The 72,089-nt window shown below is 37.8% G+C and overlaps 2 protein-coding genes across 4 annotated transcripts; one reads left to right on the top strand and one right to left on the bottom strand.

Moving 5' to 3' along the window:
• Positions 1-22,966: 22,966 nt before the first annotated feature.
• itgb8 (integrin, beta 8) lies at positions 22,967-56,876 on the top strand. Of its 3 annotated transcripts, none has more exons than XM_067411422.1 (15): positions 22,967-23,094; positions 24,335-24,420; positions 26,350-26,521; positions 29,121-29,367; positions 32,130-32,295; positions 37,166-37,324; positions 38,083-38,178; positions 40,105-40,194; positions 40,897-41,040; positions 45,291-45,657; positions 46,676-46,898; positions 49,804-49,907; positions 50,069-50,179; positions 52,742-52,902; positions 53,921-56,876. In XM_067411422.1, exons 1-15 carry the CDS (start codon positions 23,001-23,003, stop codon positions 54,044-54,046), a joined length of 2,346 nt encoding a protein of 781 aa, XP_067267523.1. In that variant the 5' UTR covers positions 22,967-23,000; the 3' UTR covers positions 54,047-56,876. The 3 variants fall into 3 exon arrangements, with proteins under 3 accessions (XP_067267523.1, XP_067267525.1, XP_067267524.1); XM_067411423.1 differs by having other exon boundaries at positions 22,991-23,094; positions 24,338-24,420; XM_067411424.1 differs by lacking the exon at positions 50,069-50,179.
• A 3,003-nt stretch (positions 56,877-59,879) lies between these two features.
• Positions 59,880-61,773, bottom strand: sp8a (sp8 transcription factor a). The gene is made up of 2 exons (XM_067412339.1): positions 61,753-61,773; positions 59,880-61,076 (listed from the first exon to the last, which is right to left on the bottom strand). The coding sequence occupies exons 1-2, from the start codon at positions 61,771-61,773 to the stop codon at positions 59,880-59,882; spliced, it is 1,218 nt and encodes a 405-aa protein (XP_067268440.1).
• Between the last annotated feature and the right edge of the window lie 10,316 nt (positions 61,774-72,089).

Genomic DNA, 72,089 nt, shown 5'->3' with positions numbered 1-72,089 from the left:
CCAGTTTTTTGACTCAAAGCCTCTGGTTTCCTCCTAAGAGAAAGGTACACATTACTGCAGTTCCAGCTTGGCCCACCCACCTCAGTTTTGTTTTCAGAGGTCAGTAGGGGAAAATTTAGAAAATTCAATACTGACATATACATCTCATAATACAGTACATGATATATAAGATGTGCAAATGTCCAAACATTGTACCTTTAGGGGTACATCTGCTTGTCACCGGGGCATTACCCTTAAAGGGACATTTTTGTACTGTACCATATTTACCAGTAAAAGTTCAGAGTAGTACCTTAAGGCTACATATATTAGTACTCTATGGTACTAAAATGCACCTTTTAGGGGTAGATAAGGTATAAAGATAGTGCCAAGCTGGCCTAAAGGTACAGTGTTTGCACATTTTTCTGACAGTATACTGTATATGATTCAAAATATCTTTCACTTTTTCCAAACAAAAGCACACAATTAACTTATGGCAAAAAAAAATGCTCATGCCGTTCCACACCCGTAAGACCATCGTTCATCTTCGGAACACAAATTAAGATATTTTTGATAAAATCCAATGGCTCTGTAAGGCCTGTATTGCCAGCAGTATCACTCCCTTTTCACTGATTCGAAACAAAAGATCTGTAAAGCTTCGAAGCTTCATGAAGCAGTGTTTTGAAATCGCCCATCACTAGATATTGTGGAATAAAGTCGCTATTTTGTTATTTTTGGTGCACAAAAAGTATTCTCGTTGCTTTATAATATTAAAGTTGAACCACTGTAGTCACATGAACTGATTTAAATATGTTTTAGTAGCTTTATGGCCATTGAAAAAGGGAGTGTTATTGCTGGCGATGCAGGCCTTACTGAATCATTGGATTTCATCAAAAAATATCTTAATTTGTGTTCCAATGATGAAGGAAGGTCTTAAGGGTGTGGAACGACATGAAGGTGAGTAATTAATGACATAATTTTTCTTTTTGGGTGAACTAACCCTTTAACTCAGCAACTATTTAAAGGCACAGTGCACAATTTATGTACCATAAGTGGCAATAACTGGAATAGCAAACTTTGATTGATGAAGAAAATGACATTCAGTAAGATTTATTTATTTAATCAAAATACAGTAAAAACAGTAATATTGTGAAATATTATTACATTTTAAAATAACTGTTTTGAATATATGTTAAACTAATTTATTTCTGTGATCAAAGCTGAATTTTCAGCATCATTACTCCAGTCTACAGTGTCACATGATCTTTCAGAAATCATTCTAATATGCTGACTTGCTGCTCAAGAAACATATTATTATCAATGTTGAAAACAGATGTACTGCTTCATATGTTTTCAGGATTATTTGATGAATAGAAAGTTGAAAAAAGCATGTAAGGTGATGTAAGCCAATTTAAAGTTACCAATAAGAGCACAGCAACTCATGACAAGTGTATGTGAGAGATGTTCAATTTAGAACTAACTGGCCTATATGATATGCAACCTCTATATCATATTATTCATCATTCCCTTCACATTTGTATTCTCAAAAAGTTCTATCATGCAACTCTAGATGGCGCAGGCTGATAGATCCTTAACCCAATCTGCTTGCAGTCACATGATTCTCTATAGGGCGCAGCTGTTTCAGTTGCCAATGAGCTCACTGCTCAACCTTCAAACACCTGGTCAGCATTTGCTGTAGCAGTTTGCAGAGAGCTTTCAGAAACCCTCCACCTTCACCAGTATAGATCTGCTACTGGTAATTCAAGTATGCTATATTGTACAGCAGCAGCATGTCTTACTTGCTCACAGCAGTGTGTCGTGTATGTTTTGGCAGTAGCAAGTCACATACTTGCCCTGCATCAGCATTAACAGCAGCAGCAGCAATAACAGCAGCAGCAGCAATAACAGCAACAGCAGCAGCAGCAATAACAGCAGCAGCAGCAATAACAGCAACAGCAGCAGCAGCAATAACAGAAACAGCAGCAGCAGCAGCAATAACAGCAACAGCAGCAGCAGCAATAACAGCAGCAGCAATAACAGCAGCAGCAGCAATAACAGCAACAGCAGCAGCAATAACAGCAGCAGCAATAACAGCAGCAATACCAGCAGCAGCAGCAACAATAACAGCAGCAGCAATAACAGAGAAGCAATAACAGCAGCAGCAGAAATAACAGCAACAGCAATAACAGAGCAGCAGCAATAACAGCAGCAGCAATAACAGAAACAGCAATAACAGCAGCAGCAGCAATAACAGCAGCAGCAGCAGAAATAACAACAATAACAGCAACAGCAATAACAGCAACAGCAGCAGCAATAACAGCAGCAGCAGCGGAAATAACAGCAGCAGCAATAACAGAGCAGCAATAGCAGCAGCAGCAGCAATAACAGAGCAGCAATAACAGCAGCAGCAGCAATAACAGAGCAGCAGCAGCAATACAAGAAAAGCAGCAATAACAGAGCAGCAGCAATAACAGCAGCAGCAATAACAGCAGCAGCAGCAATAACAGCAACAGCAGCAGCAATAACAGCAGCAGCAATAACAGCAGCAATACCAGCAGCAGCAGCAACAATAACAGCAGCAGCAATAACAGAGAAGCAATAACAGCAGCAGCAGAAATAACAGCAACAGCAATAACAGAGCAGCAGCAATAACAGCAGCAGCAATAACAGAAACAGCAATAACAGCAGCAGCAGCAATAACAGCAACAGCAGCAGCAATAACAGCAGCAGCAGCGGAAATAACAGCAGCAGCAATAACAGAGCAGCAATAACAGCAGCAGCAGCAATAACAGAGCAGCAATAACAGCAGCAGCAGCAATAACAGAGCAGCAGCAGCAATACAAGAAAAGCAGCAATAACAGAGCAGCAGCAATAACAGCAACAGCAGCACCAATAACAGCAGCAGCAGCAATAACAGCAGCAACAATAACAGCAACAGCAATAACAGCAGCAGCAGAAATAACAGAAACAACAATAACAGAGGCAGCAGCAACAATAACAGAAACAGCAACAACAGCAGCACCAATAACAGCAGCAGCAATAACAGAAACAGCAATAACAGCAGCACCAATAACAGAAACAGCAATAACAGCAGCACCAATAACAGCAGCAGCAATAACAGAAACAGCAATAACAGCAGCACCAATAACAGAAACAGCAATAACAGCAGCAACAATAACAGCAGCAGCAATAACAGCAGCACCAATAACAGAAACAGCAATAACAGCAGCACCAATAACAGAAACAGCAATAACAGCAGCACCAATAACAGCAGCAGCAATAACAGCAGCACCAATAACAGAAACAGCAATAACAGCAGCAACAATAACAGCAGCAGCAGCAATAACAGAAACAGCAATAACAGAGGCAGCAGCAGCAATAACAGAAACAGCAATAACAGCAGCAGCAATAACAGCAGCAGCAATAACAGAAACAGCAATAACAGCAGCACCAATAACAGAAACAGCAATAACAGAGGCAGCAATAACAGAGGCAGCAGCAGCAATAACAGCAGCAGCAATAACAGAAACAGCAATAACAGCAGCAACAATAACAGCAGCAGCAATAACAGAAACAGCAATAACAGCAGCACCAATAACAGCAGCAGCAATAACAGCAGCAGCAATAACAGAAACAGCAATAACAGAGGCAGCAGTAACAGAAACAGCAATAACAGCAGCAACAATAACAGCAGCAGCAGCAATAACAGAAACAGCAATAACAGCAGCACCAATAACAGCAGCAGCAATAACAGCAGCAACAATAACAGAAACAGCAATAACAGAAACAGCAATAACAGCAGCAGCAGCAGCAATAACAGAAACAGCAATAACAGCAGCACCAATAACAGAAACAGCAATAACAGAGGCAGCAATAACAGAGGCAGCAGCAGCAATAACAGCAGCAGCAATAACAGAAACAGCAATAACAGCAGCAACAATAACAGCAGCAGCAATAACAGAAACAGCAATAACAGCAGCACCAATAACAGCAGCAGCAATAACAGCAGCAGCAATAACAGAAACAGCAATAACAGAGGCAGCAGCAGCAATAACAGAAACAGCAATAACAGCAGCACCAATAACAGCAGCAGCAATAACAGCAGCAGCAATAACAGAAACAGCAATAGCAGCAGCAACAATAACAGCAGCAGCAATAACAGAAACAGCAATAACAGAGGCAGCAGCAGCAATAACAGAAACAGCAATAACAGAGGCAGCAGCAGCAATAACAGCAGCAGCAATAACAGCAGCAGCAATAACAGAAACAGCAATAACAGCAGCAACAATAGCAGCAGCAGCAATAACAGAAACAGCAATAACAGAGGCAGCAGCAGCAATAACAGAAACAGCAATAACAGCAGCACCAATAACAGCAGCAGCAATAACAGCAGCAGCAATAACAGAAACAGCAATAACAGCAGCAACAATAACAGCAGCAGCAATAACAGAAACAGCAATAACAGCAGCAACAATAACAGCAGCAGCAGCAATAACAGAAACAGCAATAACAGCAGCAGCAATAACAGCAGCAGCAATAACAGAAACAGCAATAACAGCAGCAACAATAACAGCAGCAGCAATAACAGAAACAGCAATAACAGCAGCAACAATAACAGCAGCAGCAATAACAGAAACAGCAATAACAGCAGCAACAATAACAGCAGCAGCAATAACAGAAACAGCAATAACAGCAGCAACAATAACAGCAGCACCAATAACAGCAGCAGCAATAACAGCAGCAGCAATAACAGCAGCAACAATAACAGCAGCAGCAATAACAGAAACAGTAATAACAGCAGCAACAATAACAGCAGCAACAATAACAGCAGCAGCAATAACAGCAATAACAGAAACAGCAATAACAGCAGCACCAATAACAGCAGCAGCAATAACAGCAGCAGCAATAACAGAAACAGCAATAACAGAGGCAGCAGCAGCAATAACAGAAACAGCAATAACAGCAGCAGCAATAACAGCAGCACCAATAACAGCAGCAACAATAACAGCAGCAGCAATAACAGAAACAGCAATAACAGCAGCACCAATAACAGCAGCAGCAATAACAGAGGCAGCAGCAGCAATAACAGAAACAGCAATAACAGCAGCACCAATAACAGCAGCAACAATAACAGCAGCAGCAATAACAGCAGCACCAATAACAGCAGCAGCAACAATAACAGCAGCAGCAGCAATAACAGAAACAGCAATAACAGAGGCAGCAGCAGCAATAACAGAAACAGCAATAACAGCAGCAGCAATAACAGAGGCAGCAGCAGCAGCAATAACAGAAACAGCAATAACAGAAACAGCAATAACAGCAGCAGCAATAACAGAAACAGCAATAACAGCAGCAGCAATAACAGAAACAGCAATAACAGCAGCAGCAAAAACAGAAACAACAATAACAGAAGCAGCAGCAATAATGTCATGATCACCGTCTGTTCCTGTCACTGTTCCTGGACTACATCTCCCATCATCCTCTCTGTCACTCACCTGCACACACTTCACACTAATCACTGATCACCACACCCAGCTGCAGCTCATTACCTGGACTATAAAGGACTTCCACACACACCACCTCACCGCGAAGTATTGTTTCCCCAGTGTACAATTTCCGAGCGTTTATTCCCTGTTTGCCTGTCTGTTCTCGACCTTGTCTGTTCCTGTTTTTGATCCGTTGCTGCCTGTCCTGATCCTTGCTTTGTATACCGACCTGTGAGTGATATCTGCCTGCCTTGTGACCTACCGCCTGTACCCTGACTACGACCCTGCCTGTCCTTTGCTGCTCCTGTTTGTTCCTGATTGACCCTGCCTGTACGACCATTCTCATTCTTAATAAAACGCTGCACTTGGATCTCCTGCCTGAGCCTCCCATTCGTAACAGAATACTTCGCCATCTACGATCCAGCAGCTTCCACAAGCGTTTCCAGCCTCAACATGGACCCAGCTATACGTCTCATCCGCCTTCGTCAAGGTAATAGTACCCTGGAGGACCACATTCAGAAATTTCTGGATATTGCCTATTATGCAGACTGGCCTGACTGTGCAATTATAGACTTTTTCTGCGATGGCATTAATCAACCCCTCCAGGATAAACTTAGACAAGAGGGACCGCGTTCATCACTTACTTGCTTTCTGGATTATGCATTATTGACTGTTGGTTCTCTGTTTACTGTGGGGGTCGCGGAGGAATGCGACACCATGGTAGATCACGTAATGGCCGCCTCGCCAGAAGACACTCACAAAATGGCGGTCACCACAATAACAACACCAAGTCAAGTCAGCACTGATCGCCCAGAGCAATGTCACGTCTCCGCTGATCGCCCAGAGTCACGTCACGCCTTCGCTGATCGCCCAGAGTCACGTCACGCCTTCGCTGTTCACCCAGAGCAATGTCACGCCTTCGCTGATCGTCCAGAGCAACGTCACGCCTTCGCTGATCGCCCAGAGCAACGTCACGCCTTCGCTGATCGCCCAGAGCAAAGTCACGTCGCCGCTGATCGCCCAGAGTCACGTCACGTCTCTAGATCAGTCCGGGAGCGGAGAGGGTTGCGTTCCAGTGTGACTGATCCACCGCTGATTTCAGCACAAGCGGCTGGCATTCCTAAGCCTCCGCCGGCTGCTACGCTCTCAAGTCAACCGGCCGCTTCGCTCTCAAGCCAGCCGGTCGCTTCGCACTCAAGCCAGCCGGTCGCTTCGCACTCAAGCCAGCCGGTCGCTTCGCACTCAAGCCAGCCGGTCGCTTCGCACTCAAGCCAGCCGGTCGCTTCGCACTCAAGCCAGCCGGTCGCTTCGCACTCAAGCCTGCCGGACGCTTCACACGCAAGTTCGCCGGTGGCAGCGCTCTCAAGTTCGCCGGTGGCAGCGCTCTCAAGTTCGCCGGTGGCAACGCTCTCAAGTTCGCCGGCTGCAACGCTCTCAAGCTCGCCGGCTGCAACGCTCTCAAGCTCGCCGGCTGCAACGCTCTCAAGCTCGCCGGCTGCAACGCTCTCAAGGTCGCCGGCTGCAACGCTCTCAAGGTCGCCGGTTGCAACGTTCTCAAGCTCGCCGGTTGCAACGCTCTCAAGCTCACCGGTTGCCATGGACTCAAGCACCCTGGATGCGATGGACAATATGGCTGCTTTGCCAGTGCCCACGGGCAAGATGGCCGCCCCCTCGGTGCATAAGGATGCAGGGGGCGTTCCAGCCACTGAGTCCGCTCCAGAATCCGCTCCAACCAGTGAACCATCGCCTCATCCTCAGAAGAGGAGGAGGAGGAGGAGGAAGAAGGCGTCCTCCTCTCCTCAAGACACAGACGCTCTTCAAGAGGCCGCTGTGGGTCTGGAGACCATTCCAGTGGCCTCTCCTGCTCCGCCCAAGCGCCTTGCCCTGCCGGCGCCACCCGAGCTCCTCGCCCTGCCGGCGCCACCCGAGCTCCTCGCCCTGCCGGCGCCACCCGAGCTCCTCGCCCTGCCGGCGCCACCCGAGCTCCTCGCCCTGCCGGCGCCACCCGAGCTCCTCGCCCTGCCGGCGCCATTCAGGCGTCTTGCCCTGCCGGCTTCACCCAGGCGTCTTGCCCTGCCGGCTTCACCCAGGCGTCTTGCCCTGCCGGCTTCACCCACACGCCTGGCCCTGCCGGCGCCACCCGAACTCCTTGCCCACGAACCTGCGACGGGCCCCGCTGAAATCCCCAAGAACTTTTTTGGGGGGGGCAGTATACCTAGGGGTGGGGAGCTAGTGGGTGGGGACCCTGCCCAGTCACTGTTGTCAGGGCCATTTATGGACTGTAGCCCACTTGGGCCATTCATGGACTCATTGCTGAGGCTGCCCAAGCCACCTGACCTGCCGTGGTTGCCCGAGCCACCTGACCTGCCGTGGTCGCCTGAACCATCCGACCTAATGTGGCTGCCCAGGCCATCTGACCTGCCATGGCCGCCTGAGCCACCGGACCCACCGTGGCTGCCTGAATCCCTGGGGCTGCATTGGAGATTCCGTCCCCGTCTGCCGTTAAACCTCCAATGCACCCACCCCCCCCTCCCTAGCTGTTCCTTCACGTCGCGAGGACGCGCCTTCCGGGAGGGGGGCATTATGTCATGATCACCGTCTGTTCCTGTCACTGTTCCTGGACTACATCTCCCATCATCCTCTCTGTCACTCACCTGCACACACTTCACACTAATCACTGATCACCACACCCAGCTGCAGCTCATTACCTGGACTATAAAGGACTTCCACACACACCACCTCACCGCGAAGTATTGTTTCCCCAGTGTACAATTTCCGAGCGTTTATTCCCTGTTTGCCTGTCTGTTCTCGACCTTGTCTGTTCCTGTTTTTGATCCGTTGCTGCCTGTCCTGATCCTTGCTTTGTATACCGACCTGTGAGTGATATCTGCCTGCCTTGTGACCTACCGCCTGTACCCTGACTACGACCCTGCCTGTCCTTTGCTGCTCCTGTTTGTTCCTGATTGACCCTGCCTGTACGACCATTCTCATTCTTAATAAAACGCTGCACTTGGATCTCCTGCCTGAGCCTCCCATTCGTAACAAATAACAGCAGCAGCAGCAATAACAGAAACAGCAAACACAGCAGCAGCAGCAATAACAGTAGCAGCAATAACAGAGGCAGCAGCAATAACAGAAACAGCAATAACAGCAGTAGCAGCAATAACAGAAACAGCAATAACAGCAGCAGCAGCAATAACAGAAACAGCAATAACAGCAGCAGCAGCAATAACAGAAACAGCAATAACAGCAGCAGCAGCAATAACAGCAGCAGCAGCAATAACAGAAACAGCAATAACAGCAGTAGCAGCAATAACAGAAACAGCAATAACAGCAGCAGCAGCAATAACAGAAACAGCAATAACAGCAGCAACAGCAATAACAGCAACAGCAATAACAGCAGCAGCAGCAATAACAGCAGCAGCAGCAATAACAGAAACAGCAATAACAGCAGCAGCAGCAATAACAGAAACAGCAATAACAGCAGCAGCAGCAGCAATAACAGAAACAGCAATAACAGCAGCAGCAATAACAGAAACAGCAATAACAGCAGCAGCAGCAATAACAGAAACAGCAATAACAGCAGCAGCAATAACAGAAACAGCAATAACAGCAGCAGCAGCAATAACAGAAACAGCAATAACAGCAGCAGCAGCAGCAATAACAGAAACAGCAATAACAGCAGCAGCAGCAGCAATAACAGCAACAGCAATAACAGCAGCAGCAGCAGCAATAACAGAAACAGCAATAACAGCAGCAGCAGCAGCAATAACAGAAACAGCAATAACAGCAGCAGCAGCAGCAATAACAGAAACAGCAATAACAGCAGCAGCAGCAGCAATAACAGAAACAGCAATAACAGCAGCAGCAGCAGCAATAACAGCAACAGCAATAACAGCAGCAGCAGCAGCAATAACAGAAACAGCAATAACAGCAGTAGCAGCAATAACAGAAACAGCAATAACAGCAGCAGCAGCAATAACAGAGGCAGCAGCAGCAGCAATAACAGCAACAGCAATAACAGAGGCAGCAGCAGCAGCAATAACAGCAACAGCAATAACAGCAGCAGCAGCAATAACAGCAACAGCAATAACAGCAGCAACAATAGCAGCAGCAATAACAGCAGCATCAATAACAGAAACAGCAATAACAGCAGCAGCAGCAATAACAGAAACAGCAATAACAGCAGCAGCAGCAATAACAGAAACAGCAATAACAGCAGCAGCAATAACAGCAACAGCAGCAATAACAGAAACAGCAATAACAGCAGCAGCAGCAATAACAGAAACAGCAATAACAGCAGCAGCAGCAATAACAGAAACAGCAATAACAGCAGCAGCAGCAATAACAGCAACAGCAATAACAGCAGCAACAATAGCAGCAGCAATAACAGCAGCATCAATAACAGAAACAGCAATAACAGCAGCAGCAGCAATAACAGAAACAGCAATAACAGCAGCAGCAGCAATAACAGAAACAGCAATAACAGCAGCAGCAGCAATAACAGCAACAGCAATAACAGCAGCAGCAGCAATAACAGAAACAGCAATAACAGCAGCAGCAGCAATAACAGAAACAGCAATAACAGCAGCAGCAGCAATAACAGCAACAGCAATAACAGCAGCAGCAATAACAGCAGCAGCAGCAATAACAGAAACAGCAATAACAGCAGCAGCAGCAATAACAGAAACAGCAATAACAGCAGCAGCAATAACAGCAGCAGCAGCAATAACAGAAACAGCAATAACAGCAGCAGCAATAACAGCAACAGCAATAACAGCAACAGCAATAACAGCAGCAACAATAGCAGCAGCAGCAATAACAGAAACAGCAATAACAGCAGCAGCAATAACAGCAACAGCAATAACAGCAACAGCAATAACAGCAACAGCAATAACAGCAGCAACAATAGCAGCAGCAATAACAGCAGCAGCAGCAGCAATAACAGCAACAGCAATAACAGAGCAGCAGCAGCAATACAAGAAAAGCAGCAATAATAGCAGCAGCAATAACAGAGCAGCAGCAGTATTAACAGCAGTAGCAGCAGCAATAACTATGTGTTCACACCGTGTTTGATGCGAGAGCATCAAAGTGACAGGAAGTCATTAATTTTCAATGAGAGCCAGCAGCAAGCTCCGGCGAGAGCGCCGCGGCGCGTCTTTGATGGTGAGAGCGTCGAGGAGAGTTGGGCTGCATCCCAAAACTGGAAAATGCTGCCTTCTGAGGACACATTTCAAGGTAGTAAGGCATCAAGGCATGTCCAAATCCAATGTTAGCTTCACTTCCTCTCTCATGAGATCCCTTCCTCAGATCGATTTTTGAAGGAAGCATAGATGTATCCTTAGCTGTCTTTGATATCCCACAATCCTGTGCTTTCCATTCTGTGACAGTTGAGCTAGAAAAATAAAGATGGCGTCCGAAAGTTGCATTTGCTGCTCAGTTTGTGTATAAATGTTCGATTTTGACCAACATATTTCAATTTTGATATAATTTTTATCAAGAAATTACTACTGTAATAATTAAATATTTGTTTAGTTCTCACCAAAGCTCGCGCTATATTGCTGTAGATCATTAAACTGTTACGCTGCCTCAGAAGTCTGTCCAAAATCAATTTCGTGAGGTACCTTCATGCACAAATGCTGCCATACAAGTCATTCTCTTATAAGACAGCAAGACAGCTACCTAGGTTTTCGGACGCAGCCTTGAAGTCAGGTCAACTTTAATAAAATGGAATTAATGTTTTAACAATTAAAAAACATTTCTAAAACATTTTAAAAAAAAACTGAACGGTCAGAGAACAAGCAGAATTAATATTTTCATAACTTAATGGGAAAGTTAGCAAAATATACTAAGAACATCCTTGTTACAGATCCCTTGTTTCCCTGGACTCCATTTCCCAGTATCCTCCTGTTCTCCACACCTGCACTCACTTCCCTCGTCTGCTCCTCATCGTCACTCATCACCTGCACCTGGACTCTATTGTCAGCACTCCCCATATATTGCACTCACTCCCTTCACTCCTCGTCCGTTCTCTGTTTTGTTAAGGTGTCTGTCTGTTGTTCATTGCCATTGTTTGAAGTAAAGTCTCTATTATCGTGGAAATCCGTATCTGCCTCATCTCTCTACCAGCCACCCGTAACAGAAGAACGGAACCTAAACCGACCGGATTTTCCACGAAAAAAAAATGGAGACTTTCCCCAGCTCCCTGGATCCAGCTCCTCCATCGCCTCTCACCCTAACAGCCAGCGAACGCATTATCGGGCTCCTGCAGGTAGGACGTTCGCTGGAGAGGTATGTGGAGGAGTTCGTTGAGCTTGCTTACTTGTCTAACTGGCCCGACGCTCAGTTGATCTCCCTGTTTTTGGATGGATTGGATGACGACACTATCCGTTTTGATGAACCTGTTTTTTGTTTCTCCTTAAGCGAAACTATCAATTTAATTTTGTGGTTGAATGGCTCCAATTTCTTAGTAGAAGAGGTTCAGGATCAGTGTTGTCGTCCGGTCCATCCAGAAACACGGTTGGCCGGGCCAGTCAGTCAACCTCCGGCTTCCTCCGCATACCGCTCCAGCGAACTCCCTGCCTGCCCCAGGCTGGACCCATATTCCGCTACTGGGCCCAGTAAGCGGAGGAGGAGGAAGAAAGCGGCCCCAGTATCTCCAGAGCCCGCTCCAGTATCTCCAGAGCCCGCTCCAGTATCTCCAGAGCCCGCTCCAGTATCTCCAGAGCCCGCTCCAATGTCTCCAGAGCCCGCTCCAGTATCTCCAGAGCCCGCTCCAGTATCTCCAGAGCCCGCTCCAGTATCTCCAGAGCCCGCTCCAGTATCTCCAGAGCCAGCTCCAGTATCTCCAGAGCCCGCTCCAGTATCTCCAGAGCCCGCTCCAGTATCTCCAGAGCCCGCTCCAGTATCTCCAGAGCCCGCTCCAGTATCTCCAGAGCCCGCTCCAGTATCTCCAGAGCCCGCTCCAGTATCTCCAGAGCCCGCTCCAGTATCTCCAGAGCCCGCTCCAGTATCTCCAGAGCCCGCTCCAGTATCTCCAGAGCCCGCTCCAGTATCTCCAGAGCCCGCTCCAGTATCTCCAGAGCCCGCTCCAGTATCTCCAGAGCCCGCTCCAGTATCTCCAGAGCCCGCTCCAGTATCTCCAGAGCCCGCTCCAGTATCTCCAGAGCCCGCTCCAGTATCTCCAGAGCCCGCTCCAGTATCTCCAGAGCCCGCTCCAGTATCTCCAGAGCCCGCTCCAGTCTCTCCAGAGCCCGCTCCAGTAACTCCAGAGCCCGCTCCAGTATCACCAGAGCCCGCTCCAGTATCTCCAGAGCCCGCTCCAGTATCTCCAGAGCCCGCTCCAGTATCTCCAGAGCCCGCTCCAGTATCTCCAGAGCCCGCTCCAGTATCTCCAGAGCCCGCTCCAGTATCTCCAGAGCCAGCTCCAGTCCCCACAGAGCCAGCTCCAGTGCCTGTGGGGATTTTAATTGTATTTGAGGGGATGAAATGGCCCTCAACCCCAGTCTCCGCCGAGCCAAGTTCTCCAGTCTCCTCCGAGCCAAGTTCTCCAGTCTCCTCAGAGCCAAGTTCTCCAGTCTCCTCCGAGCCAAGTTCTCCAGTCTCCTCCGAGCCAAGTTCTCCAGTCTCCGCCGCCGAGCAAAGTTCTCCAATCTCCGCCTCCGAGCCAAGTTCTCCAGTCTCCGCCGCCGAGCAAAGATCTCCAGACTCCGCCGCCGAGCAAAGTTCTCCAGTCTCCGCCGCCGAGCAAAGTTCTCCAGTCTCCGCCGCCGAGCAAAGTTCTCCAGTCTCCGCCGCCTACGAGCCCTCAGCTCCAGCCGCCGCCGCCGAGCCCTCAGCTCCAGCCGCCGCCGCCGAGCCTGCCGCTCCAGCCGCCGCCGCCGAGCCAGCCGCTCCAGCCGCCGCCGCCGAGCCTGCCGCTCCAGCCGCCGCCGCCGAGCCTGCCGCTCCAGCCGCCGCCGCCGAGCCTGCCGCTCCAGCCGCCGCCGCCGAGCCTGCCGCTCCTAGTATGGTCTCTGTGATTGAACTCTCCAGCCCAAAGACTGTTTTCCCTCCCTGCCTCCCTCTCCCGCCTCCTCCAAGTCATGTCTATACTGCACCTCCACCTCAAGCCCCCTCGCCCAGATCTCCACCTCGGACCTCTGGGCGATTACCTTCACCCCGGCTCCAACCTCCCTCTGCTCCACCGTTGCCCATCAGTCCTCCAGCTTCACCAGTCTCCATCCTGCCTCCACTCACACCTTGGTCATTCATCAGCCTGCCCTCCCCTCTGGACTTCACTCCTCCGTCTCCGCTCCGTCACTCCGTCCCTCGGATTCAGTTGGCCTCCTCACTCCCCCCGGTGTTCGTTTTGTTGGCTGTCCTTCTGCTTTCACTGCGGCCTTCTGGGCCCGGCTGCGCTTCGGTCGGCAGAGCCTTCGGTTCCGCCATCACCCGCCAGTCCTTCAGCGACGCCTGGGCTCAACGCCTCGAAGGCTTCGGCTCCTGACCCGCCATGGCTGCCCGCTGCACCTGACCCGCCATGGCTGCCCGCTGCACCTGACCCGCCATGTATGCCCGCTGCATGTCTGCCCGCTGCACCTGACCCGCCATGGCTGCCCGCTGCACCTGACCCGCCATGGCTGCCCACGGCTCCTGACCCCCCATGGCTGCCCACGGCTCCTGACCCGCCATGGCTGCCCACGGCTCCTGACCCCCCATGGCTGCCCACGGCTCCTGACCCGCCATGGTTTTGGACCTGCCCTGGAGACCTCCACTCCAGTTTACTCCTTCCCCTGCTCCGGTTTGAGGTCTCCAGGGCGCCCGCCCCCCTCCCGGTTGTTACATCTACGGCGCGAGGACGCGCCTACCGGGAGGGGGAGGTACTGTTACAGATCCCTTGTTTCCCTGGACTCCATTTCCCAGTATCCTCCTGTTCTCCACACCTGCACTCACTTCCCTCGTCTGCTCCTCATCGTCACTCATCACCTGCACCTGGACTCTATTGTCAGCACTCCCCATATATTGCACTCACTCCCTTCACTCCTCGTCCGTTCTCTGTTTTGTTAAGGTGTCTGTCTGTTGTTCATTGCCATTGTTTGAAGTAAAGTCTCTATTATCGTGGAAATCCGTATCTGCCTCATCTCTCTACCAGCCACCCGTAACAATCCTTTTGTTAGCTCTGAAAAACCATTGAAAGTCACACAGGTCTGACTGTACAATCTGACAATCAACAGTCATAAATGACAGAAATAAATCATGTGCACTGGGCTTGAGGCCTATCTTAGCAAGTGTTATAAATTCTCTGCTGTTTGCCAGTACGTCATTCTGGCAAGAAGCCATCAAGGAAATAAACGTAAATGTCACTGATATTTCATTGTGGATCAGCATTATTTCCCTTAGACATTTGATTATTAGTTCAGGGGAATTTTTTTCAATGAAAGCCTACGCGTCTGACTAATCTTCTCTTTTACTTGTTGTTCTTCCGTCGTGTGGTCAGTCTGAAGCTCTGAGGACTCACAACCTGTTCTATAGCGTCACATCTCTCTGTGGTTCACAAGATTATACACCATACAAGGTCACATCAGAACAAAACCTCTGAAGATGAACGCAAACCTAAAGCTTTACCCACTAATTTTACGTCACAATGTGGCAACCGTGTTCCACAATTATGATGAAATGACAGCAATTCCACAGAGCGTAGAGTGGTTGACCACTCACAGCCCACGCTGATGATTTTACGGTATTCACTTGTGAAGACCATAAACATTAAACCGAGTGGGAGCGGAAGGAAATTGTTTGTGTCATTCTCACAGACGTCTGTTGGCCTGCTGGTGAAGTCCAGCATGTGGTTAACTCTGACTGTAAGCTGGGCTAGTAAAGGATGCTAATCTCTCACCACAAAACACTTGTGCAATGGATATAGTGGGGATTTTGTGTGGCATTAGATTAGCATGACAATAACAGACAATATGAAAAACAACCTAAAGATGTATTTTTATACACTGTAAAAAATATGATCAGTATGTCGTGGCAACTTGTTTTTACATTAACTCTTCAAAATAATTGAAATAATTTCAACTTTTTTTTAGAAGTTATATAAGATTGAAATGGAATGCTTGGATGTATGGATGGATGTATATATAGATAAGCATGAAGAACATGCTTAATTGTCCAGAAAATAACGTTACAATGTGAAAAGATCCCAATGGTACTCAAAACAGGCTTCATTTTATCTATCCAAAATATAATTGAATTGTATTTTGGGGTGAAATATGAGATTCACCCATTTGTTGCTCTGTTTCGATATTGTTGTTAAGACCAAGTGATGATGAAATAATCAATCGGTAATGAAGAATCTGTGTGTGGGCGTTTCCATTTTCAGGTCTATAAATATGACGGGGCTTAGTTGGTTTCACATTGTGATAAACACAGAACAGTGTTGTAGGGGAATTTAGTGCATGTTCCCCTTTTAAAAGGTTTATGGAAAGGTCTTCAAATAACATTTAAGTCTGCACGTATAGAACAAAATGTCACGAAGACTCCTCTAGTTTGTGTAAAGTATTTCAGATTTACTGGATGAATGGCTAATTCTTTGTGACGTGCACAGTGGGTTTCAATTCCGGTTCTGAATTACCATATTTTCATTTAATATACATGTGCATGTAATACAAGTGCATTTATATGAATATTAAGTTATTATTAATTTATTTAATATAAATTGCCATATTATGAACATGCTAAATTGAGTAGTAAATGTCTGTTGTGATGTTCAATGGCTTTGCAGATAAAAGTCATTTGGTTAAAATACACTTCTAATATAAACAATTTACATTTAATTTCATATTAAACATCGACATTTATCACTCTTATCACTCAGTTTATGAAAATAAATTATTTAAATTTGTTAAATCAGATGTTTTTTTTATCATATAAAATCTAATACAACCAAATTGTTTATTTTCGTTTTAAACATCATAACTGACACTCAGTTTTAGCCACCTTAAATATGAGAATTAATATTAACTAAATTAATAATAACTTATTATTTATATACATATAAAAGCATAGAAACACACAAAAGCTGTGTCCCAATTCAGCGGCTGCTTGCTTCTGTCACTGGTTGGTTGTATAAACAGCACGGAGATGAAGAAGAATCAGTATAGTAGCATTTAACAACAAAGCTCAGGAGATCAGAGAGATATAGCCAATGTAACAAGAACAGACAGGGAATGAAGGAAAACATGGTATAAATACATGGAGCAAATAAAGGGAGCTAATAAGCTAATTAATGAGAAGACGTGAACATAATGACTAATCAACAACACAGAGAAACTAGGTCACAGGGAAATCAAGACAGAACTAAAACACAAAGCAACATAGTCAAAACAGAACATAACTGTGACGCCTTTCGAAGGCCATGCCTTCAAAGTTGAACCAAGCGTTGCTAAATGGGACGGTCTAGCCTAAGGAGGATTGCTTTTGTCACCCATACTGTGACAGCTGTGGTTGACGAGCGGTAGTATTGTTTGAACAGGACTTTTTTGAAAGTTATATTTAAAAAACCTGTGGTCACCAGCTCGCAATGAATCTTGGGATATGCTAGGCTGCGAAAGATCCACTCGTTCTATCTGGGAAACATTTGTAAGCCACATTTGTAGGAGCCTTCCAATTAAGACAACTTGACGCATTCGGCCTTCGAATCCAGCCTTCGAAAGATGCAGCCACTGAAAAAAACACTCAGAACATTGTGCTTTTTTGCTTAAAGACAGAAACTGAGCAAAATTTACGAGAAGCCCATAATGACTGCTGGTGCTTTTTAGCAAGTGTTTATCCCGTTAACCTGCAGCAGTTTCCTGTTGACCTGCTCTGTGCAGAGCGAACCCTGATTGATGGCTGCGGGAGCCGGTTAGGAACCAGCGGATTAGAGCCATCACTGCCGTGACCTCTGATTGTTCCGCCATGTGAGGTATGGCAGCCCAAGTTAGGTGACCTTTGACCTGTCTGTAGAGCATTTTTACTTTGTTCCAAAACTTAGTGAGCGGTCTGAGAATCGGACCATAGCATGTTGATCCACACAAATAATGAGTAAAATAGTCTATTTTTAATTAGACTGAACCATTTTAGCAATAGTTTTCTGTACTAAATAAAGAAATACATTTGTAAAACTAGATGCGACGCCATAAGATTCCAGCGACAAAAGTCCAGAACACACCATGCTGACGCCGACGAACTAGTAGTGACGAAAACCGATGCTTGACACCCGACGGCCAAGTAGCACGTCCGTTCTGCGCCTGCGTAAGATGCAATGCCTTTCCGTACCAGCAGGTGGCAGTAGCTGAACAGCCAATCAGAATGATCTGATGGCCCGACGGACCGACGAGCTCCAACACTGATTCAACATGTCGAATCAGCTGAAAAAAAGCCAACTTAAGCCCACGAATAAAAACTTAGTCGGCCGACGAACAAAAACTGACTGACGGCCGACCGTCGGCTTGGTGTGTTCTGGGCTAAACAATTTGTCTGTCCACACCAGATGCGATGCAACTTCTAGACACGATAAAGTCAATCAAAAATCACAGCCAATCAGAAGAGCGAGTGGGCGGGCTCTATCTGCAAGCTCCCGGCACTTGACACATAATCAATTTCATGAATATTACACCATTTTAACATTACTTCTGTTCACAACGAGTTGACCGCTTGAACCTTCTTGTTTCCTTTAATTTATTTTGAAAATCTTAGGTGAATTGTCCATTGTTGCTTTCAGTACTGCTATAAAAGACGCACAAAAAGGAAATTCAAACTCACATTAGACACTTTTAACATTAAATAAAGCACATAAACATTAGAGATTATCATTGCCATACTTTGTGTTGTTGTTCCAGCCACGATGTTGCAGAAAAATAGAAACCGTTTCTAAGATAGAATCGTCATGTGTCGCCACGTATTGCGGCGTCACGTTGCGACTGGTTTGGACACGGTGTAATTTGGCATGAAAATGCTTTAGAATTCTAATTTTAAAGTCTAAATGCTTTTGCATTCTAAAAAAAATCTAAAAAGTTTAATTTCTTTTAACTTGAGCGCCACGCTTTTAGAATGCTGTGACATGCGCGAGCAATGGTTGAAGATGTCCGTCTAGCGCATGTTTACATTGGAAAAGTAGCGCAGCGGAATAGAAAAAAGCATTCTGCATGAACATCGCCTAGGTAGGCAACTTACTTGGTTTTGGAACAGACCGTGTTCAAGTTGATTTATTGAAATCATCATGCCAAAGAGCTTTTTACAGCACGTAAAGCAAGTGAAATATTGAAGTTGTCACTGGCCTTTTAAGGGTTTAACCAAAACATGTCACAGCAGAGAAAATAACCATGATGCTATCCAGAGGCCCGTTTGTTTGGGAGTTTGACAGAAAGCCCCGTTGGGTCAGCGGGCAGCCAGAGCGGAGAGACCCATGGTCAAAGCAGGGGAATGTGATATACTGTGGCAGGAAGATTAAACCAGACCAGCATGGCCTCAAGCCCGGCCGACCAGCAAGACAAACAAAGGCCAGAGAAGAACAGGCCATGGGGGAGGATGAGAAATACGCCGAAATCTTAAAATCACATCCAATGCACTGCCTGACATTCTTCATTTTTAGTTTTAGAACAATGAAAGTCATCAAAACTAATACAAAACTAACTGTCAAGCATTTAAGTATAGCTTTTATATAAAAAAATAGTCATTAAAAGGAGTCATTCACTCAAAAATTAATATTATTTATTTGCCTTCATGTTGTTTTGAACCCAAATGCTTTTTTTTTTTGTTTATGGAAGAGTCACAATGAACCATTTTTTAACCTGGACGCAAACAAAAAAAATGATTAATAATGGCATCAAAGACTTATAATATGTTTACATATACTACCGTTCAAAAGTTGTTTTTGTATTAATACTTTTATTAAGCAAAAATGCATTAAATTGATTGAAAGTGACGGTAAATCATGTAATGCTGTTGTTTTTAACTTTCTATCAAAAATCCTGAAAATATGTATCATGGTTTCCACAAAAATATGAAGCAGCACAACTGTTTTCAACATTAAGAATAATAAATGAATAAAGTTTCAAATCAGCGTATTAGAATGATTTCTGAAGGATCATGTGACACTGAAGACTCCATTAATGATGCTGAAAATCACAGGAATAAATTACTTTTTAAAATATTTTTAAATAGAAAACAGTTCTTTTCAATTTTACAATATTTCACAATATTACTGGTTTTACTGTATTTTTGATCAAATAAATGCAGCTTTGGTGACCCCGAACTGACCCCAAACCTTTGAAAGGTAGTATAGATTCATAAAATATATTTTATGTAATCATATTGTATTCAACATATTAAAGTATATCTACATAATATATATTTAATGGTGCTGTTAAAGTGCTTTTTTTATTTTGAGCCTGACCACCGGTGGTTCCCGGACTTTTGTTACAGTATATTGAAAATATGTGTGAAGATTGTGTGTGTTCCACAAAAACAAAAACAGCATACAGCATGTGGGTGAGTAGATGACCTTTTTTTTTTTTTTTGGTGATATAGTAATGGGATTATGAAAAACATGCATGACTTTTATTGTATCCCCTTTTACCATATTCCCCTCCCAAGTGTTTGGGAAAAGTTTAGCACAGAACCTAATTAAAGAGTATGAAGTGCCACCTTTTCCTAGTATAAGTTACAGAAACAACTCAAATTCTTTTCTTAGCATCAGTCTCATGACCTACATTACTGCATAATCACAGTGGAGTCAGATTTACCGTCCTTTCGCTTTCTCTCTGCGTCTGTGACAGTCACCGCGTCCCTCCAATGGGACACATCCTACTTGTTGGACCCGGTCCCGTAATCTGCTTCCACTGTGTTGTTATCTGGAGAATAGGAGACACCATTGTCCTTCTCCTCCACCCATGGTGAAACACTCATTTTGGCCTGGAGAGATGGGCTGTTATTTGTTGTCCCGATTCTTCACAGTCTTTTGTGCGTAACTGAAATAAATAGTCGTGGCTGTGCTCAATAAATTTTCTCAAAATGAAGTCTGATCTGTTTGTCAAATACATGAATATAATCTTGCTGACACATCTAATTTGAAACTTATTTATTGCTCCAAATACAATATGATGTGCTTCTACACTCATTGAAATTCAGCAATAATTCACCTGTATGTCATTCCAAAACTATGTGATTTGTCTTTCTTCCATGTAAATACAACTAAAAGGGAATGTGGACAGATAATGTCAAACTCAAATAGAGACAAAATGCACCATAAAAGTGGTCCGTGTTTGTGCACTAAGCCTTTAAAAACCATATGATAGATATGCATGATGAACAGACCTAAATTTAAATCAATATTTGATGAAAATCTCAAAAACATATTTGTTTTTAAGTAGTCAGTCATAATTTTTGGAATGAAAATGATACTTTTATTCAACAAGGATGCATTAACTGGACTGAGTAAAGACAAAAAATAAATGCTGTTCATTTGAACTTTATATTCATTAAAGAATCCTGAAAAATTAAATGTATCATGGTTTCTATAAAAATCTGAAGCAGCACAACTGTTTTCAAAATTGAAAATAATCAGAAATGTTTCTTGAGCAGCAAATCTGCATATTAGAATGATTTCTGAAGGATCATGTGACTCTGAAGACTGGAGTAATGATGCTGAAAATTCAGTATATTCAAAGAGAAAAGAGTTATTATGAATTACAATAATAGTTCACAATAATACTGCTTTAAATTTATAGTTTATATCTCACAATTGCAATAAAAAGTCAGAACTGTGAGTTTATATCTCGCAATTGCGATAAAAACTCAGAACTGTGAGTTTATATCTCACAATTGCGATAAAAACTCAGAACTGTAAGTTTATATCTCACAATTACGATAAAAACTCAGAACTGTGAGTTTATATCTCACAATTACGATAAAAAGTCAGAACTGTGAGTTTATATCTCACAATTACGATAAAAAGTCAGAATTACGAGTTTATATCTCGCAATTGAGAGAAAAAAGTCAGAAATGCGAGTTTATATCTCGAAATTGAGAGAAAAAAGTCAGAAATGCGAGTTTATATCTCGCAATTGCACGAAAAAAAGGCAGAATTGTTAGTTTATATCTGGCAATTGCATGAAAAAAAAGCCAGAATTGTGAGTTTATATCTCGCAATTGCAAGAAAAACTCAGAACTGTGAGTTTATATCTCGCAATTGAGAGAAAAAAGTCAGAATTACGAGTTTAAATTAAAAGTCAGAACTGTGAGTTTATATCACGCAATTGCAAGAAAAAGTCAGAACTGTGAGTTTATATCTCGTAATTGAGAGAAAAAAGTCAGAATTACGAGTTTATATTTCGCAATAGCACAAAAAAAAGTCAGAATTGTGAGTTTATATCTCGCAATTGGGAGAAAAAAGTCAGAATTGTGAGTTTATATCTCGCAATTGCACGAAAAAAAAGTCAGAATTGAGTTTACATCGCAATTGCGAGAAAAAGTCAGAACTGCGAGTTTATATCTCGCAATTGAGAGAAAAAAGTCAGAATTACGAGTTTATATTTCGCAATAGCACGAAAAAAAGTCAGAATTGTGAGTTTATATCTCGCAATTGCACGAAAAAAAAGTCAGAATTGTGAGTTTATATTGCAATTGAGAAAAAAAAGTCAGTATTGCGAGTTTATATCTTGCAATTGTGAGTTTGGAACAACTTGAGGATGAGAAAATTATGACAGAATTTTCATTTTTGGGTGAACTATCCCTTTAATGCTCTTCCGTCGCAATTCACATTGACTGTACGGAAAAGGGCAGCGTGTCGTTTGGAATAGCATGAGGGAGAGAACTAATGGCAGAATGGTAATTTCTAGGTGAACGACCCCTTTCCTTTGTGCCATGTAGGCTACTCAACATTGCTTAAATTCCCCACTGACGGAAAGACATTAAAAACAAGCCCCAGTTTTACTGCCCCTGCCAGGTTTTTCTCAACAACCTCTCATTCTTATACAGAAGAAAAGTCCGAGGTGGAGTGGAGGGAACATTAAAATTCCTGCTCCTCCTCTGGTACAGTAGCCTGATCTCAGATCAGTGTGGGTCGTTACCATAGCACTGCCTGACTCAGTTCGGGCTCTCATAGGTGGGCGTTCTTCTCCACTTTCAAAATCACGGCAATGAAGAACAATGAATGCAGTTTCTTACGTCGCCTAACATCTGTAAGGAATGACGCGCAGACGATGACCTTTACGCGACGATACAAGAAGACACGGAGCGTCACCTGCGCGGCTGATGCGAGTCCGATGCGTAAAAGCGCACAATGACAACAAATTGCGCGCTCTGCGGTTCCGCCGCGCTTAATCTGAATCTGGAAATGTGAAGGGCTGTGGATTAGGATCTTGTCGGGGGATGCGAATCGCCCTCCTTTGTTCCCGCAGATGAGGGTCTGACGTGTTCCCGGGGGATTTTCAGTCGCGGTTCAAACCCTGATACGCTGGCGAGTCGGTCACACACACACACACACACTTACACACACATTCACTCAATGCTGCTATGACTTCCTGCATGCGTCCATACTGTGATCTGATTGCTCTTCGCATGCTGCTGCTCATCTCGCTGCTGCTCCTGCTCGTGAGGTCCGATTCGGGTGAGTTTGGCTGTCGATCGTAACCCTTTCACTGGACGTTCAGCGTGTTTCGTTGTTTTTGCCCTGTCAAGGTCTAAAGCTAGATGCATCTTCAGATCTGGAACTCATGGAACTCAATGGGAATGTCAGTGTTTATACATGGGGCAAGTTGTCACGCGGTTCGCAGCTCACTAACTACAAGGTTTTCAGTCAAAACTGTGTATGTTGGTTTCGAAGTGCCTCAAATTAAGATATGTATTTGTTACTTAAATTGTCCAAATATTCTCCTATCATTTTGGGTAGTTTGTTTGGAGATGAAACAAACGCGTAGGCTACATTCAGGCAAGTGTTTAGGGTACTGAAGGTAGATTTTAACAGAAAGATTGACTTTATTTGTTGTTAGTTTTCCCATTTCTGCTGTTTCGCAATTGTTTACTGTTGCTGGGAAGCACTTAAGTCTTTAAATGTTGTGGATGATGGTTTTATTTTTTGCTTTAGGTAGTATTTCATACTTCAAACACAGGTATTTTACTCAAAACAGTGTCAGAAACCAGCAGGTTCTCCGCTAACAGTGAACGTTCTGACAAGGTTCTCTCAAGATTATGAACAAACGTTCTTCCAGTAACATTAATAGAATGTTCAGAGTTATCTGGTTTTTAATAATGTTCTCAAAATTAAAACATCTATTCATCTTTAATGGAATAGTTTTCTGAAATGTTTCAGTTGGACGTCCATCTAACACTTTTTAAACATTACCACTTGTTTCGGAACGTTCAGAGAACATTCAGAAGTAACGTTCCCATAATGTTCGCAGAATGGAATGTTCTTGGAACGTTCACACAACCAAGAAAAAAAATTTTTTTTAAACATTCAGAGAACATTCAGAAGTAACATTCCCATAATGTTGAATGGAATGTTCCTGTAAAGTTCATTCAACTAAGGAAAAACATTTTTGAAATGTTCAGAGATCATTCAGAAATAACTTTCTCTGAATGTTCATAACTTATAGGGATCGCTGGGTTCCTACTGTAACATATTGTCCCATAGTGACACATCAGGCCTCACCTGAAAAGAAAGGTTGTAAAGCATTGTTGTGCATATTAATATCTTCCCATTCATGCTGTTATTTGTTAATACAAGTCCTGTTTTTGAGAGTTTCTCTACTGCTGTGTTCTGACAGGGTCTGTGTTAGACACAAAGGCCCGCTGAAGATCTGAACGCTCTCTCATTCATGTGTAAATGTCTCTGTCTCTGTGTTCAGCAGATAACCGTTGCCTGTCTGCCCTGGCCTCCACATGTGAAGACTGTCTGAGACGCGGTCCTGAATGCGCATGGTGCTCTCAGGAGGTAATGTGTGCGAGAGCTGCTATTGTTGTATCTCGGCACACTGCTCGAGTTTTAAGTGTGTGAAGCGCTCGTGTTTAGTCTCTTAGTGATAAAACACTAGAGCCCTAATACCCAGAATGCTTCAGGAGCTGAGGTGATTGTTGGAAACCTATTAAATAGAAATGCAGAAACTGCTGATAATGTTTTGGTATGGGAATGCTCACCTAACCCATAGGAAAGACAAATTGCACATAAGATCTTAGTTGAGATTCAACTGTTTTTGACTCATTTGTGCCTATTTTTACTTCACAAACATTTGAGGCCAAGTTGATACTTTAAGTAACTTTAGTAAGTCTCTTAAGCTATGAATGAACAAATTGAAAAAAAATTCTGATGAAAAAATGAGCAATTACGACACAATTTAAAACAGTGTTGTTAATGTAAACTAAGGCTATTAAAAATAACATCAGTAATTAAATAAAGCTGAAATAAAATAAAATAAAATATAGATATTAGGCAAAAAACTAAAAAAATTTGAAAGGTTGACTTGGCAGATAAAAGAAATAATTAAGTATAATATGAAGTACTAAAATTACTAAAACCAAAATAAAAATAAATTAAAGCTATACAGAAAGTAAATGAAATTACAAAAACATAAAATATTAATAAATAAAAATAAAATAATAATAATAAATAAAATAAAATAATATATATGAAAATAAACCAATAAATGAATAAAATAAATCAATAAATAAAATGTATATATACAATTAAAAAAATAATAATAAAAAATAATAAATTAATAAATAAACTAGTGCTGTCAAATTGATTAATCGCCATTAATCATAAAATCGCATCTAACATAAAAGTTTATATATGTAAGCATATGTATAACATATATATATATATATATATATATATATATATATATATATATATATATATATATATATATATATATATATGTATGTATGTATACAAATTATATATATAAATTATATATATATATATATATATATATATATATATATATATATATATATGTTTTATGTTTTTTATATATATATAAATTTATTATATATATATATATATATGTTTTATATATATATATATATATGTTTTATATATATATATATATATGTTTTATATATATATATATATATATGTTTTATATATATATATATATATGTTTTATATATATATATATATATGTTTTATATATATATATATATATGTTTTTTATATATATATATATATATGTTTTTTATATATATATATATATATGTTTTATATATATATATATATATGTTTTATATATATATATATATATGTTTTATATATATATATATATATGTTTTATATATATATATATATATATATATATATATATATATATATATATATATATATATATATATATATATATATATATATATATATATATATATATATACACAAATTATATATATATATATATATATACACAAATTATATATTTATATATATATATCATATTGTTTTGAGAATCTCACATTTTTAATACTAGTTAAACAAAAAGTTTTGAGAAGTGAGTCTACTTCAATCAAAAAAATGTGAGAGTTTTGTTCATTAAAACATGGTTGTGGTTTGGTCAGTTTATAGAGTTTTAACTTTCTCCATCAATGGCATGTTTATTTTCTTGGGACAAGCACTTAATTGAAATGCTTTCTTTGTAAAGAGAGTCATGCATATTGTGGTTAAGAAAATAAGTTCATTAACTGGCTGCGGTGCTCGGCACCAGTCAGACTAATCCCTGACCGACATCTCAACAACAGTCTTTGAGCCAAAGAGCTTTTGCACGCTCTGTGTACTTTAAATAATGCCACCCTACACAACAGTCGCTCTGTTTCTTGAAGCAGCAGGCATTTGCAGTGACCCTTGACCTTTCTGATGGTTTGTTTGCCCTGACAGAGGTTTCTGGATGGGGCGTATGTAAGTCAGCGATGTGGAACTGTGTCCGACCTGCGAGTCAGAGGTTGTGAAGAGGAGTTTATCGAGAACCCAAATGTGAAAGTGGAAGTGAATGCCACTGTCAGCAGTTCACAGGTGGCACCGAGGGAGATTTCCATCCACTTACGACCAGGTAACAGCTGTCCAGAGACCAAATGTGCCAGAATAAACCGGTAAAGTGATATACAAATACCTAGCAACCACCAAGAACTATGGCTGCACAATATTGGAAAAAACATACATTGCGATATTATGCTTTTCTGCAATTACATATTGCAATATGAAAAAATACAGGGAGTTTCACCAGATGACTTAAATAGCTGTATTTGGAAAGAATGAATCATTCTAGAATGATTGTGATGAATTTGTTGGGGAGAGCATCTGCATAGAAAATAATTTAAAAAATTAAAATAAAAAAAGAGGTTTTTTTTAGACTTTAAAGGGTTAGTTCACCCGAAAATGAAAATTGTGTCATTAATTACTCACGCTCATGTCGTTCCACACCCGTAAGACCTTCGTTAATCTTCTGAACACAAATTAAGATATTTTTGATGAAATCCAATGGCTCAGCGAGGCCTGCATCTCCAGCAAGATAATTAACACTTTCAGATGCCCAGAAAGCTACTAAAGATGTATTTAAAACAGTTCATGTGACTACAGTGGTTCTACCTTAATGTTATAAGGCGACGAGAATACTTTTTGTGTTAACTGTGGACGCCTTTCTGTGTTTTATCATATTTACATCCCTCGGGTCTTTTAATCCTAAAGTGTGCTTAATTGGATGATAACTTCAATTTCAAATATCTTTTAGAGGGCAGTTTTTTTTTTTTCTATTTTTACCTAAAATAGGACGATGTGAGCATTATGGAGTGCTAAACTCTCACACGTAATTTTTGTCTCATTCATACTCGACGCCAGAGGGTGCCCTTGCGCAGAAAGTCCACAAGTGAAGCTCATGAGTAATAAGTCCAGGAAATCCCTAATATGGGCTGTAGCTGAATAAAACCACAAAATGCAGAGACATTTTGACTGATTATACATGAAGAGAATTAACGCAACATTGTTAAAACAGTGTTTTTCAAGCCACCTCTGGTATTTTCGTTAAGGATGATGTATTTTTATAATGCAATGCTGATTGACATAACCTTTATCACTGTATATAAAAATATAAAATAATATAATTTCTTTTTAATTTCTACTTGACTGATAGCAATATTAATTTTTTTATTTTCGTTTCTAGAGCCCAACCGATTTATCGGTCTGCAGATATATCCGCAGATATGAACATTTGCACCGCGGTTCATCTCAAATCTGACAACGCATTTATAATATGGTTTGTTGAAAATAGCAAAGCCTAAAACAGACAGACCGAGTTTCATCTAATGAATGTTTCTGTTGATGGATACACATTCTGGCAGTACAATACAAAAGCGATGATCAAAAAGAGTGGCTCTTCGTAAACTTAGTTCACCGTGAGTGCCGTATGCTTGAATATGAGCAGTCATTTACGCCGTCATCACCCGGGTGTTGATAGGTGAGACATGAACAGCACACGTTACTAACTGTGTTTAAACTAAACTCATTTAAGCCTTGCTTATTTAAACATTCAAGAGCAAGACGTGAAAGAAGTCGCGCGTGCGCGCTGTGTGTGCGCTCATCCTGAGTAAAACGTGCAAATACTGAGTTCTCTTTCAAGTCTTGCACTTGAACGGACAAATTCATACAAAATTATGTCAACATGCCCATTTTGGCGAGTATCCTAGCAAATGTAGTCGGTTATGTGTTAAGTAAACGTATAACAGTCGAGAAATACAAGGCATGTGTATCAGTATCAGTGTATTGGATCAGTGCATTATGTCTTAAAGTGACAGCAGCCTAATATTCCTGCAGTCTGAATGTATTTTTAATGTTAAATCAAACAACAAATGACAAAGAAATCACTCACTGCTCTTGGCTGAATAGCTTTTGTAACTTCAATATTGATTAATCTTTACCTAATTTATACACTGAAGATAACATGCAGTGTTATTTTATATTTGATAATTTTATTCATTTTCTGTATCTGAAAACTACTGTTAGATACCTGAAAAACCTGCTGTTGCTTGTAGTTTGATTATTTATTCTTATTTTCTTTATTTTTATTTGACACTTGTCCTATTTCCCCTGAACATAGTACATACCGAACCGTACCTTAACCGTGACCATAAAACCGTGATAAAAACCAAACTGTGAGTAATTTGAACCGCTGCTCCCCATATATATATATATATATATATATATATATATATATATATATATATATATATATATATATATATATATATATATATATATATATATATATATATATATATATATATATATATATATGTATGGGATATATATTGTCCGATATATCAATATCAGACTTTTTTTACTCCCTAATATCAGTATCAGCCCCCAAAAACCCATCTCGGTCGGGCTCTAATCATTACCGTGAATTCTTTTGGCCATGATAACCGTGTAGGGAAGAATCTGATATCATAACACCCCTATTATGATTATAAAACAATAATAAAAAATAAAATTAATTAAACTTTACTCTGCAACCGACAGGACATATTTTATATATTTATACTTTTTAGTGCTGTCACATCGATTAATCGATTATTTTATGATGAAGCTCTCTCGGCCGCCGTACATATCGTAAAATTGGAAATATAGTGTAGTAATGATGTCATTTCCTGTCTTAGGCAGCGAGGCGAGCTTTGTGATTGAGGTGCAGCAGTTGGAACGGTACCCTGTGGATCTGTACTATCTAGTGGACGTCTCGGCGTCCATGCAGGACAACCTGGACCGGCTGAAGACTGTGGGTCTGGCTCTGTCTCACCAGATGGAGGAACACTCAAGCGACTTCAGAGTCGGCTTCGGGTCTTTTGTGGATAAACCGGTGTCTCCGTACATCGACGTGCACCCCTCCAAACTTGTGAACCCTTGCAGGTAAACATACTGGATCTCAGGCTGCAGCAAAACTACCCACAGGAAAGAGCAGTCTCTTTATTAATAACTCTGAGAAGTCTAGTCTCGTAATAATGAACTTTTTAAAAAATAATATGTCAGCAGTGAGATCACGTCAGAGGACTCGATATGAACTCATATTTCTCAACAAACGATCTGAGCTCTTATATATTCTGAACTGCTTTGCACTCTTACTTTAGGTCAGTGTTTTACTCATGTGTCTATTTTTTATTTTCGACAGGGGTTTTAGGGAGAACATGAGTCCTTAAGTTCTTTTGTAAATATTATTATTACCGTGTATCACTCTCTGTGCACTTAATGCTTCTGAATTGTGTTTGGCGCAGAATTGCACAGCCTTTTTTGATAAAAAAGATTATCTTGTACAGATTGTGTATCTTGTGAAACTTTTTTTTTTGTTGCCTTTTTATGAAGGACATCCTTTTTCCCTGGAACTTTTCTTGACCTTGATAATGACTTTGTAAAATGGCACTGTGAACAGAAAATATTCAAACAAAATATTTGATTTCCTTTTTTAGTAAACTTAGCAAAATATGCATTCTTAGGACCATTGAGTTTCAGTTGAGGATTTACTTGGGAGTATTTAACTTGGGAAATAAATAAAAACAGACACAAATGTGTCAACTTGAGAAATTGATGAGAAATGTTTGTGCTCAATTGATCTCAGTATTAGTTATATTTTATTATAGTTTTTATTAATATTTTGAATGCTTTTATATTTTCAGTTTTTATTTTAATATAAAAATAGTTTTAATAATTTAGTTTTTTGTTTTAGTAATTTGTGCTTTTGTAATTTTTATTAGTTTTTGTTTTTAAAAAAAATATTCCTATATATCTTGTTTATTTGTATGATTATATATATTTTAGTTTTGAAAAGTTTAGAACTTTATTATTCATTTACTTTTTATTTTATTTTATTTTTTTATTGTTTTTAGTGTGCTTTTGTCATTTTTATTAGGTTTTGTTTTTTAAATATTTCTATTTAGCTTTAATATTTCAGTTTATAGTTTTAGTACTTTATTTATTTATTTATTTTTGTAATTTTATGTGCTTTATTTTTGTATATAACTTTAATTTATTTGTAGCATTTATATGCATTTTAGAATGTTTAGAACATATAATTATTATTATTATTATTATTATTTACTTTTGTATTATTTTATTTATTTATAGTGTTTTAATAATGTTGTGCTTTTGTCATTTTTATTAGGTTTTATTTTTTAAATATTAGCTTTGATTTATATTTCAGTTTTTAGTTTTAGTACCTATTTATTTATGTATTTATTTATTTATTTTTATTGTAATTTCTTGCTTTATTTTTCTATATAGCCTTAATTTACGTTTATTTTAGTTTTAGTACTTATTTATTTTTTATTTTTATTGTAATTTTTTGCTTTATTTTTCTATATAGCCTTAATTTACATTTATTTTAGTTTTAGTACTTATTTATTTTTATTTTTATTGTAATTTTTTGCTTTATTTTTCTATATAGGCTTTATTGTTTTTTTATTTTAGTTTTAGTACTTATTTATTTTTTATTTTTATTGTAATTTTTTGCTTTATTTTTCTATATAGCCTTAATTTATTTTTATTTTAGATTTAGTACTTATTTATTTTATGTATTTTATTGTAATTTTTTGCTTTATTTTTCTATATAGGCTTTATTGTTTTTTTTATTTTAGTTTTAGTACTTATTTATTTTTTATTTTTATTGTAATTTTTTGCTTTATTTTTCTATATAGCCTTAATTCATTTTTATTTTAGATTTAGTACTTATTTATTTTATTTATTTTATTGTAATTTTTTGCTTTATGTTTCTATATAGGCTTTATTGATTTTTTTATTTTAGTTTTAGTACTTATTTATTTATTTATTTTTATTGTAATTTCTTGCTTTATTTTTCTATATAGCCTTAATTTACGTTTATTTTCGTTTTAGTACTTATTTATTTTTGATATTTATTTGTATTGTAATTTTTTGCTTTATTTTTCTATATAGCCTTAATTTATTTTTATTTTAGATTTAGTACTTATTTATTTTATTTATTTTATTGTAATTTTTTGCTTTATTTTTCTATATAGCCTTAATTTACGTTTATTTTAGTTTTAGTACTTATTTATTTTATTTTTATTGTAATTTTTTGTTTTATTTTTCTATATAGCCTTCATTTATTTTTATTTTAGTTTTAGTACTTATTTATTTTTTATTTTTATTTTTATTGTAATTTTTTGCTTTATTTTTCTATATAGGCTTTATTGTTTTTTTTATTTTAGTTTTAGTACTTATTTTGTATCAGTTAGTTCCCAATGCAACATTTCTAATTTTCATTTACATTTTTTAAGTAGAAATTTTTCCATCTAATATTTATATTTTATTTTATTTTATTTCATCTTTATGTCAGTTACTGAGATTGATTTTTAACAGTTTAGTTAACAATAACTGATTGATCTCTTCTGAAACATACACATGAGATACACATGGGAGTTATGTTGCAGGGCAAAAGCAGGAGACGAAAGTCTCAGTTTCTCTCCATTCAACTCTGAGAAACAATTGAGATATTAAAGAGATCTGATCTATGATTCCTATGGGAAGCTCCAGAGGTCTGATCCCAGGAGTCTAAATCCAGCCTGGGTATCCTGGACTGCATTCCATAGTGATCTCATTCTGACTAGTGTGGGAATATGGTGTGGATGACATGTAGTCTCTCCCTCCCTCTCTGGTTGTAGTGATTACGAGGTCCACTGCAGGCCCGCTCACGGATTCATCCACGTCCTCCCCGTCACAGAGAATATGACAGAGTTCACACGGGTCATTCAGGAGCAGAGGATCTCTGGGAACATGGACACACCTGAGGGCGGCTTTGATGCCATGCTGCAGGCCACCGTTTGCCAGGTAAACTCACCTGTATTTGACTGCATTTCCGTAACATCATATATGAAAAAATATTCGCCAGCACAATACTAAGTTGTCCCAAATGATGCTCTAATAATACTCCACCGTGTTGTGTATTAATTTTATAAATTTTTTCATCATTAAACATCAGAATCTGATAATCCCGCTATGTAAGGAAAGCTGCGACAGCTGAGTGCAGGAAGTGTCCAACATTCCACATCATTGGGGTATTTAAAGTGCTTTTTTTTTTTGGGAATATTTGAACCAAGTTCTGCCGCACAAATTCTGAAAAGTGAAGCCAAAACGGTTTGATCACCCCCAGGTGGCTGGATGCAGTATAGGTCATAAACCCCGCCCTCTCTATGTAATCTAATGGGACGTGAGACAAACTAAACAATCAAATTACACTTCAAATACATTTTTTTCAAAGATGGTTATTTTATGTAGTTTTTATCACGGTGATGTTAGTTCAAGTGTTCTTTTTTTTCTTTTTTCTTTTTTTTAAATAAGTTTGGGTTTAGTTCGTTATTTGATGCTGTAATGTCATGATTGACAGCTGTGCTTGCGATTGAGTCTGTGGGAGCGGGGATGTGGGCGGGGCCTTGATGCCGTGGCTCCACCTCAGGATCTTTACTGCACAGACTCAGGCTCCAAATGATATAATCTGAGATATTTTGGCTTCATTTTTCTACAGTGGAAGGAAGCAGAGACACACTGTCCATCTTTTTTTTACAGTCTATGTTGTGAGCCATTGCCAGTTGCATAGGTCTATGAGGGTTGGCAGCATTTTGGGTGCTCTGGATAGTTGTTAAGTGGGTCTTTACTTGCTCAAGCTAAAAGTCCACCCTCAAATCTATTGTGACTGATATTATTTATTTATTTATTTTTAGTATTTATTTATTTTTTATTAATGGTGATTGCTAGGTGGCACAAGTCAAAGAAGTTCAACATCAAATCTACTTTGAGTGTTGTTTTTTATTTATAAATATTTAGCATGTTTTTATTATTATTCATTATTATTATGACTTTTGTTAATTATTTTAAGTATTTATTTATTTTGTAATTAATTTTTTAAAATATTATATTTGTATTTTTGTTAGTGGTAAAAGAAAGAAATATGTATTTATTTATTTATTTATTGTTTTTTTATTTAATATTCCTTATTATGATTTGTGTTCATTTGCATATTTAGTAATTATTTGTAATTAAAGGATTTAATTTTTTAATAATAATATATTTGCATTTTTATTACAATATAATTTTTTCATTTATTTTTAATATTTTTATTATTATTTTTGTATTAATTTTTTATTTGTTTTGATTAGTATTCTATTTTATAAATAATACTGTTTATTTATCTTTAGTATTTATTTATTTGTTTGTTTGTTTGATTTATTTTTTTATTTAATATTTATTTATTTTATTTTTAGAGTTTTTAGTATTTTTATTGTAATTCATTTATTTTTTATTGATTTAATAGATTTTTTTGTTTTTTAGTTTTCATTTTTTATTTATTATTTTTATGTTGTATATTATTTTATTTTTTTGATTGATTTTATTTGTATTAATTGTATAGTATTATGATTTATGTTCATTTGCATATATTTATTCATTTATTTCATAATTATTTATAATTAAAATATTTTTAATAATAATATATTTGCCTTTTATAACAATATTATTTTATTTCTTTATTTTTTAATATTTTTATTCTTATTTTTTGTATTCTATTTTATAAATTATGCTACTTTTATTTAGTATTTATTTATTTGTTTGTATGCTTTATTTTGTAATATTAAATATTTTATTTTTAGAGTTTTTAGTATTTTTAATTTTTTATTGATTTGATTTATTTTTAGTTTTTATTTGTTTTTAGTTTTCATTTTTTATTTATTATTTATATGTCGTATATTTATAATTTATTTTTTATTTTAATTTTTTTTTTATTATTCATTTATTTTTTAATTTATAGTGTGGTATTATTATATTATTATTATTATTATTTTTTTTTTTTACTATTTATTTATTTATTTATTTTATTTTACTATTTATTTATTACTATTATTTGCATGTCTTATTATCCTCCAAGCGAAGTTATAAATCAGCAAATAACCGCACTCTTTCCTCAAGACATGATTTGAGAAACGATTAATGTAGCGCAGAGCATTTTACATGTTAATGTTTGACAGTTTGTTCATAACCTTAAGTCATTGCTTGCCTTAGCAGAGACACCAGTAATGATTTGACCAGACCGCTCTCTTTCCTTCTGTGTTTCTGCATATATGGTCTCAGGAATGTTTTTTTTTTTTTATCTTAAAAACTCTGTGTGTTGGCATGACTGTCCCTGTGTCATCAGAACATATTTTCTCTTGCGGTTGCTCTGGAGACTGCATGTCTCAGGTCATTACATCGCCCGCCTTAGCATGGGAACGGGAACAATGCCTGAAGAGTCTATAGAATTACTCCGGACCCACAGCGAGAGAGAACAGCGCATTCATAAAGCTCCCGAAGAGCTGATTCAGCCACGTCTCAATCTCATAGGCCTGTTTGCAGAGGATGATGTCATCACTCAGTCATGGGAGGCGAGTTCCTCTTGTAGTGAAGCGTAAGAGCTGCCCAGTAGGACGACCGGCTTTGCATCAACAAAGCCTCTTTATGGGATCCAACTGTTGGGATCTTTCCCTTGAGTTACAGTGTGATCTGATAAACGAGCGCTCGAGCAGTGGGCTTGAAAGGTTCTGCTCTGGAAAATGATCTTGAAGGGGTTTCAGTCTTCACAATGTCCCTCTGAAGCACCCGTTCCTCCCTAAAGTCAGAAACTGAAACGAACAAGCATGAAAGAGATATTTGCTTTGGCACGGAGCGCTCTGACCTTGAAACTGATGGGTCTCAGGTGGAATATGCATTTCTACTTTGACTTTCCTTTCGTCCAGTTGTTTTACATGAGTTACACAGACTTCTCGCTGTTCAGTAACTAGAGGTTGTTACTTTAATAAGTAGTTCCTGTTGGCATCTCGTCGTGTTTTTTTTTAGCCAAACATTACTCATCCTGGCAGCAAACGCTCAACCGGTGCAGTTTGTCTGTTAGTAACACAGGCTCAAGTCATTCATTTTTAGTATTTATTTATACATGTTTATTTTTTTGTACTTATTTTTTATTTGTTATTTCTTAATTTTAGCATGTTTTACCATCCGGGAAACAAAATATATAAATCATCAAAGTAACAGTGCTCTTCTCCTCAAGACATGATTTAAGGAATGATTAATTCAAACATTTCTCATCCTGGGAGATAATGGCTCATCCGGTGCAGTTTGTCTTGTATTAGTAAGACAGGCTCAAGTCAAACGAGTTCAACCTCAAGTCTATTATGAGTGATATAATTATATAATTTTATTTATTTATTTTTAATATTTGTATTCTTATTTTTTGTATTTTTTTTATTTGTTTGTTTGCTTTATTATTATTCTATTTTATAAATTTTATTTAATTTATTTTTAGTATTTAATTAATTTATTTTTTATTGTTATTTATGTTTTATATTTATTTTTATTTTATTTATTTTATTGATTATTTGTATTTATTTTTAATTTATAGTATTTATTTTTTGCATATTTTATCATGTACTATTTATTTTAGTATTCTAGGTTATACATTTTAGTTTAATAAAAATAAATACTAAAAATAAATAAACTAAAATTTATAACCTAGAATACTAAAATAAATAGTACATGATAAAATATGCAGAAAATAAATACTATAAATTAAAAATAAATACAAATAATCAATAAAATAAAAATAAATAAATATAAAACATAAATAACAATAAAAATAAATTAATTAAATGCTAAAAATAAATTAAATAAAATACTAAAAACACTAAAATAAATGAACAACGAAAATCAAACAAACAAAAAAATTAATAAATACTAAAAATAAATCAAATAAAAAATACTAAAAACACTAATTAAAATGAATACTAAAAATAAATAGTGTTTTTAGTATTTGATTTATTTTTAATATTTATTTTAATTTATTTATTTATTTGATTTATTTTAATTATTTTATTTTTTATTGTTATTTATGTTTAGTTTTAATTTATAGTATTTATTTTTTGTATGTTTTATCATGTACTATTTATTTTTATTATTTTTTTATTTATTTATTTATTATTCATTTATTTGATTTATTTTTATTTGTATATATTTGTTTTTAGTATTCATTTTTATTTATTTTTGTTTTTATTGTATTATTTATTTGTTTTAGTTTTATTATTTATTTATTTTTCCATTTATTTTATTCTTTTATTAATTTATTTATTAATTTATTTTTGCATGTTTTATCATCTGCTGAACAAAATTATAAATCAGCAAAGTAACCTCCTCAATACATCATTTTTTTATTTTATTTTTTATTTTATTATTTATTTATTTTCATTTTATTTCACTTTATTTTTATTTATTTGATTTGTTTTTATTTTTATATTTGTTTTTTTTAGCGTTTGTTTATTTATTCATTTTATTTATTTATTATATTGTTATTTATTTGTTTTATTTTTATTATTTATTTCAACCGACCTTAATCAAACACACCTGAAAATCAGGTGTTCATGGTATAACAGGTAAGTTTGTTGGAGCAGGGTTGGAGCTGAAGTCTGCAGGAAGGTAGTCCTCCAGAAGCAGGGTTGGCTACCCCTGATTTAATTCAAACATTACTCATCCTGGCACCAAAACGCTCAACTGGTGCAGTTTGTCTTGTATTCATAACACAGGACAGATGTATGCTGAATATGACGTAATCCTCCGACTGCTGAGTATACTCTAATCCAAACACACACTCATCAGTTTTGTAAACCCTGATTCATTTCTGCAGAAAGACATCGGATGGCGACCAGAAGCAAAGCATCTGCTGTTGGTTATGACAGACCAACCTTCTCATCTCACTTTGGACAGTAAACTGGCCGGTATCGTGGTTCCTCATGACGGCCGCTGCCACCTAGAGGATAATATCTACTCTCAAACTACTAATATGGTAAGAAAAACGATGCACAAAACACCAGATGCAAAGTTGTTGCTCAGAGAGATGATGGATGTTCAGTTCTGGTCTGTGACGAGTGACGTGTCCCAAACCAGTTTCATCTCTCTATTTCCTCAAAGATTCCTTTATTTCTTTGGTATCTATCAATAAAAGAGGTTAATACTGTAAAAACAAATGCATCAAAACATACAAAAGCAATACCACGGTACAATGATGTCATCAAATGGTAATAACAAAGTACTTTACTGATAATGACAAAATGATAAGAAATGTTTCTTAAGCAGCAAATCATCATATTAGAATGATTTCTAAAGGATCATGTGACACTGAAGACTGAAGTAATGATGCTGAAAATTCAGCTTTGATCACAGGAATAAATTACATTTTACAATATATTCACATAGAAAATGGGTCCTTTAAAATGGTAATAACACAAGGGACTTTTCAAACCTTTTGAGCATTGTATTACCACAGTACCATGTCTAAAAATCATTTTAATATTTTCGTTGATATTTATCATGATTATCATATTCATATACCATGCATGGTATTTTAAAGAAAAAATATGTTTGTACATTTTATATCCTGTGTTAACATGTGTTTGTCATGATGAATTACCAATGGAAAACTTCACAACAGATGTATTTTCTGAAATTGTACACATATTTGGCTCCACACTGCTTCTATCAGCACCAGAATCTGTGATTTCTTAACAAGCAATAGCATATTTTTGTTGCTGTCGTTGTTTTTAGGAGCACCCAACAATCGGTCAACTGGCAGAGAAACTTCTAGAGAACAACGTTTACTCCATCTTTGCGGTGGACCAGGTGCAATATCAGTGGTATGAGGTAATTCCTCTCCCACACCATGAGTTTGGGTGTTGCCCTCTATAGAAATCAATCCATTTTGAAATAGTGATTTCAAGAATGCAGTCACTGATTTATAGGAACACACACAGTGATTTCAGTGACAGTAGTGCTGCTTTAACAAATCGGTAATACTTTACAATAAGGTTTTGTTTGTTAACATTAGTTAGAGGTGTCATATTTATTATTCTAATGTTCCTTGAGTTTTCCTTGTGATGTAGCTGCTGTCAGATCCAACACAATCGGCTGCTTCCTCTGTCAACAGAAGTTTCTTTGCGAACTCTCCATTACATTGTGCCTCATTTACAAAACAATCTGCTCCGAACAAACATATACGTCAGAAACTGAACACATATGTGTTTATCAGTGTAGACAGCATCAGTAATTATAATGCATTCTATTTGCTTTTGGCGCGACACTCGCGTCCGGTGTAGACAAATGTCAGCTGTTAAGCGACTGAGCGACAGTGGGTGGGGCATATGTGGGCGGGGCAAGTTCAGATACAAAAGCCGCTAAACGCCACCTTCGTCAAAATGAGATAATGAGATTGAAAATGATATAACGATGCACAGCTACCTGACAAATATTCTTACAGTTATCCCTCCACGTGAGGAAGATCCGTTTAGATCCGCTCTGACGGACAACAAAAAACTCCCTAAAACTTCCTAACTCTTCCATCCAGATAGTGGTATTCTCTGTTATTTTTATTTCTTATGCGTTAAATTTTTATTATTATGTATTTGGTTCTTCTTTATGTAAAGCACTTTGAATCACCATTGTGTACGAAATGTGTTATACAAATAAAATTGGCAATAAAAAAATTATCAATTGCCAATATTGAGCGAATGCTCTCCGCTAGTATACGTTCATCAAATACAGCGTCAAATAACAGTTCGTTGGCACTTCCCTTTGTCAGCAAAAGCCTCTAAGTCCACAGAAGACCACATTTTACTATGTCTTCTTGTCCAAAGAGGTGGACTTGGAGGTTTCTGCAAAAAAAAGCACATATGGACTTTTGTTGTAAAATTTATTAAATACCAATAGTGACATTTTTGAAAATAAGGCATTTCAATAACTGACTAATAACCTTTTCATTGCCATTAAAATGAAATTACTAAACCTAAACATAGGAGCCTGGCAAAAAAAGCTCATTTAAAGGGTTAGTTCACACAAAAATGAAATTTCTGTCATAAAGTACACACCCTCATTTTGTTCCACACCCTTTGTTCATTTTCAGAACACAAATTAAGATATTTTTGATGAAATCCGAAGGTATCTGATCCGCACATAGGCAGCAATGTTATTGCACCTTTTGAGAAAGGTAGTTAAAAACATGGCAAAAACAAAACAAAAATAATGACTTTATTCAACAATTTTAATCGCTGTCACACATAGTGAACTCAGTGCAGGCTTCTGTGTTTGAATGCCGGCTCATTATTGGCCAGATCCTGTATCGCATGCATGTGTCGTGCTACTCATGTGTTCAGCTTTGGCCAATACTGAGTTGGCATTCGGACGAACCGCTGTAGTCACGCTGACTATCTTAACAATATTTTAACCCATTTCCCTGCCTGTGTGGATCAGATACCCTCGGATTTCATCAAAAATATCTTAAGATGAATGAAGATGGGTGTGGAGCTACATGAGGGTGAGGAATTAATGACATAAATTTCATTTTTGGGTGAACTAACGCTTTAAAAGAAAAGATGTCATATGGACTTAAAGGTTTTTGCATGTGAGCTCTTCAAATATTCAGGATTAAATGCAACTTAAACTCTATTTACAGAATCAGTGACAGGATGTCAGTTACCACAAAAATATTTTTAATTCATCCCTAAGTTTATACAAATTATTTTACTGTAGAGCTTAAGTTGTGTTTTAAAAAGCTTAATTGTTTCCTCTGAACAGGATCTACTGGACCTGATTCCTGGAAGTTATGTGGGCCGACTGTTTCCTAAAGCATCTAATCTTAAAGATTTAGTAGTTCATGCCTACAAGGTAAACAACATTACTTTCTCTTTCACTTGATAACTCTTTATGCTCTCCATCCACTCAAGGACAATTAGATGAGCAGGAAAAAGTCCCTGAAGATTTCGAAACGCTCACAGTGGGGATTTCAGTTTACATTACTGTTTATGAGTTTCAGTTCAGCAGAAAAAAAACACCGGCCTTGATCCCGGAATCTGTTCCGGCATGTGTTTAAGGAGAGGAATAATCCTGCCGTGGGCACAACAATGCATTGTCCTCCTCAAAATCCACTGATCCCAGTGAACAGAAGCCTGCTTTTATTCGGCCTCTGATTACTGAGCCAAAAATGTTGCGAGCTCCAATCAGCGAGCAGCACAAAGCTGCTATTTTTAGCCTGTCCTTTTCCCCGTGAACCTGCTTATACAAGGCGGATCATACACTCTTGAAAAAGATTCTTTATTTGCATCGATGGTTCCATTCAGAACCTTTAACAGTCATGGAATCTTTTCATTCCACAAAAGGTTCTTTATAGTGGAAAAAGGTTCTTTAGATGTTTAAAATGTTCTTCACACTAAGAAAAACTGGTTCTTTTAGGGTTCTTTGGGGAACCAACAATAGTTCATCTACTGTGAAACTCCCCCTTTGAAACCTTGATTTTTAAGAGTGGTGGTTGAGACAATGGGGTCTTTCTAAGCTACTCTCCTCTCTTTTTCCTGTCCGTTTCTCTTGCAGAAGCTGCTGTCAGATGTGGAAGTGCAGATTGATGTGGAGGATGGCCAAGCTCACCGGTTCTGGGTGAACGTGACAACCTTTTGCCCCGATGGATCCTCTGTTTCTGGAAACACTAAATGTTCCAGCGTTCAGCCTAAACAAACAGTACGAAAGCCTTTCAATGTCGATACATCTGTTTTCAGTACAGGGAACAGAGATGCTGCGTTTGATACCAAAAATGCTCGAATTAAAAGAATAGTTCAGCCAAAAGTATTATTTACTTACCCTGTTTTTTTATTGCTCAAAACCATATGATTTTTTTTTTTTTTTTGCTGAAAATTCAGCCTTGATCACAGGAATAAATGACAGTTTACAGTATATTCACATAGAAAATAGTTCATTTTAAATTGTATTTCTCAATTTTTACTGAATTTTGGCATCAAATAAAAGCAGCCTTGCTGAGCAGAAGAGACTAGTTTCAAAAACACCCTTCTGACCCCAAACTCGTCGTTTAAAGCCATTTTGTGAGAGACATAAAGAATTTTAAGTCATTATTTGCTGTAAATCTCAGCCTCTGCCATAACTCTCAAATCTCATTTGTGTTTGTGTAAATTTAAATATGCACCAGGTTTAATGTCAGTGATGCAAAGCACATTGGTTCTTGTGTCGTAATATGCTTTAGGTTACAACATTTATGATGCTTCAGTACTTTTTTGGAGTAACTAAATCAAGTGACAACTAATCAAATAGAATAGCGAACGTTAGCCATTAACAGTTAAAGGGATAGTTCACCCAAAAATGAAAATTTGATGTTTATCTGCTTACCCCCAGTGCATCCAAGATGTAGGTGACATTGTTTCTTCAGTCGATCACAAATGATGATTTTTAACTGCAACCGCTGTCCTCTGTCAGTCAAATAATGGCAGTAGATGGGAACTTCATCTATAAGAGTGAATAAACCTTGCTTAGACAAATCCAAATGAAACCCTGCGGCTCGTGACAACACATTAATGTCCTAAGACACGAAACGATCGGTTTGTGCGAGAAACCGAACAGTATTTATGTCATTTTTTACCTCTTATACACCACTATGTCCAACTGCATTAATCACTCGATTAGTTTGGTCTGATCGCGCTCTGTCAACGGCAGTGATGTCTCGCGCATATACATCAATGAGTGTCAGACATCACTGCCGTTGACAGAGCGCGATCAGACATCACTAAAGGAGTCCTGAACACAGTTGGACATAGTGGTGTATTAGAGGTAAAAAATGACATAAATACTGTTCGGTTTCTCACACAAACCGATCGTTTTGTGTCTTAGGACATTAATGTGTCGTTACGAGCCGCAGGGTTTCATTTGGATTTGTCTAAGCAAGGTTTATTCACTCTTATAGATGAAGTTCCCATCAACCGCCATTATTTGAATGACAGACGGCAGCGGTTGCAGTTAAAAATCATCATTTGTGATCGACTGAAGAAAAAATGTCACCTACATCTTGGATGCACTGGGGGTAAGCAGATAAACATCAAATTTTCATTTTTGGGTGAACTATCCTTTTAACGCTAGATTGTGAGTGGAAGTAGATGGAGCTTTTAATAACAGGTAGCTAGCTAGCAAATTCACACAAATGAATCATTAAACAACTGCTGGTTTACAACAATTCGCTTACATTCATATACAGCAGTGTTGTTGCCAAGTCTGCGGTTTTCCCACAGAATTGGGCTACTTTTACACTGTTGCCGCAGGTTGATTTTCATGTCCGTGGGTTGAAGTGACCCCAAATAACATAATATTTAGCCCCTGGAATTTACCATGGGACCCCGCCCCGAAACGTGATTGGGCTAATTTTGATTAGCAACTGGGCGGGTTTTATTGTGAAAACCTGGCAATCTTGATATATTATACTTGATTTAAAGGTGCCCTAGATTCAAAAATTGAATTTATGTTGGCATAGTTGAATAACAAGAGTTCAGTACATGGAAATGACATACAGTGAGTCTCAAACACCATTGTTTCCTCCTTTTTATATAAATCTCATTTGTTTAAAAGACCTCTGAAAAACAGGCAAATCTCAACATAACACTGACTGTTACGTAACAGTCGGGATCATTAATATGTACGCCCCAATATTTGCATAATGCCAGCCCATGATGTTCCCAACATTATAAAAGGCATTAGACAAGGACAGCCAGTTAACGTCTGGATGTGCACAGGGGAATCAACAGACTAGGTAAGCAAGAACAACAGCGAAAAATGGCAGATGGAGCGATAATAACTGACATGATCCATGATATCATGATATTTTTAGTGATATTTGTAAATTGTCTTTCTAAACGTTTCATTAGCATGTTACTAATCTACTGTTAAATGTGGTTAAAGTTACCATCGTTTCTTACTGTATTAACGGAGACAAGAGCCGTCGCTATTTTCATTATTAAACACTTGCAGTCTGTATAATTCATAAACACAACTTCATTCTTTATAAATCTCTCCAACAGTGTAGCATTCCATTAGCCGCGGAGGACAGCCTCAAATTCACTCAGAATAAAACTTTAACATCCAAATAAATACTATACTCGCATAATTCGAAGCATGCATGCAGCATGCATGACGAACATCTTGTAAAGATCCATTTGAGGGTTATATTAGCTGTGTGAACTTTGTAAATGCACTGTAATATAGTCTAGAGCTCGTGTGGCAGGGAGCACGCAATTTAAGGGGGCGGCGCCGAGTGTAAATCAGTGCATAGTTAATGATCCCCCAAAATAGGCAGTTAAAAAAATTCATTTAAAAAAATCTATGGTGTATTTTGAGCTGAAACTTCACAGACACATTTAGGGGACATCTTGTGAAAGAACGTTCTTGGGCACCTTTAAGTATTTTCAGACGTTTCAGTGTGGATGAGCAACTTTTGGAAACGCTAGTGTGGGAGCGCTTTCAAATGTATCCGAATGAATTTACCTAAGGGTACGCATTTACAACAACAATGTACTAAAAATGGGAAATTGCATTTTTCACGTACAGACAATGATCCTCATTCACAAGGATCAGTGAAAACGACATAAAATGCTATTATACTGCCAGGCCAGTAGATGGCGATGTCACTTTGTAAAGAAACACACGCGCCTATAGACTGAACACGTAATACGCATGATGTTTTCCGTTTTCAAAAGTTTTTTTCCATCTCCAAAAACACAGTTTCCTGTAAATGAACGGCCAAAAAGCATAATGCTGGGTACACACCACAAGATAATCGGACTGATTGTGGGCCAGTTTTTCCCCTTCCGACAATCCTAGGTAATGTCCCGATTATCTTGCTTGTTCTACAGATTATCTTATCAGATTTTCCTGTGCTGTGAGTTGTGTTAAGAGTGAAATGCACTAGGTCCAAAATCCATCAGAAATCCTGATGTGTGGTGGGAACCCCGAGGACAAACGCGCGCACGCTTGGAGATTATCACGTGAAACGAAACAACATCCAATCAGAAAGCGAGTTGACAGGAAGCATAACAAACACAGTCATCACAGTCACAAAGTTAAATGAATTTGGACAGCAGAGATGGAGGATCAGCTTGTCGATTTGTGGCATTTGTGACGAGTTTATACAACTGTGTCCTGTAAAACATACCAAAATCAACACTATCAATGCAAAATACGTCGTCTATTGTGAAGTCTCGAGAGATTTTGCGAGATTTCCCGTGTTCACAGTCGGGACTCTGGTGCTGTGTTTGTCACATCACGGCACACCACACACTATAGGAGCAAAACGGTTAAATCTAGGATTTTTTTTGTCTGTACCCAGCATTAAACGTTTTCTATGTATAGTTCAAAGCGGTGACGTGTAAACAGCCCTTCAGTCAGTGAGTGAAGGTTTCTTTTGTTCCATGGCAGTGACCCCATGAGAAAATAGTCCAAGCTAATGGAAGTAATTACTCTGTGCTGCACTGTTTACAATGCCACAAATTTATAAGCTGTTTTATATGATCATGTGACTTGAAATATCCAGCCTATTAGGAACACAGCAGAGAGACAGCAAATCCACATATGATGGTGTTGCTCCATAGTTAGGGTTAGATTTGAACATTTTCTGAGAACACCCTTGCATCATGGTGGTGGGTTTTGCTCAAGAAATCATCACTCACATTTTCTTCAAGAAATATATAAATGTAGTTTTATATACGCTGCCATTCAAAAGTTTGGGGTCAGTATTTTTTATTTTTTTTATTTTTAAAGAAATTAATACTTCAGCGATGTTGCATTAAATTGATCAAAAGTGACAGTAAAGACATTTATAATGTTATAAAGGTTTCAGAATGAGATATTGTATTTTTTAAAAGTCTTTTTTTTTGTCGCCAAGCGTTATCTGCAGCGTGCGTCAGTAGTTTTTGTTCTGTGTTTTGTCTCTTCTCAAGGTTTTCTTCAAAATCACGGTCGGGATGAGCTCCTGCCCGGTGGCGGGTGAAGATCAGGAGGTTCTGATGTCCGTGAGGCCTGTAGGATTCAACGAGTCTGTTACCGTACGGATCCGTCAGGTCTGTGGGTGTGGCTGCACTGAGAGGGGCCGTTGTCATGACGACCTGAATCCCTGTTCCACAGAGACCAGGGCCGGCTCGACGGACAGCTGTAGACAGGACAGAACCAAACCTGTCTGCAGCGGAAGAGGAACTTGTAAATGTGGGACGTGTGTGTGTGATGCTGGCAGATTGGGGAACATCTACGGAAAGTTCTGTGAGATGGACGACTTCTCATGTCCGTACGAGAGAGGCCTGGTGTGTGGAGGTGAGCGAGAGATATAGGTCTAATATAGAGATGTATGTCAAAACTGGAATTAAAAAATTATTCTCTTAACTAGGGGTGATCAGAATCTTACACACACATACACACATATATATATATATATGTAAATAAATATATATATATATATATATATATATATATATATATATATATATATATATATATATATATATATATATATATATATATGTAAATAAATATATATGTAAAATTAGGATTTATTTAATTTTTTTTACTAATTCATTTGGTAATTTCCATTTTTTTATATTATATTATATTATATTATATTATATTATATTATATTATATTATATTATATTATATTATATTATATTTATTATATTATATTATATTATATTATATTATATTATATTATATTATATTATATTATATTATATTATATTATATTAAATTATATTATATTATATTATATTATATTATATTATATTATATTATCAGCTTTTAAAAGCTTTATTAAAAGCTTCCACTCACCCCCAAAAAAATATTTTATATAAAGTCTGGGATAAAAAACTTGAAGTGACCCCAAATAACATAATTTTTAGCCCCTGTAATGTGAAATTTACCTGGGGAACCTTGCCAAAAATTTTACCCCCCTGGTAAATGATTTTTACACACATATATTATATTATTATATTCACTTCCACTTACCTCAAAAAATATTTTATATAAAGTTTTATATATATATATATATATATATATATATATATATATATATATAATTTTTTTTTTTTTTTTTAATTCTTATATAAATATATATATAAAATATAGTAAAATATAATTTTGAGATTTAAAAAAAAAAAGGTGAATATATTTAATATTTTTTTTGGACAATCCTGTAAATAAAAACCTTAAAAATGAAAGATACTCATCTCATTTTATTTATTATAAATATATAAATAACAGAAAAGTCTCTAGAATGGACACATTTCTACTGGTGTATATATTGTCATACAAATGCATGTTTTTTCTTCCGTGTTCAGGTCACGGACGGTGTGTTTCAGGTGAATGTGTCTGTCTTCCTGGCTGGACGGGTGAGACCTGCAGCTGTCCCGTCTCCACAGAGACCTGCGTGTCAAACGATGGGTTGATCTGCAGCGGCCAGGGAAAGTGTGTTTGTGGCAAGTGTGTATGTGACGACCCGCGGCGATCTGGAACGTTCTGTGAGAAGTGCCCCATCTGCTACAGCTCCTGTCAGTCTCACTGGTAACCGCTGCTTCTCTTTTGTTTTTGAAGAACGCTGTCACTGAATGATTAGAACACCTGTCAATCACACAATTAAACACTCACTAAAGATCTAAGGTAGTATTTATACCTTTCTAAAGGGGCGGTCCGGTCTTTGTATTCTATTCACTTTCATTCATGCGCATGTAAAAGAGGGAGTGTAAGCAAATGTGTAGAGGTTTTGTCTTCCGCTGCATGCAAAACTCAGACCAAACAAATGTTAGAGAATATAAACTCTTAGCTCAATACAAATTTTAAATCATGCTAAACTTTAAGTATGCAAAATTATATCAGAACTGAAATTGCACATGCAATGTGAAGAGGTTGTGTAGCACACTACTTTATTGTTGAATACTGCATTCTGTTGTTTCACATGCAACTCTTCAAAATAGCATAGACAGATAGTTGACCATGCCTAACTTTATCTATTAAAAATAATTAGCTATATTCAGAATAGAATACAAGCATACTGCATACTACGTGTTCTGTATACTATTTTGAAGAGTTGTGTGTAAAACAGTATGCCGCATTCAACAATAAAGTAATATGCCACACAACCTTTTCACATTGCATGTGTAATTTCAGTTGTAAAAGAATACGAGTGTGCTGCATACTGCACAGCATATAATGTGTACATTTTTAAGCTGTATGTAAAACAATGCAATATTCAAAAACAAAGTAGTATGCCACACAGCCTTTTCACATTGCATGTGTAATTTCAGTTGTAAAGTAATTTTGCATACTTCGTTTAGCATGATTTGGCTATATTCAGAATGGAAAATGAGTGTAGCTGCATACTGCACAGCATATACTATATACTAGTTTTAAGAGTTGCATGTGAAACAGAATGCAGTAGTTGACAATAAAGTGTTATGCTACACAAGCTCTTCACATTGCATGTGAAATAATTACTTAAAGGTGCCATAGAACGTCTTTTCAAAAGATGTAATATAAGTCTAAGGTGTCCCCTGAACATGTCTTTGAAGTTTCAGCTCAAAATACCCCATAGATTTATTTTAATTAATTTTTTAACTACCTATTTTGGGGCATCATTAAATATGCACCAATTCAGGCTGCGGCCCCTTTAAATCTCTCGCTCCCTACCCCCCCGAGCTCTCGACTATAAGTGCAGTTATACAGTGCATAAGCAAAGTTTACACAACTAATATAACCCTCAAATTAATCTTTACAAGATGTTCATCATTCATGCTGCATGCATGCATCGATTCCTGTAAGTATAGTATTTATTTGGATGTTTACATTGATTCTGAATGAGTTTGAGGCTGTCCTCCGGCTAACTGCTATTGCTACACTGTTTCGAGAGATTTATAAAGAATGAAGTTGTGTTTATGAATTATACAGACTGCAAGTGTTTAATAATGAAAATAGCGACGGCTCTTGTCTCCGTGAATACAGTAAGAAACGATGGTAACTTTAACCACATTTAGCAGTACATTAGTAACATGCTAACGAAACATTTAGAAAGACAATTTACAAATATCACTAAAAATATCATGATATCATGGATCATGTCAGTTATTATTGCTCCATCTGCCATTTTTCGCTATTGTTCTTGCTTTCTTACCTAGTCTGATGATTCAGCTGTGCACAGATCCAGACGTTAATACTGGCTGCCCTTGTGTAATGCCTTGAACATGGGCTGGCATATGCAAATATTGGGGGCGTACATATTAATGATCCTTACGGTTACGTAACAGTCGGTGTTATGTTGAGATTCGCCTGTTTTCCGGAGGTCTTAAACAAATGAGATTTATATAAGAAGGAGGAAACAATGGAGTTTGAAACTCAACATATGTCTTTTCCATGTACTGAACTCCTGTTATTCAACTATGCCAAGATAACTTCAATTTTTGATTCTAGGGCACCTTTAAAGTTTAGCATGATCACCTATTTGGCTATGTTTGAATGGAATACGAGTGTACTACACACTACACGTACTGTATAGTAGGGGTGTGATGAGATGACTGACAAGACCAGGGTGGAGGATTCGTTGCACAGCAGAGCCTATAAGCATCTGATAAATGTCTTATCTTGTATAATTCTATTCAGAGTATGCACGCTTGTGAAAGCGAAAGTAAACCGCGAATTCAAACACAATTTCAATATCTCTCAACATGAAAGCTATCTTCGGCTGTGTAGTTGTAAACATCTCTGTGGTCTCTATTTGATGACTTTGAATATTGAGACAGTACTCTGATTATGGTTGCACTTAATAAGACTAAAAGAAAATTGTGTTATTAATTTTTATTTATACTGTTTTTGTTTTATGATCAATTTGCAGAAAAGAGTTCAGTTAGGAGGTCAAAAGTCGTAGAAGCTCATAAATCATGTACAGTAAGGTCTGAAGGGACTCGTGTGAAATCATACAGAGAGAAGCCAGTCAGTGGAGTTAGTGGCAAAACATTTTACAATGCTTGAGTATTGTTGTCTTTTACTGCATATGATAATTCATACTCAGAAAGTAGAACTGAGATGACATTCATTATAAGATGATTAGTTAAAACATTTCAAATGCGCCTGCATTTCTAGTCATGTATTTCATCATTTAGGATTTCTTAAAAATACAGTGAAAAAATCTTGTCACCTCATCTTGTCACACCCTTACTGTAAAGTATTTTTACAAATGCATGTTAGATGTCTCGACTCTTTGTACTGCAATCAAATAATGACTCAAGATATTGATCGCATTTCCAGATCATTCCTTCACTAGTGTACTAGAAATAATATGAGTAATATGCTATTCTGAACAAAGCCTGTCTCTTGAGAAATTAACTTGTCAACAGGACAGCGTTTCTCGTTCACAGCCAATATTAAAAAGCAGTCTTGTGGCGTAATGAACACATGATTCTCTCTCTCTCTCTCTCAGGAGCTGTGTGAACTGTCACCTGTCTAATGGACTTGGATCAGACGGTTTCCAGCTTTGTAATCACAGCTGCGCTCCATCGGTGGACTATGTGGACGACATCACAGGTACATACAAACAAGTGAAACATTACAAATCACTCCCTAGTTGTAGCTCGACCCCAGAGAGAAACACTGAAGACGTCCTATGAGAGTTTTGACGTGAACTTTGAGATGCCCGTGTTATAAATGGCCTGTTGTGTGTCTGAATGAACGGTGTTGTTATTCAGAGCTGGTCCGGGGGAAATACTGCTTGTATCCCAGCAGTGATAAGTGTCAGTACCGCTTTCTCGTGGACTTGGCATCAGATCGACCTCAGCTGCACATTAGTCGACATCCTGGTGAGGAAATGAATTCTTCTCTTCATCTTCTCTTCCTCCTCCTCCGCCTTTCCTTTTTTCACCCCTGTTCGACAGTCCTGAAAAATGAGAAATTATATTTTGCTTACAGAATATGAAGCCTAATTTCAACACATTTCCCCCACACATTCTCATTACTGTAAAGCATCCAGATGTTTTAGTTTTGAGGGGATTTTTGTACTTCTCATTGCTGATTCTCATTAGAGTATTATACACACACAAACAATTTTTTCTTTTTTCTTTTTCTTTTTTTTTTTTTTTTTGATAAAATAATTTTGTGGATATTTATTAAAAATTTGAGTTAATACAGTGAAGTTGATTGGTTTAATCAACAGAAACTCAAAATATTATGTTATCTGAACCACATTAATTATTGAAGTTGATTTGACAAAAGAAAAAATGTTGTGAACAAATCATGATGAAAATAATTTTTTACAATGCGTAAATTAAATGCAGGTTATTTAATACTGCTGTACTATGATGTATAAATGTGACAATTTTATGTGAATATACAAATACTTTACAGTCATTATTTTCCACATTACAGTAATGCGAATGTGATTTTTTTTTTTATTACATTATTGTGATTTTTGCGGTGGAAATATGCTTAATTGTAGTGAATTGTAAGTTATGTATCTATTTTATTCTATTCTATTCTATTCTATTCTATTTCAGGAGATGAAATCTCCTCTGCTCTTATTCATTTTATTAATTTTTTTATTTTATTTTTATTTTATTTTTCCAGGAGATTAAATCTCCTCTGTGCTTTATTTTATTTTATTTTATTTTATTTATTATTTTTTTTCTTCCAGGAGAATAAATCTCCTCTTTGCTTTTTATTTTATTTTATTTTATTTTATTTTATTTTATTTTATTTTATTTTTTCCAGGAGATTAAATCTCCTCTGCGCTTTTTTTTTTTTTTTTTTTTTTATTTATTTATTTATTTTTCTTCCAGGAGAATAAATCTCCTCTTCACTTTTATTTTATTTTATTTTATTTTATTTTATTTTATTTTATTTTATTTTATTTTATTTTATTTTATTTTATTTTATTTTATTTTATTTTATTTTATTTTTCCAGGACATTAAATCTCCTCTGTGTGTTTTTTTCCCACCAAAAGGACATTTTATTGCTCACAGGTTTCTCTTTCATCACTCAGGAGGTTTAAAGAGAGTTCCTTTCCTTTGAAGTCTAAACTTTGTCTCAGATGTTCCTCCTTAAATCCCTTTGTAGAAAAACAAAACCTGTTCATGAATATGAGTCAGTGGAAAGCAGCTCAGATCATTTGACATGTTTGAGTTCATATCAAAATCTCTTTTGGTTATAGACTTTGGGATCTTGGCAGATCTGAGAACTGTTTAAAATGATCTCTTCTGAAACTCGAGATGAGATGAGTGTGAGATTACTGTGGTCTTTCTTTCAGGAGAAACACTTGAGACTTAAGCATTGCTGTCTTGGAAAAATGACTGAAATATTAAACATGCATTTCTTTTCATTTAAAATCCCCAATTCAGAAATCTTAAATGCAATGATTAAATTGTGTAAGATAAAGAGATTCGGGGAAAGGGTTTGTTTGGGACAAAAGAATCCAATAGTTCATTCATAACCTAAACATTAGCCAGATGTTTCTGTTGAGTGCAGTTACAACATCAACAACAGCTGGAAAAGAAGCTCCCTCAGGCCTCGCGCTGATCACCAAACCAGCAGTGCTTTACACTGCCTGAACACAGCCAATATATAGATCCCGACTTCCGGTTCTCCGTGTGATCACAGTTGGGAAATCCAGTAAGTTTGGCTCGGATCCAGTCCGGACCAAACACAAAGAAGATAAAGTAGCATATTGACATTTTGCAGGTTTCCATGGAGATCTGGAAGCAGTGCTGAGTGCAGGTCCACACACACACACAATGGCTCATGCTGTTTCCAAGAAACAGTGAGGGGGCGTGGGGTGTGTCCCAAACGCCATTGGAGTGAGTGACTTTATAAGAGAGAATGTGCACTGTCAGGAGAGCAAAACAACCCGCTGGAGTGAAAAAACACAGTTGAGATCTCTTTAACATCTCTATTGCTTTGCCTAGGCAATAATGAAAGTAACCCTCCTGCTGCATTCGGGTCAGTGTCGACCAGTGTTGGGGGTGACGCATTACAAGTAACCTGAGTTATGTAAACAGATTACTTTTTCAAGTAAGTGGTAAAGTACCAAGATCACTTTGTTTTAACAGAAATAAAGCTGAAATGAAATAAAATAATTATTGGTCTTGAGTCATATGCTTCTCAGATGCTTCTTCTCCAGATGTCAGATTCACAAGACAGAGTTCTCAAATAGTTCTCAGATTTGCCAAAAAGGTTTAAAGGGGGCATGACTTAAAAAGTTTGACTTAAAATACCCCTACTGTATCTAAAACAGTTTTGATGCTTCCAATTAACCAGAAAACTCTTTGAAGCACAACATGTAATTTCCTGTGGGATCTGTGATCAGCAAAATCCAGTCATGTGAAGACAACATTTCTGTTGTTTATGGTTCCGTCTCTTCGTCTAACAGTGTGTGTTTGGAGTCGCCGGTACTTAAAGACCTTCCTCAGCGCCTTCCTACTGACCGTCACGCTGGGAATCGCCATGCTGGCCGCAGTCCGACAGCTTCTGAGAGCCAGAAACTGCTGGTGGCAGTCAAACCCTGAACAACCGTTTGATGACAGCCATAAGGTAGAGTGTGTGTGTGTGTTTGTAAGAGAAAACTAAGCTGAATTTGAATTTAAAGAAATGGTTAACCCAAAGTAAAAATAAAAATCAAATAATATTAATATTAATTTATTATTATTTACTCGCCCTCATGTCATTCCAAAGCAGTGTTGTTTAGTTCTTATTATACTATTTATTATTATTTTTAAATTAGCTTGTGTTGTTATAATTTCTGCTTTCATTTCATTTTAGTTTGTTTTTGTTATGCTTTGCTCATTTCTGTTTTATTATTTCCTGATAATTTACTCACCCCCATGTCATCCAAGATGTTTATGTCTTTCTTTCTTCAGTCGAAAAAGAAATTATGTTTTTTGAGGAAAACATTCCAGGATGTCCATTACAATGGGGTTCAACGGGTTGAAGGTCCAAATGTCAGTTTCAGTGCAGCTTCAAACAGCTCTACATGATCCCAGACGAGGAATAAGAGTCTTATCTAGCGAAACAAATTTCTAAAAGAAAATCAAATTAAATACTTTTTAACCACAAATGCTCATCTTGCACTGTTCTGTGCTGCGCCACGCATTACGTAATCATGTTGGAAAGGTCATGCGTGACGTAGGCGGAAGTACCACGGTGGGGTGAAAAACACCAGTGATTTAGTCTTTGCACGTTCGCTTTGTAAACACTTGCTCAGTACTTCCGCCTATGTCACGCGTGACCTTTCCAACATGATTACGTAATGCGTGGCGTATCGCAGAGCAGTGCAAGATGAGCATTTGTGGTTAAAAAGTGTACTTTTTTTTTTTTTTTTTTTTTTTGAAAATGACCAATCGTTTCGCTAGATAACTCTTATTCCTCGTCTGGGATCATGTAGAGCTCTTTGAAGCTGCACTGAAACTGACATTTGGTCCTTCAACCCGTTGAACCCCAGTGAAGTCCACTATATGGAGAAAAATCCTGGAATGTTTTCCTCAAAAACCTTCATTTCAGTTAATAAGACAATATCAAAGTGATCTTAGTGTTGTTTAATGTCTTAACGTAGGATTCATCATTTGTCCCCACGACCAATGAGAAGACGATAACATACAGGAGGGACCGTCTGCCCAACCACCCCGTGGAGATGCACTCGTACATGCCCAAAATGCCCCTGAGCGGCACCTGGCAGTGACGAGGGTCAAAGGTCGCTCTAGAAATGAAGCACTACCTGAAGGAAAACACAATCTTTCTCTTTAAGCACTTACTTCACAAGAGCAATATCCCGTGTGGGTTTTCCGAGGGTGTTTCCTTTTCATTCCGTTTCTAATTTATTATGTTGAATGGCATTAACTTTCTCTCATCCTGAAGCCACGAAGGATGAAGATGTACAGAAAAAGTGATGGTACGTAAAAATGCCTGATGTGGTTTAGACGCGTTCACCTCAATAGACTCGGCCAGTTATCTGTGGAGTTCTCCGGTCTGTTCAAGATCGTCTCTCTGGTTTTTCAGTTACTGTTTGCTTGATTGTGTCTGTAAATGGATGTGAGAGTGTGTTTGTGATATTTTTACTTGTTTTATTCTGGTTGTCATTACACTACAGACCCTGGCTGTTCAGAATTAGCATACTGTCATACTGCTTCTACTATTTCTGCAGTACGCATGCAGAAAGTACACAGAAGACTTGATGCATTTGAGATTACAAAGAGTACACTGTCCCACAACGCAATGGGATCGACATTTGCAGTATTATGAAGGACCTGCATTTGACGTCTCTTTCTTGAAGCACTATTTGGAGTCTTTTTACACTAAATTAAAAATGCAACATTATTTATTTTCTGAAATTACATGCATTATATACTGTGTAGTAGTGAGGTCATGTGACCCTAATGTAGCATACTATTTGAATGTTTTTTGCATGCTGCATGTTTAACATGCTGTTTTTAAAATCCAATTTTCACAGTATGCTTTAAGCAGTATGCCAGTATCAGTTCTAAACATAGTGGCTGCATCTGAAATCTCATACTATATATATATATATATATATATATATATGGTAGGACGAAAAACATGACAAGAATACGGGCCTGTCCAAATATCCAAACTTGTGCCACTTGAGAGCACGTGCATGTAAGTGTGCAAGCTGTCCCAGGTCTGAAAAATGCCAAAGCAGTGTACACAACGCACACTAAACCCACACCATCCCTAAGGCCCTGTTTACACCTGGTATTAAAATGCGTTTCGGTCGATCGGATCACAAGTGGACGACACTTAGTGGACGGCTGAAGACCCAAGTTTTGGTTTGAAGATGAAAAATGTACCCAGCACAATGTTCTCTCTCCATTCCTGATTTCTAGCACTCATTCACAGCGGTCTTGCAGCTGTCAGAGCAGAAACGAAAGCTGCTGCTCTCTATGTTTTCCCGTTGTCTCTAGTCGTGTTCATATGTAAATTGCGCAAGTTTATTTTGTCCATTAGATCGAAAGATCTAAAAAGGCTCATGCATTCACCCACCCGTAGAGAAATCGGGACAGAAGTGGTTGAAAGTGGACAAAAGAGACAGATTAAAACACCAGGGGCCAGATTTACTAATAGCTTGCTCCAGCGCAAACCCCCTTTTGGCGTTTAAAAAAACTACTGTCAAGATTTACTAAAGACGTGCAGTGAAAAATTAGCACTGAAAAGGCATGGACACGTTTATTTTTTGCAGCTGACCGTATTGCATATGCATTTTTAGGAGTTTCCCTTTTTTAGACCCCAAATTTATGCGAGGAGTGTATTTAAATGAATCACGCAAGGTGATTTACTAAGGTTTGTGCTAGTCAATTTACTCACCATTGTTTACTGCCCAAAAAAAGCATGTCTTAAACCAGACACTAATTTGCGCTGCTTTGGGAAGACTTAGTTGATCATTATGGAAATGATCCGGCTGTGTTCTTTAATTTGCACATCGTCAGTAGATCACATGTTTTTTTGTCAGTAAATCTGGCCCTAGGTGTAAACAGGAATGTGTCCCTCATCTACTTGTGATCCGATCGACCAAAACGCATCTTAATACCAGCTGCAAACAGGGACTTCAGAGCGTATCCCATCATTCATCGGGTTCAGGAACTTGCAGGCCCTGATTTCGCATCATATCTAATGAAAACATTCAAACAAGTGCGAGTTAAATTAATTAGATGTTACATATAAATTTGTTTGTAAAATGTAAAGAGATTATATGTGGTTTGTAAAACGTTTGAAAATGAAGCACCACAAACACATAGTCTTCAATTGAGTAAACAAATCGCATGTAGTATGTCCGGAATACATTAATACTACACACATTCTTACTATACAGAACGTATTTTTTAGCAGTTGCAAAGTAATTACTTCTTAAAAATAAGTACCTACTCAGAGAGTGTGTGATTTCGGATGCAGCTGGTCGTTAGGAAAGCCCTGTCCTGCTGACTGGGATTAGTCTGCCACCTAGTGTTCATCACAGGCTAACAAATTTGTGAGTAGCAGAGGGATTCTTTAGTTATTTTTGTAGATTGTGAACGTGGCATTCAGGTTTATTGAATTTGTTAATATTTAAGCAGAGATCTCAGAACAGTAAATTATTTTTTCTGCACTATTCCCAGCTCAAATTATGCTGCATCATTCCCTGATACGACTGGAGTTTGAGGAAGTTTCTTCCTACACTAGTTTACTGTATAGTTGTGTGTTAATTATTAACCTGCTGGTCGTTATTTATATCTGTTGTCTTGTACTACTGAGGCTCCGTTTTGTCCTGATTGAACGCTCGACCAACGGACCCATAATGCAGCCCTTGAGGTCACCTTAGCATTCCTGTGGCTCTAATACATTTGTGTTTACATTAAATAAATATTTATTTGTAGTTGTTTTGAAATTAATGCTTTGTTGGATTTTCTTTTCTTCTTTTTTTTTTCTTTTTTTGAACCGATTCTGGTACAGAGCAATAGGCCTACAATGTTAGCATATCTGACTGACCGTGTTTGTATTTTTTGTAAATCAAACCACACACCAGCCCTTCTGGTTATGCTTTGTAGCTGTTTCATGAAAAAGAATATCAATAAAAATCATAACAGTGCTTCAGTTGAATTGTGTTATTTATTGTGAATTTATAAAATTTAGTTTAAATAGAAATTATAAAGATTGTGAAGACAGGTTAAAAATCATATTTTAAAAAAGTATTCAATTTAGTTTGCATGTTATTTTTCTCTGTTGTACTGGAATAAAATCAGTCAGCGGGATAAGGTGAATAATGATGAATCATTATTCTTGGGTTAGTTCACCCAAAAATGAAAATTGTGTCATTAATTTCTCACCCTCATGTCGTTCCACACCCGTAAGACCTTTGTTCATCTTTGGAACACAAATTAAGATATTTTTGATAAAATCCGATGGCTCAGTGAGGCCTGCATCTGAAGCAAGATAATTAACACTTTCAGATGCCCAGAAAGCCACTAAAGACATATTTAAAACAGTTCATGTGACTACAGTGGTTCAGCCTTAATGTTATGAAGTGACGACAATGCTTCTTGTGCGCCAAAAAAACAAAATAACGACTTTATTCAACAATGTCTAATGATGGGCGATTTTAAAACACTGCTTCATGAAGCTTTACGAATCTTTTGTTTCGAATCAGTGATTCGGAGCGTGTGTCAAATTGCCAAAGTCACATGATTTCAGTAAACGAGGCTTCCTTACGCTATATGTGTTTCGAAATTTCAATGGTTCATCACTGGGGTGCGTGACTTTGGCAGTTTTTTCACGCTCCGAATCACTGATTCGAAACAAAAGATTCGTTAAGTTTTAAAGCTTCACAAAGCAGTGTTTTGAAATCGCACATGATTAGATATTGTTGAATAAAGTCTTTTTTTTTTTTTTTTTTTTTTTGTGCACAAAAAGTATTCTTGTCACTTCATAACATTAAGGTTGAACAACTGTAGTCACATGAACTGTTTTAAATACGTCTTTAGTAGCTTTCTGGGCATCTGAAAGTGCTATCTTGCTGGAAATGCAGGCATCACTGAGCCATTGGTTTTATCAAAAATATCTTAATTTGTGTTCCAAAGTTGAATAAAGGTCTTACGGATGTATGACATTAGGGTGAGTAATTAATGAACTATACCTTTAACATTTTTCATTTGTGTTCTTGTAACGCAAAGGGTCAAAAGGTGAGCTGGAGGACTTGGTGTTTGAGCTGCAGTTCCCTCAGTGACCACTGAGAGGCGCTAAATACTCATAAGAGAGCATGAAACGTCACCGCGTCAGAAACGAGCGAATTACAGCTAAAACTTTGATGTTTGGCATTAAATGCGTGATTTTATTATGTATGATTGAAAGTGTATCTGCTGAGATAGTCACTTCCAAATACTCAGTTTCTCTTTTAAAGTCATTTTAGATCATGATAAGTTAAAATAATTAAACAGGGCGTCATTAGAAATTAATAAGCTAATTAAAAAAAGCAATATTTGTTTATATAGTTTGTTACTTTATTATCTTGAAAACACAACGCACCTCAGTCACATTATGAGTGTCTAATTAAAACCAACTGATAAGACGTGATTGTATTTTAAGTAGCCTACTCTAAGTTAGGCTATTTTTTGTTTATTTTACATTATTAAATATTTCAAAATATTCAATATCACTAGTTTGAATCGTATACACCATGTGACGTCATTTCATACAGGCTTTAATAAGGTTGCGTAGCATTAATATGTGCGCATGTCAAATCGCTTTAAAACGATTGTTTTTGTTTTTTTATGGTAATAGTTATTAAGTAAAGTAATAGCATTATCAACCCACAGACCACATAAACAGTCCATATAATCAAGTCAAATGTGACTTTATTACCTTAAAGTAAACGGTCAGTAAATACAAACACATGCGCAATTAAATAATAATACAACAAAAGATAAACAAACTGATCGAACTGATTCGATCCTGAAATTATAAATATAGATTCAAAGTGCGACTCTGATAGACTTCAAATCACAAATCAAACTCGATGATAAATAGAGTTTCAAGACAATCCTATGTACAATTTCACTTTGCATTGAGAAAAGTTCAGATTCACTGTCATAGATATCAACTGCACGATGAAAATAAGAAGAAATCCCCAAATTATGCGTACATGTTATAGACTTTCCGTTTGAAAATTAAACAGTTCACTTGGCAAATACAGAATAATAAGAGAATTGTGCGACTGCTGAGAAATGAAGTCCTTGATTTTCTTATTTAGGTAATAAAGTGCCTCAAAAGACAATCTGTATGCATTTCAGCAGTGTGTTTCATCTGTACTTATTGTACGAGGTTATTTTCATCCATAAATATTCAAGAACACCTGAGAGAGACCTTCTGCTGATTTACAGACAAATATGATAAAACATAGTTAAAAAATCGGTGTATATTCTGATAAACCCCTTTCGCATGATTTCACTGCGCAAATGTGTGCGTCCACATGTGAACACTCTTAAAGATCAAGGCTCTTCTGCTTCTTTAAGACCCAAAAACCTATTCAGAACCATAGGTTTCTTGAGTTTACTCTTGCACTGTAGAAAATGATTTTCCTTATTTATCACAACATCTTCAATAATTCATGTAGTTCAGATAACATAATATTTTGCGTTTCTGTTGATCGCCTTTATTGTATGAACTCAAATTTTTATTTTCAATGAACTCAAAATTTTAAGGCAACCAGGTAACTTACTTTTTTTTAAGTTAAACCAACATTTATTTTTTACAGTGTGGCATCGATGGTTCCATAAAGAACTTTAATAGTGGAAAAGGGTTCTTTAGAGTTTTAAAAAAAATGATTCTTTTAAGAAGAACATTTTGGAACCTTAATTTTAAACAATGAAATTGTTCTTTGGATATTAAAATGGTTGGTTGAGTGTTTTGGGGGTTCTGTAATCACCAATAAACCGATTTCGAATGGATTTAAGAATAAAAAGTTCTTTTTAAAACATGTTTTGATTCTCACTGGAACCTTTATCTTTAAGAATGTTCTGTAGTTCTGTTCAGAGGCCGTTCTGCACGGGTTCTGTGGTGTGGATCATTTCCGGGGACTGACAGGCTGGGCTGCCCGGTACACTCTGTTCGCTGTCGGTATCGCTGCCCTTTTTAACCCCATTAGCCCCGGGCTCACCGGCGCTGTGCGTTTTCACGTGTTTACTGAGATGGTCGCTGCGCATGAAGCGCTTGTTGCACACCGGACAGGCGAATCTCTTTTCCCCGGTGTGTGTGCGTAAATGCCGCTGGAGCTCGTCGGACCTGGTGAAGCGCTTCCCACAGAACAGCCAGTTACAGACGAACGGCCTCTCGCCGGTGTGCCAGCGCAAATGCGCTTTGAGATGAGAAGTCTTTCCGTATACTTTCCCGCAGCCCGGGATGTGGCAGCTGTGGAGGCCCTTTCTGCGCAGACTGGCCCCCGCGGGCCCCAGCCTCTCCGCCTCCTGACAGTTCGGACAGTCGCAGGTCGCTCTGCCTGAGTAGCGCCTGGTGGATGAGCGCGGAGACCCGGCGAGCGGTACCACCGGGGTCCCGGCTAAAACTGCGCTTGTGGCACCGGGACTGGTGTCTGTGTAGGTGGCGGATAAAACCGGTTTGAATCCGTCCATCAGGTGCTGCCCACCTGTAAGAAGATGCGGAGAGGGATTGGCACTGAATGCGGAGTGAGTGATGGAGGAATAGTCTGAGTTGTACCCGCTCAGGGGCGAATGCAGCGCGGCGCCGTTCGCGCTTTGAACATCAATCCAACCGGTGCCCACATCCCACCAGGAGGACCCGCTACCGGTGCCCACGTCCCCGGCGGAGATGCCAGCATGCGCAGATTTGAACCAAGTCTCATACGGGTGCGCGACGCTCATCCTCGGGTAAATCCCTTGCAGAGTGTCCACTTTGGAGATGAACACCGACTGCGCGCTCGGGTCCGGAGAACTGTTCGCGACTGACGTCTGAAACACGGGATAGTCGTTTCCAAACGGACTGGTGGAGGTGTTAGTGCCCGTTAAGGAGAACGAGCTGTTGGCGCTGAAAGTCTCGTTCCGTTGCGCGCCGAACGGGGAGAGGGAACAGCTGCTGGGCGCTGCGCGTTTCCACGGATGAAAACCTCCTTTTCCAAAGGAGCCGCTGTCCGAGGAGGGACTCGAGCTCCCGATTTTGTTACAGGTTGCTGCTAACATGGCCAATGGAGTGGATCCAACCCTCGGTTCCTCCTGTGACCATAAAAAACACATGGTTTTCAAGACAAATAAACGACTTTCCCCTTTTTCACATTGCAAAATATGGTGAATTTACAGCATAACTCTTAAAACAGAGTTGCAATGCAGGCCATTTTACACATAATGTTGCAATAAACTTTTCAGGCACAATTGGATTTGATCGTGAGAATACCATAATAATAATGCAATCAAAATATAACCATTTTTGCGACAATTTACGCATTGTTCTTCAAAGAGCTGCTATAGTCTAAACTGTGCAAATATTCTTGCTTGCATTAAACTTTTCAGAATCAGCAATTCTTTTCATAAAAGGAAGGTTCGTGAAATACAGGAGAACCTCAAGTTAATTTAAGCCATCCAAGAAACCAAAACACCGATCTGAAGAACACAAATACTGAAACAGCAAGAACTTTTCAATCTCCAAAAATGATTTTTGGTTATTTTGTGAACAACAGTAAGGTCTTCAGAGAAGTATTAAGCGAAAACTAGTTTCAGAAAGAACTTTAGATGTCCTATAGTCTAATCCGAATGTAACTCAAACCCAGTATTACGCAAGATTACGCACAAACATACAACTATAATGTAACCATATATACATCAAATAAATGCTCTAATTTCAGTTGAAAACCCCAGACACTCTCAATCTTTCAAGAGATGTACCCATACTCACCCCAAGAAGTGAAGTTGCCATCACCCGTGAAAGGTCTTTACATTTATAAGTCCCTCGGCTGTTTTGGAGACTTTTACCGCCCACCGCTGCACAAATGCGTTCGGCTCGGGCTTTGAAGATCCACCAGACCCCTCGCGACCAATCAGATCAGCTGAAGCTCTCGGGAATGCTGCGTTCGGCGATGATGTCACCGGCGGAGCGCTCGGTGACGTGTTGCGCTGGTAATTGTTTACAAGTGGGAAGGGCGGACGGGTGAACCTTCCGTGGACCTTCTTTTTTTTTTTTTTTTTTTTTTAATTGTTGGGGATACCCATGTAAGGATAACTAATATTTAATGCTAATGAGATGCGTGTGGGTGTTTATTAATATAGTTTTTTTTTCGTTGCGCACAATTCAACACTAATATGTCAGCTGTAATTATCTGAATATGGACTGGATATTTAACAGTGCAGGATTCTTTAAGATCCGTGTTTTTATTCGTCAGGGATTGTGTGCGTGAGGGCGTGGTGGGGAACTCAAGGGGTGGAAGTGGGTGTTGCACGTGCGGAGCAGCAGCTTCACAAACAAGAGGAGATGAACTTCATCCACGAGCTCAATCCTCTTTCATCTCATTCATTCACAACAGAGATTCATGCGCGCTTAATCCACAGGCAGCCCTGCTCTTATGTTCTGATCTCGGTTACTCTTGTTTGAAATGATCCACAGTGCTGTAATTGTTGTATTCACTTTATTGAACAGAAATCATATGGCCTATTTAGTGCACGAGATGCAAGAAGTCTGAGATTACCAGCTTTTATATGTATTCTTTCCAATGCATTATATTTGAAGCACAACTATTTTAGTGCAAAAAGAAATTAATCTGGCTATTTTGGTTTGCTTTAATGACTTTAATGATTTGAGGTCATAAAGAGCATTTTGGGTTTCAGTGGAAACAAGAAAACCTGTCATAAGTTCACGTGATCACACTCACAAATTTACCTAATTTAATTATAGTGAATCAGAAATATTTTTGCGTCGTTAAATCCCCCAAAATATTTAATTTATTTCCCCCCTAAAACCTTTCCATTATTTCCAGGTCTACATTAGGTTTTGAGTCGCAGATATTCAGTGTGATCTTCATAAACACGACAGGGAATCAGATGCACAATATTGATATAACCGTGTTTCACGCGCGCGCTCAGAGGGAAACACGTCAACATGCAGTGCACGTGCGTTTAATTTGAATTTCAGATTTAATAAAGAGGTGAGCTTTAATCACACGCGATTTTATTTGTTTGATGTTAATATTCGATCATTACAGGGCAGCGGGAAAAGTTAATTAATAAAAATCACGCGTGAATCAATTCAGTTTCAGGTCATCATTATTAGAATCTAATGTATAATATAATATAATATATATTCTGGTAGATTTCTCTTATTTTTGCTCAGCTTTATTTGATTGTTTAATTTTCTTTTTTTCATTTCTGGAAATGCGACCTATAAAATGATATAAATAAATTAACGAAATAGTTTCAGAAGTTAGATATGCTTTATTATACTTATTTTATGTAGTTTATCCATGAATCACTGGATAAATAACCTACTCAAGTGAAAGACTGTTTTTGCCGACTTTGACTTTTCTTCATATAGAAAACACAGCAAAATCGGTCATGTATTAGCCGTTTAAATTTCACCCCCTTTCTAAATAAAATCAAATTAAAAATTAAATTAAATAAAAAAAAAAATGAGTGCGGTAACTTCGCAGTCGATCAGCATAAGTTAGCCGGAGTTCAGAGGTCATGATACAGTAGACCTGCGCATATGTGTGTGTTGAACAGATGTCTCTCTCTCTCTCTCTCTCTCTCTCTCTCTCTCTCTCTCTCTTCGCATTCTTTCCCACAAGTATATGTGCAGAAATCCCGTGAGGAACCTGTTCTCATAATAAGCGCGTTAACACGGACCATCGAGCACCGACAAAACGCACCGACCGAGAGAGAGAGGGAGAAAAGAGGGGGGACTTTAATTGTTTGCTTGTTGGTTGTTGAGAGAACATAAAATATCTCTTCGGAGAACACTTTTAATATCCTGCAATTACATATACATGACAATTAAGGCCAATCATGAGAAATCAATGTCCATTTTGCATTTCGTGATCAGCAGATAACAAAGGAAAAGATTTAATAATACAGATTAAATATTTTAAACAGCAGCATCATTTGCTGTATAATGATCAAAAATAACCCTGATTATAAGAACACTGCTCACTGGACTTTGCTTTGAGGATTTTATTTTCAGGCAGTTTTTCCTCTAAGAAAATGATTTTATTATAGAAAAATTGAAAGAATTAAACTCCCCATCCCAGAATGCATCTGTACAGTCACTTCTCATAATAACATTTCTCTGTTTCAAGAGAAGCTCATAAATCAACGTCATCCTGACTTTACTGGACATTGTTGACATTGTTGTGATATTTTGGACCTACATTTATGACACTTTGTCTGAACATGGCCTGTCTGTCAGTCAGGGTGTGTGTGTGTGTGTGTGTGTGTGTGTGTGTGTGTGTGTGTGTGTGTGTGTGTGTGTGTGTGTGTGTGTGTGTGTGTGTGTGTGTGTGTGTGTGTGTGTGTGTGTGTGTGTTTGTGTGTGTGGACAGTTAAACAGGTTAGGCAGCTGTGTGACGACTGGTTGTGTACGCTTTCATGCAATGAGTTTACATGCTGTAGCCACACTTTGGATACACATTTGTCTCCATGAAGTTAAAACTCTGTCAATTATTTTTTGATAATGTCCTCTTTTGGGGGGAAAAAACATAAATAGTTTTTTTCTTAAATGTTTGTTAGGTTTTCTAATCTTTTAGGGTTTCTTTGAGTTGCACTGTAGTGTTGATAATTCACTTTACAGTATATGAAAACAAACGCAAGTATGTTTTCAGTTAGAAGTAAACGTGTGTATTTGTATATTTGTGTGTGTTTAGCAGGATTGACAGTTTCCTCTTATTATCCTCTAGAGAGGGAGTGTTTGTCCTGAGGACATGCTGGCGGAAGTTATTCGCTGTCTGTCATCATGAGAGTGTGTGAGACGTTTGTGAGATGACAGAAAAGAGTTACAGTAACAGGAAACTCTCTTTATGCAAATATAACTGCTGCGCTTTAAAATTCAAAGGTTCCAAAAGAAGGTTTTTACATCAGTGCCATGGAAGAACTCATTTCGGTTCCCCAAAGAACCAGAGAACATTTCTTAAAAGAACTATTTTGTCTTAGTGTGAAGAGCCTTTTTCCACTTTAAAGAACCTTTTGTGCAGTGGAAAGGTTAAATGGATGTTGAAGTGTTAGTTCACCCAAAAATGAAAATTCTGTCATTAATTCCTCACCCTCATGTCGTTCCACACCTGTAAGACCTTCGTTCATCTTCTGAAACACAAATTAAGATATTTTTGATGACATCCGAAAGGTATATGACTCGTCCACAACAATTTAACAACCAGTTTCAAGGTCCAGAAAGGTAGTAAAGACATTGTTAAAATAGTCGACGTGACTGCAGTGGTTCAATCTTAATTTTATGAAGCGACGAGAATACTTTTTGTGCACAGAAAAATGACAACTTTATTCAACAATATCCTCTCTTCTGTGTCATGTTGTTAAGTTCAGCACTTCCAGGTTCTACATCAGAACGTCTACTCAGTATTGGCCAACGCTGTTCCCATGAGCAGCATGACGCATGCATGTGATGCTGACTCAGGAGCCGGCCTAAAATGAGTCAACGTTCTGACGTGGAGTCATATACTCTCTTGGATTTCATCAAAAATATCTTAATTTGTGTTCCAAAGATGAACGATGAGGGTGAGTAATTAATAACAGAAATGTTCATTTTTGGGTGAACTATCGCTTTAAAGGCTCATAAGGAAACATCATTGCTAATAAAGAATCTTCATTTTTACGAGTGTAATGTTTGAGTATATGAGACACAAATGAGATTTGATTTCATAGTGAATAATGTCTTACATTTAGTCTGTTCCACACACGCAGCCATTTTACTTTAGAAATCTTTGTTGTTGCATTTTTGGAGCTTGATATAGTGTCTGTTCTCTTCAATGTCTTTGAATGGAAAAGAGCAGATGCCTACAATGTCCTTCTGTGGTTTTGATACAACATAAAGTTGAGTAATCAGAATTTTATTTTTTGGCTAACACTTTAAGTACAGTCCAGAGTTGTTTTAGTATCATTGAGATACTATTATAATTGATATTAATATTTTGAATGATTTTTTATTTAGTTTTAGTCATTTTGTTGTGTGTTTTTCAACTAGCATAAATGTTTGTTTTCTAATATTTTATTTCAAGTAACCAGTATTTGTTTTTATGGTTTTAAATAACCCTGTTACAGTCTGAAGTGCCGCTATCATTAGATCAGATCTGTCTCACTCTGATCATCCACTAGAAGGCCACAGACGATGCTTCGTTAGCGCTCAGACCTGCAGATTTCCCAGAGGAAAGCGTCTCTCTCTCTCTCTCTCTCTATTAGGTTGATTTGTCGTACGCTAAACACACTCTGCATTGTTTTTAATCAACCTCTTGTCCATCAGCAGATGTGATAATTTATGCCCAATCGACAGAAAAGACAGAGACAGATTTTGCGAGCATTCCAGAGTCTTTGAGGTCGCAGAGGTCAGGCATCATCATCGTGTGTCTTCCTAAGTGAATTCTGGGTAATGTAATTAGTGTTGCGGCGAGGTCTAGACTCTAATCGTCTGAGTTCATTTATGTACATTTAAGTATTTGTACACTTACATGATGAGATCGCATGATTACAGAGATAACGAGGAAAATGCTAAAAATCCTGGGTTAAAAAAAAATGGAGTTGATTGGGCAGTTTTATTTAACCCAACTATTGTTTAAAAATGACTATGTCTGGCTTAAAATGAACCCAAAATAGGTTGGAAATTAAAAATCAGACACATAATTACTAGAGGTAACAATATTAATCAAAAGGTGAACATTTATTAATAAGCAATTTAATAAATGCTTATTATGTAAATGTTCATTTATTAAACATATTAATGAATGTTAATTTCCTACATATTTTGGGTTCATTTTAAGCAAGCAATAAAGTCAATTTTTAAACAATAACTGAGTTAAATAAAACTACCCAAACATTTAACCCAACCACTGGGTTAAAACAACACAATCGCTGGGTTTTAACCCAACTTGGGTTATTTTTAACCCGGCATTTTTTAGATTGTATTGTCATATATACAGTATATATCTATATATCTCACTGCTATATATATCTATATATCTCACTATGTTTTGTATTTGTGATTTTTCATGGCGTGCATGTGCATGTAAACAAACAGAACATACAATAAAAAAAATGCTGGGTTAAAAACCACCCAAGTTGGGTTGAAAATGGACAAACCCAGTTGTTGGGTTAAATGTTTGCTCAACCTGCTGGGTATTTTTATTTAACTCAACTATTGTTTAAAAATTGTACTGCTTGCTTAAAATGAACCCAAAGTATGTTGGAAATTAACATTTATTAATTTGTTTAACAAATGAACATTTATTAATACATTTAAAGAACAATAATTAAACAATAAACATTTATTAAATTTCTTATTAATAAATGTTCACCTTTTGATTATTATTGTTGCCTCTATAGTAATTATGTGTCTGATTATTAATTTTCAACCTATTTTGGGTTCATTTTCAGACAGTTTTTTTAACAATAGTAGGGTTAAATAAAACTACCCAGCACATTGGGCAAACATTTAACAACCCTACTTGGGTTGTTTGTAACCCAGCATTTTTCACTGTATAATTCATGTTATATAAATGCTATGCTTTTTTGCATTTTTACAGCAACGTTTTTGGGAAGGTAAACAGCAGAAGTCTCTGAATAGTATGCTGTAGTCACCAAAAAGTGAATCTAAGAGAGAAAAAGATGGATCCCCAGGGAATCACAGAGATGACAGGTTGAATTATGGGTCAGCAGCGACAATCACATCCCCCGTCATAACATGATCATCTAAATCAGAAGCCCTGATCCCACTTTAAGTCAACAACCCCTTGTGTCCTTCCACGACGCTAAAGTCTGTGTGGAAATTTATTATTATAGGTGTGTGTGTGTGTGTGATTTTGTACACAAGGCTGTAGTGTATCATATGTGTGTGTGTGTGTGTCACTCTGGTTTAATCAAAGCTCTCTCACCAGCCTCTTATTGACAATCATTCTGTGGATGTTGTAAGCAGTTGCTGTCCAAGGTTAAATGAAATTGCAGTACGTCAGATTTTCTTTGTGAACTGAGCAAAAGTGAAAGATGGATAGATGAGAGAGAGAGAGGGGGAATGGCAATAGATAGAGACAGAGAAAGTGAACCTTCCTCTAGCCAGTGATAAATGTGAACGCTGATCAACACAAGAGCGTCATTAAGTCGTTCATCAAAGGCTTAATTTAAACGGTCATCACATCTGCAGCTGCAAACATGGAGTGCATAATGTAGCCTATGTTTGTTTGTATGTGTGTGTGTGTGTGTGTAGTAAGGAACAATCAATACAATTTCAGATCTATTGTATCATATAGTAGCCAGTATTGGATTATGCATATCATAATTAAATTTCTGGCTGCTTTGGCAACAATTCTGCAATAACAAGCTTCAGTGAATGAGTTGTAGAGGTTTAATAAATAATGATATACTAAATTAAGATATAACTATAAATTAAGCATATTAAGCACCCAATTTTGCAGGTGTAAGCATGTATTAAAGGGTTAGTTCACCCCAAAATATGGAAATAATGTCATTTATTACTCACCCTCATGATGTTCTACACCCTTAAGACCTTCGTTCATCTTTGAAACACAACTTAAGATATTGTTGATGAAATCCGATGGCTCAGTGAAGCTTCTGAGGTTTATGAATCTTTTGTTTCGAATTAGTGATTCGGATCTCCTATCAAACGGCTAAATTGCTGAAATCACGTGACTTTGGTGCTTTGATTCACTGATTCGGTTCGCTCTGAAGCAGTGTTTTGAAATCGGCCCATATGGATATTGTTGAAAAGTCTTTATTTAGTTTTTTTGGCGCACAATAAGTATTCTTCTCACTTTATAATATTAAGATAGAACCACTGAACTCACATGAACTTTTTCAAATATGTTTTTAGTACCTTAATGGACCTTTAGAGTTTAAATGGCATTGCTGTCTAGAGGCCTCATAATAAAACGTAATAAATGACATTATTTTCATTTTTTGTTGAACTAACCCTTTAACTCTGCACACTGTATAGGAAAGAATAATTTAACATGAGCTGATCCAAAACACTTAACTTTCCTTAAGGTTAAAAGTGTGAGTTATGTTTTTTGTGATTGATATTATACAATTATACAATGTGGTCGGGTTAATTTCTTGAGGTAATTTTCGCTATGGTCTGTTGAGTTTTGTCGCGCGCCACACGCACTTGGAGCCTTCTTTATAGCCTAGTTCCACAAACATCTTTATGACGTTTAAAACCAGACAAACGTTTTTTTTTTTTTTTTTTTTAAATAATCGAGACATGTTAATAAAGTAATACATAATGAAAGCATTTTATTTTTGTTGCTGTACCGTTCGCTAACGACCATAGCGGAAGACACCTGAGAGAGGTCTGTTGTTGCCAGTGGCGGCTGGTGCAAAAATCTTTTGGTGGGGCGCAATTTTTTTTTTTTTTTAATAGCTATATAAATGCAGGAATGAATAGGCTAATTGTTAAATAATCATTTAACAAGTGATATAATCATGTATCATTATTGATTATCTAAAAAGTGGAAAATTCAATATTTAAAGCATGCCATAGGGCTGGGATCTAAAAATATATATCTGTATTTAATTTTTTTTTTTTTTTAAATTCACATTCTGCCCAAGATTGTCCTAGAAACAATGTTCATATTGAAGGCTATAAAAACCAAACATGAATGTAACTGTGTAGTATATTATATATTATGTGCAAAAAAAGGGGGTCAAATCACATTAGGCCTAGGCTAATTCTAATATTCTAACTTTACAATCTAAAAGCAAAATGTTTTTTAAAGCAGAAGTTAAATACACTAAACTAAAAATGAAAATAAATAAAAACAATAGAACAGACTAATTATTATTATGTTGATTACCCTATTAACAGTCACTTTACACAGTTACTGCTATTGTACAAATACACTGTTGTATTTTAGAAATTCTACATATGGCATAATTATGTTCGCCAACAAAAACAAATTTTCAACAACAAATATTTTTAGCAAAATGTATTTGACTCAGATTGAACTCCGTCTGTTTGGCGCGCATGCGCGCGGCGGCGCTCGTTCACGGAAGTTTGTGCTTGCTGAAGGCTCGTCCACGCCTGGCTGCAAAATGGAAATATTTTCTCGACTTTCTAACATTTGCAGATGGAGAATATACCTGTGAAATGTAAACATGCACTGAGAAATTATTGGATGTCACTTCAGCTTAAAAAAATATTATAAATAGCGGTATGTTTGTTTGCACCAATCGCTGCACAAGTTAAGGTTACGTATGATGACGAAAGCACGTTAGTGCTAGCCCTCCCGGAACCCATAGAGAATGCATTGCAGTGCCTGCCCTGCAGTTCAAAAAAAAGTTTTTTTGAATGGAAGTCTATGGGAGCACTCGGGGCAAATCTCGACCAGACTGAAATCGCCCAAAAAGAGGCGGTACTCCACAGAGCGTGACTCGACGCTGATTGGACTATCCAGAGCATGATCCAGAGGCAGAACAAACAGCCTAGCAGTGAGTGACAGTTAACGTAACTCTGTGGTTGAATGTGATTGAAAAATCCGTCCCTTTCTCACTTTGGTGGTGCGTCGCCCAATTGCCCTAATGAAGAAACCGCCCCTGGTTGTTGCTATGGATACAGCCCTACGCGAACACGATTTCTTCTTTTTTTTTTTACTAGAAACTCTAGTAAACATTTGTGAAATGAAACGATTGAATATGCAGTTGAAATCTTAATATGTAGATGTTCTGCGAATGTTCAAATCACTGTAGTCACAGGATAGCCTATTTTACGTCACGTGCCTATGAAAGATTCCCCCTCAGATTTCTCTCGAGGTTCAGTTGGTCACGCGAATTTGCCGAGTTGACCAACAGAAAGCTGCTTGAAAAGGAAATTGTGTGAGCTGTGATTTATACATCGCTACACCACTGACAACAGAAGGACCTTTTCACCAGTCAAATTTAGCTCAGGTGAACAACTAAATAGCCTAACATTCAGACTCACTATCAGGTAAGACTGCTCTTAATGAACAAACACCAGGGGCCAGTGTCATAAACTTAGTCACTATTAAGACTGTGTCTTAAGAACTAGTTTGACCAACTTGTAGTTAAAGGGTTAGTTCAAAACGATTTCAAAACACTGCTTCAGGAAGATTCGGAGCGTTATGAATCAGCGTGTCGAATCATGATTCGGATCGTATGTCAAACCGCCAAACGGCTGAAATCACGTGACTTTGGCGCTCCGAACAGCAGATTCGATACACTGATCCTGACGAAGCTTCCTGAAGCAGTGTTTTGAAATCGGCCATCTCATTATTTTTTTTATTTTTTTTGGCATACCTTGTCGCTTTATAATATTAATATTGAACCACTGTACTCACATGAACTGATTTAAATATGTTTTTAGTACATTAATGGAGCTTGAGAGAGGAAAGGTCCTTGCTGGCTATATGCAGGCCTCACTGAGCCATCAGATTTCAACTCTTAAATTGTGTTCTGAAGATGAACGAAGGTCTTACGGGTGTGGAGCGGCATGAGGGTAAGTAATAAATGACAGAATTTTCATTTTTGGGTGAACTAACCGTTTAACCAAGGGGTAATCAATGTTATTTTTCCAATTCAAATTACACCAGTCTACCTTTTTATGTAACAGACTTTAAAAAATGAGGACCACTCTTCAAGAAAAACACTAGTGTCTTAACTTTTAAGACTAGTCTAAGTGGTTTATGCAACTGGCCACAGAGATACATAACTAAGATGAAACTCAGATGAGCTGATAAGATAGGAATCTGGTTTTGTCTTACAGATTCCTGATGGAGCGGTTATCAGTACTGTGTGGATACAGGTCAGCAGTTAAGTAAGTTAACATAACAATGAACAGCCATTTCACAATACTATAGGAAGGTGACAAAATGCAGAAGTTAATGAGAACTCTTACAAGTTAGTCATGTCAGAATCCATCACACATTTAATCAACTGATCTTAGAACAGTTATTTATGTAGAATAAAGCTGGTTTATCAAAATACCATAAGATTCTCATTGTCAAACAGATCTCAGCTTCGTTGACACTGTTATTTACATCTCAATAAACTTATGTC

This window comes from Chanodichthys erythropterus, chromosome 15 (assembly GCF_024489055.1).
Source record: "Chanodichthys erythropterus isolate Z2021 chromosome 15, ASM2448905v1, whole genome shotgun sequence".
In the NCBI taxonomy this organism is placed as follows: domain Eukaryota; kingdom Metazoa; phylum Chordata; class Actinopteri; order Cypriniformes; family Xenocyprididae; genus Chanodichthys; species Chanodichthys erythropterus.
Note: the sequence above shows the minus strand (reverse complement) of the source record. Positions and strands in the feature narration are given on the sequence as shown.

Excerpts from the sequence above, each read along its gene's own strand:
- itgb8 (XM_067411422.1), top strand. The coding sequence starts at position 23,001 with ATGACTTCCTGCATGCGTCCATACTGTGATCTGATTGCTCTTCGCATG. Across the intron at positions 49,908-50,068 it reads CTATGTGGACGACATCACAG|AGCTGGTCCGGGGGAAATAC; the intron begins GTACATACAAAC and ends GTTGTTATTCAG. Across the intron at positions 52,903-53,920 it reads CGTTTGATGACAGCCATAAG|GATTCATCATTTGTCCCCAC; the intron begins GTAGAGTGTGTG and ends GTCTTAACGTAG.
- sp8a (XM_067412339.1), bottom strand. The coding sequence starts at position 61,773 with ATGGCAACTTCACTTCTTGGG. Across the intron at positions 61,077-61,752 it reads TGGCAACTTCACTTCTTGGG|GAGGAACCGAGGGTTGGATC; the intron begins GTGAGTATGGGT and ends TTATGGTCACAG.